Source organism: Miscanthus floridulus, chromosome 10, assembly GCF_019320115.1.
Source record: "Miscanthus floridulus cultivar M001 chromosome 10, ASM1932011v1, whole genome shotgun sequence".
NCBI classification, from domain to species: Eukaryota; Viridiplantae; Streptophyta; class Magnoliopsida; order Poales; family Poaceae; genus Miscanthus; species Miscanthus floridulus.
The window spans coordinates 61,137,186-61,205,871 of NC_089589.1; the positions used below are offsets into that span (position 1 = coordinate 61,137,186).

Here is a 68,686-nt window from a genome sequence, read left to right on the forward strand (position 1 = left end):
CTCGGCCTTCTTGTCGTCCAACTCTCTCCGCAACTCCAAGACCTTGCTATCGAGGTAGCAGTTCCTGTTGCCTAGGTCGGCTGCTTTGTCCTGTAAGTCAGCGACCTCGACTCTGTGGATTTCTCCACGATGGTTGAGCTCGTCCTGCAGCTTGGCAACTGTCTCCAGTAGACTAGCTCGCTCCTGTGCTCCCCGCGAGTCTCGCTCCTGGTACTCCCACTGAAGGGCCTGGTCCTGATGTCTTCTCTGCTCCAGCTGGGTCACGTACCTGTCCTGCTTCAGTAGGTGAATAGCTGAGACACGAAGGCATCTATCCTCCTTGGCAAGGATAACTCTGCCTGCTGCGAAACTCTGCTCACTGGGGGTAAGGCTAAGGTCGAGGGCCTGGGGAAGTAGACGGAACTCGGTCGTCTTCAGGTGCTCGTAGTGGTCCCTCATCACTCTGTGAAGTGCCTTGTGTGAGATAGCTCGCAGTCCCTCCTCGACTGTGTCCTCTATGGTCAACTCGGTGGAAGCTGGGACAGAAGGTAAGGTAGTGCTAGCTAGGAACTCGACTGCGGTGACAATCGCTCCTTCAATTCCTCCTTCCTGAGCTGGCTTCCCGGTGCAGGTGACCTTGACAAGCTCGTCAGGGACACCTAACGTGACGAGAACTCGGCAGAGGGTCTATGCAAAACCCCCGAGCTCACGTAGGTCGAAGGTAAGCTTGGCGTGGTCCAGAGGTAGCGGTCCTAGAGGTGGCCAGTCGTCGTTCGTTGTCATCTACATGTTTTTAAGGAACAGGTGTTAGCAGGTCCATAATAGATAAGCCTTGCATAAAAGTAAATGCAGGGTCGGTATATAACCAAAAGAAGGGCTGTTCACGTCCTATTCTATCGTCCGTTTCTAAGGGTTTCGTCCTATGGTCAAGTATGGCTCTGATACCAACTGAAACGACCCTGATTTCTGCGAAGGGAAATCCACAGCGTCGAAGTGTAATAAGACCAGTGTAGATCATATTACCCAAATTCCAGTCGAATATCACATCCATACAATGATAATATCAGAGTACAAGTAGTGCGGAATTACATAATTTATTACATCGCCGCATTGGCGGAATCAAAAGTAGCATTCATTCAGAACAGCTTAAAGATAATATCGCCAAACTCGAGCGTAGGCACGAACCCCTCATCCGTCAAACTCCTCGGAGCTATACTCCTCAGCAGAACCTGTGTGCCAAAATTTATCAGTACGATTTGTACTGGCCACTCCCATCCGTATGAGCATTGCTTTGTGGAAATTGGATGCAAGTTGGTCATAGTCAAAGGAACCTATAAAGCTAGGGTTTCCTATGCATTAGCATATCAAGTAAATAATAATAGTTTGTCAAATTTTAACACCATTCCCACACACATTCCACTCCATTCCCTTTTCCGAGCCAGGTTTCGATCCTGGGATCGATATACCACCATCTCCATATCATCTCCATACCATACCATCGCTCAGTCGATAGGCCAACTCCCTCTCGGCACTGTCTCAAGGCCCGTAGCCCCTGGCTACGACCGACACTCTCTCACGGGGGAAGAAGAGAAGGACTCATCTCACTATCTAGTTTAAGCGAAACCCAGGAAAGGTCCATAGCCGACAAGTCGGCACATGTATCGATCGATCAACCATACACTCTGCAGAGGTTTTACATAACCACAAGATCCGCCTTCCTCGCTGACCGTCGTCAACTAGGCTGATTCCGGCCGCTTGCTAGCCTAGGATAATGCCACTCTACCATTCAGCCCTGGTTCACCCCAAGTCAAGTCTGGGGTGGCTGAAATTGTGAGTCATGAGCCAGGTCCACAAGGTATCCATGAAGTCTCGGAAGGGTGTGGAGGAAATCCTCTGCGCCCCGTACCTCCTTACACTGTCCGCTATCAACCTAGCAGTAGTGGCAATATCCTACCAAGTAGTCTAGCCGTCCCGCACCATATAGGGCGAGTGGTACGTAAGGCTTCCCGGTGAATCTGAGTACTAGTAAGTCCTTAGGGATGACCAAGCTAGAATGTCTTCATCAGGGTTTCCATTTATCGTGCCACCACATCACCTCCACCCCGGGCTCCTCCCATCACAGGTTCACACCCAGGTCCACCTCATATACCATTTACCCACCACAGGTATCCATTTCCAGGGGTGCCCAGGTAGCATCCCATAGCAAGACTTGCCCCAGGCTCATTGTATACTCCAACTTGGTCGACACAACCCTCACCCTCCACACACCCAAGTCACACACGCAGCACTCTCCCTATAGTCCAGATAACACCAGTTTCCACCACGCACGTAGTATAAGCGTAGTAGAAGTATAAGTAATGAAATATATAGCAGTAAGCGTGTGTCTAGCCTAATAGCAGGGTATGCAGGGGTAAGGTTGCATCAAGGTAAAGGCTTTCAAGCAAGCATACTACCATGCAAGTCCTATCATAATATGACTGTAGCAGTAAAGTAAAGCGATAGCAGTTCTATGTTAGCCATACGTAATAGGTGCTACGAGATTGGGTGGGATGTGGCACCTTCAGTGTAGTCGTCTCCGTTCTCCTCACGGTACTCACGGTCCTCGTCCGTCAGGTTCTCCTCCGAGTCTACATCGTTCGCATTTATAGTCGCGTTAGCGACGTCTATAGAATAGCACAAAGAAGCAATGGAAATTCAAAAGAGCCAAATGCACTCAAACATGGGTTCATTGCGTAGAGCTTGTTTTTAGATGAATTTTGGTCCTGGTTTCGTATTTTTCCGAGGTCGTATGAATTAGTTATGAATTTCTGAAGTTTAAATCATTTCTGAAATTGGATTAAAGGCTGAATTAATCCTAGGCTGACATGTGTCACGGTGTGACTGGTCCACGTGGCATGCTGACGTTAGCATGACGCCATCAGTCCGGCAGGTGGGACCAGGGCTTTTGGGTCACTGACAGGTGGGTCCAGAGTGTCTGTGCAACTGACATGTGGGACCAGGTCAACGGTCAACGTTGACCGGTCAACGGTTAAAACGGGCCGGGTTCAAACTGGGCCTGGACAGGGCTGAATTTGGGCCGGTCTGGGCCGAGCTGACCCGGACACGTGGCGTGCTGTGGCGCTGCCACATGGCATAGTTGGGCTCTTACTGGGCTTCGCTTCCTGGCTATGGGCGTGAGCGCGGCTCATGGTGGACCCAAGTTCATGGTCCATGGACCCAAGGCAGGGTCCATGGTGGACCGAGTCCATTGCCATTTCCCCCCGGCTCGGCTCATGTGCACCGGGTGCAGGGCTGCGCTGCTCAACTCGCCCCTTCTCCTCTGTTTCTTCCACGGGCTGCTCCCGCCGGCGACGTGCTCACCGACGAGCTCCCGCAACGGCTCAGGTATCCAATTGAGGAGGGGAAAAACCTCCCCGTGCCATGGCGACTGCAACGGTGGGGTCAGGGCGATGGATGGTGCTTCCTAAGTCTCTGGTCTCGGCGAATGGTGGCTCGAGCACAACCGGCATGCGGGAATGGCGCGAGTGCAGCGGCATTGGCCAGTTCTATGGTGCACATGGGCGTCACAATGCTCCAGCGGGCATGTTGGGCAGGTCGAGGGGTCCTCCAGGGCCTCCGGTGGCTTTGGCCATGACGGTGGCCTTCCGATCACGTCGGCGGCGTCGATGTGGGGGCTATGGCCTCGGAGGGGTGTCACAGTGGGGTGTGTAGGCTCCTACGGATCCGTGTGGACGCGGCGAGGGCGTCCAGAGCTCAGGGCAGGACTTCCGGTTTCTAGGTGGCCGGTCGGGTCTTCCCAGCGGCCACGGCAACATGGTGACGACGGCGAGGCGCGCGGGTCACTACGGGGCTCCAGCGGGGTGGTCACGGCGTGCGCGTGAGTTACCCGTGGCTTCAGCAAACAGGACGGGCGAGTCAAGGAGACGACAGGCGTTCCCAGCGATACTGGCCACGGTGGTCGGCGGCTCTGGCCGGTGGTCTGATGCTCAGGCCGGTGGTCTAGTGCTCGGGCCGGTCTGGTGCCCGGAAGTGGTCTGGTGCTCGGAGGTGGTCTGGTGCTTAGAGGTGGTCTGGTGCTCGGAGTTGATCTGGTGCTCGGAGGTGGTCTGGTGCTCGGAGGTGATCGGGTGCTCCAACAGTGGCCACGCCACGATGGCGGCATTGCAAGCGCGGCGAGCGAGTACTCCGCTTCGGCGTCCATGGGGCTTGGAGGGGTCTACAGCGTCCAAGAGCTCGGAGGTGGTCGCGGTGTGCGCGTGAGTGTGCTGTGCTTATGTGCCTAGAGACCGGAGATGGCCTTGGCCTACGCGCTCATGGTATGGAGCGCCATGGCCGGAGTAGCAAGGTCCAGTGGCGAGCAAGGAATGAACCGGGGGCTCACCGTAGGTGTTGTGGTAGAGGGGATAGCGGTGCAGTGACGAGTTGTGGCCGTGTAGCTCCGGAAGCAGTGCCGTGTAGTGTCGTCCCGCGATCGTGACGACGACGACGGCGTCGCTCTTGCTCCGGCGACTTCGGAGGTGCTCCATCGGCGGCTCCTTCTTCTTTCTCCCGCTCCCTTCCTTCTTCCTCTCTTGCCTCTCTCTCTCGGCTTGGGTGCGCAGTGGATGGCCACCACGGTGGCGGCTGGGCGATAGGACAAGCTAGGGCTCCGGGGCCGGGGCTTTTATAGCCGAGCTCGGCCTTGGAGCTCGGTGATCGGCGGATGGAGATCGAGGGGCGATCGGGGGCGCTCGCTTGCATCCAACGGCGTGCGCGTGGTTGCGTGGGCGTGGTGCAAGGGGGATAGGGTCATGCCCCGGGCGTGACCCCCTGGCCCGCCCCTGCCATTGCTGTCGGCCTTTGGTCGCGCGGCGGTTGAGGCGTGGGGGAAGACGACACTGTAGATGGGGGTGGCTGACATGCGGGGTTCAGCGGGCAGTTGCTGCGAGCGAGGCTGACGGGTGCGCGGACGTGGGCGATGCGCTGGGCCGGCTCATGGGCCGCGCGCGCATGCTGGGAAGACAGGAAGGGGGTTGGCAGGCCGGTTGGGCTGGCTGGTTGGCGTGGGCCGAGCAGGCTGAGCCTGCGAGGCCTTCTTCTTCCCTGCTCGGCCTTCTTCTTCCCTTTTTCTTTTTCTGTTTTCTTTTTCTTCTTCCTTGATTTGAATTCAAATTTGGTTTTTAAATTTGGATTCCAAATTGGTGCACCATATTCATTGGAGTTGTTAAGCATATCATAACTCAAATGGAAATCCAAATCACATTTTGAATAATCAATGTATGCAACACTTTATTTGTTAGAATTTAAATAAACACAATTAACTAATGGCATGCCATGCTTATGTATTAACGTGGGTTGGGGTTAGACCTAATGCATCTCTTAGGTTGGGTTTTCTATACATGACACTCATCATCACATGGGTGTTCTAAGAAAAATTTTGTAGTTCGTATTTTTAGTGTGGATTTTTTTTTGGGTTGTTACAGTAGGTACCTTAGATTGGTCTCTTTTCTTATGTTTCATGGACTTAGACTTGTGTTGGATCCTGTGATGGATATTGTGATGGTTGTGTTGGATGTGGATATTGTGATGGATGTGGATGTGATATACATTGTGATCTATATCGTGTATGTGATGGATATTGCTATGGACGAGGCATTTATGTGATATATATTGTGATTCTGGGCATGTGATGGTTGTGAATATGTGATTTGTTCGTCTGTAAAGATGGGAAGCAAAAAACAAAAAAAAAGAATAATTCCCAGCTTTGCCGAGTGTAACACTCGGCAAAGGTGCCTTTGCCGAGTGCCATGACAACAGCACTCGGCAAAACTGTGCAAAACCGGCTCAGCTCCCAGATTTGCCGAGTGCTATGGTCATGGCACTCGGCAAAACTGGGCACTTTGCTGAGTGCCTGGTCCAAAGCACTCAGCAAAACTGGGCACTTTGCCGAGTGCCGACGTTGTGGCACTCGGCAAAGAATTTTTTGGAAAAAAAATAAAAAAATATTTTGCTGAGTGCCCGACACGTCACCACTCGGCAAAGGGGACGTCAGATGGGCGGTCTCCGTTAGGTCAACTTTTCTTTGCCAAGTGCTGAGTGCCCGATATATTGCACTCGGCAAAGAATCCTTTGCCGACAAAAGCTATGTCGGCGGGTCTTTGCTGAGTGTAACACTCGGCAAACTCTTTGCCGAGTGCAAACTTGGGTTTGCCGAGCGTTTAGGGCACTCGGCAAAGAACCCATGTCTAGTAGTGCCTACACATGTTATTGTGACTTGGGGCAAATTTATAGCTGTTGTTGTTCCTTGATATGGCATTTTTAGCCTCGAGAGGAGTTAAAAGAGCCCGTGTGGAATCAAAGGAGTCTTCTAGCACATGACATTTTGTGGTAGCAACTTTCATGCTCCGGAAAATATTTTAAAACCATTTGGTTATTTTTAATAAGTATTGGTATCTTAATATCTCAGGGAAAGCAAAAGAAAGCTTATGCAACTAATGCAACAATGGTCTGAGTGGCAGGCCAGAAGGCAGCACCATTTGAAGGTACCGTTCTGTACAATTATGTATGCTACCTCCATTCATTTTTATCTGTATGTCCTTAGTCTTTGACAGTGCCATAGATGAGGTTAGCTGTTTCCACTGTGGGAATATGGGGGAGTACGAAACTACAATAAAGCAACGGCAACGCTATCAAATCAAATAAACATACTTCTCTGAACTCTGAACTCTGTTGTAATACATGTCTGCAACTAGATTCCTGGAAGTCATTTCTACACAGCTAATTACCTGCTACGGGGCTTGTACTATATAATAGTAATTCTCATTATTTTTTTGCAGATCACTTTAGCATTTGGGCTGAGGCATTATAAATGTTTCCAGATTATATGATTTATATATGAGATAGATAGATCATACAATTTTGTTCCTCGTGTGTGTTGCAAGTTAATTTGGGGCCTAAGTATTTTGAAAGTTAGCTGTAACTTTCAGACCTTGGGATCAATAAATAATACACTGGTTTCAGTAGGCAAACATGTGCAGTTTGCCTCTATCTCTTGCACCCTGCAATCTTGATTAGTTGTAGCTGGCAATGTTTTGAAGAGAGTATATGCAGAACAAGAGCCTTGATAACTCTAAAAATTACAGTGAGAGTTTTGAAGTTTGGTAATTTTGATGCCTAACTAAGAATTCAGAATTTTGTTTCACCGGTGCCTATTCTATGAGGCTTCCTTGTATACCGTTTCATGCGGTCGTGGGATGGCGTAAGATTGCCACTAATCAACCCTATGAGCATATATATTCTCTATGTATATTTTGTGCACTACATAGCAAATTAATAAGTTAACTTATTATCTGCCATGCACAACTATCAACTTCACCAATGACGGAATTTTTGGTGAACATCTTGAAGAGCCGTGCAAATAAATGTTTTCACATCTTCCCTGAAGATCCAAGGCCTACTTAAGGTCTTAGGCAAATTGTAAATTAGATGGTTAAGGCGAGACATAACTTTATTATGCCTTATAATGCATAAGTGTTTTTCGAATTATATACATGGTCATATCCAATTATGTGAAAGTTGAACTATGGAAAAAATATCGTCGTTTGGTTGTTTTCATGTCCATATCCGAAATGAAGCTGTGGCGTTAGCACGGATAATTTGCTTAATTTAGTGCAAATAGGATTTTATAAGAGATACAGTTTTGTTGTTGGCATTTTTTTTTAGCTTGGCTTCATATTTGTTCATTTTGCACAATAATCACATTGATGTCAAATAGTGCTTTCTCTTACTACTTTTTGGGATGTTAGAAGCAGCAAGATGGGCAAATTTGACATATTATGTCCATGAATACCGTATGACATTTCTCTGATTCATACAGGAGCAAACATTTCAGTGCTACTTAATTGATGCTGGAATAATTTTTTGAATCCTGTTTAGATCAACCTTATTTCTATTCTTCTCATTTGTAATCTACATCTTCATAACAACATTTTTATTTGTGCAGGAAGATCGAGCTAGCGGTCAAATTTCTAACCACAGTGTGCACATCATTCAACTATTGAGAAGTTAGAACCTAGCATAGCAGTCAGTGTACTTGCGTTTCTCAAAAAAAAAAGCAGTCAGTGACTTATGTTGCATAACCTAGCACAGCAATTAGAATCAAGCTTCAATAATAAACTCCTCTGTGTTGGTGGCTAATGTCCACATGGTGTTTGTTCGGGCACTTTTTGGGTGCACAATTTGAGTAACTGGATGGTGGTAGATACTATGAGAATTGAGATATATCGATTGATCAGTTCGATTTTTATCATTTACTTGCTCCCTTATATCAGGCTCTGCATGTACTTGCCACTGATAAATATTTCTATTCGGTGCTCTTTTCATCACAGATTAGTGTTGATAAAAGGATTTATTAAACTTTAGCACCATTGCAGTTTGGACTGTTGATAAAAAAAATTATAAAATTTTGGCACCATAGTGCCCGGGAGGACGTCAGGCAGCTGCTCAAGGCACCTCTTGCCATCCCATCCTGGTACATTATTTCTTTCTCCTCTTGCCATGTTTTGGGTAAGGAACTCATGCAACTTTAGTTGGCCATATGTTTACTCAGCTGACTACACATCTGTTTATGCAACAGAATTGGGTTTGGGAAAAAAAAAGTGCCCCAGAAGAACTATTCTCTTGTGTTTATGCTAGATCAATTTTGGTCTTTTTGCTTTGTGTGCACATTATTGTTTTCCTCTTCTCGATCCATCATCTGTAATTAAATGATGAGGGGCTACTCTTACATTTAGTTTCATGATAGGTCTTGTGAATGCTCTGAAGCCGATCCAACCGATCAAGGACAAGTTTTCAGGTGTTACCTATGCAGATCTGTTTCAGCTTGCCAGCGCCACAGCCATTGAGGTCCATTAAAATCGAACCAGCTTATTGATTAAGTGATATTCATTCATAAATTTCTTCTTGGTAATATCATGACTGCCTGACTGATTGTTCTGGTCGGATTGCTGATGTTTGTTGCTGGAACTGTTTATATTGCTTTTTGCATGAATTATAAATATTTTCTCATTCTATGCTTAATTACTAAAAGATATATCCGTTGGTTGTTTGATTTGTATTGATAGATGCTGCCGTAGCGTTAGTACGGGCACTATACTAGTCATCTCGTAGGGCAGCTTGAGCACCTTGAACCCGGAGTGCCAGGCGATGCACTGGTAGGACCAGCTCTGCAGGAAGGGCACCTCCACGGAGCTCCCGTCCAGGCGGTGGAACTCACACGGTCGACGGTGTTCTCCTTCTTGAACGGGTTGCGCCACTCCCCCTTGAAGTAGATGGCATTGGCGATGACGTGCACGGTGTCAGCGTTGTCGTCATCGTCGGGGTTGAACACCTGGACGTTGATCTGCTTTCTTGTGGCCTTGGCTACCCAAGCGTTGATCTGCTTTCTTGATTCTTTTGGCTTTATACACACAAGAAAAACACACCTTCAGATTTGATGTTAAGTGTTAGCTACATAAAGTACGTATATAGATCCACACACAAAAAGTTTGACGAAGCAATTGAATTGGTAGATATATATCGAACATCAAGCATAGGTACGTTTTCATTTAGTTAGTAACCTCGTTTTGGAAGTCGACGGCCCAAGAGTTCCCTTGAACGTCCCGACCATGGCGTCCACGTACGCGGGCCGGAGCGGCCACGCCTTGTCAGTCCACGTGCCGCAGGCAAACGAGATGCTGGGCCCGCCGATGCCGGCCTGGTCGGCGAGGACGCCGTCCACCACCGTGTCCCTCACGAACGGGGCGAGCTCCTCCAGCGACGGCGCGCCGGCGACGCAGAGAATCTCGTCGAGGGTGTCGCCCGCGGCGGCCGTCGACATCAGCGCCAGCGCGACGTGGATGGACAGCGGCGAGAAGACGAGGTTGTTGCCCGCCGCCGCGGCTTCTGAGGAGATGCGCTTGAGGAGGCGCGCGGCCAGCGCCGCCTGGCCGGCCAGGCAGGCGCTCGTGGCTTCTTTGCCCATGCCCGGCGCCATGGCCTTGTCGATCTGCTGGGTGACGTTCCGAAAACTTTACGCGAGTTGACGAGATGCTGTTGAATTTATATGGGCCGGAATCTGTTATGGAACGGGAGACCGATGAAGGCACGAGTTGACGAGTTGTCATGTTGCACGGCGCCCTTACTGCGTCCTCTATTGCACGATGGCCACGCCTTGAAAATAAAGGGCAAGTCTCAGTCGATCCCTACCAAACAAAATTTGGTAAGTCACAGCCGTCGCCAGAATAGCAATCTTCCGTGGACAGAGTGCTGTGTCCATAACATGAACGGAACCAGAGTTCAGGAATCAGGATACTATTTAGGGATTGTTCGGTTAAGGTGGATTAAGCTATATACAAATTAAACTATCAATCTGGCCAAGAATTCTTCCAGGTGACCGTTCCTGGTCACAGGCCCTCAGCAAAAACAAGAAAAAAGAAAAAAAATAAGTCAGCTACATGTATCAATTCATACAGAGGCTGGAATATTACAGAAACGCTTAGACGCATGCGTCCATCCTGTCGGACGCGACATCCCACTCCGCTTCGCCCGCTTCTCCTATATTCGTCCACCTCTCAAGAAAAACATTCCTGACTCCGCCTCGTGCCGCCTCGGCTTCACCGCGTCGTGCGGCCGTCCGCCCGCCCCACTCCGCCACGCCACCGCCGCCATCCCCCGCGATGCCCGGCCCCATACCCCTCAGCGCCTTTGTCCCCGCAGAGGAGGAATCCTCCGCCAAGGTACGCTGCCAGTCGCCCCACCGACTGATGCTGGTGCTGGACTCGATCGCCGGTCGGCGCCTCGCCCTCCGCCTCCAAGCTCCATGCAGGTGCTCGGTGACTGCAGCGGCGCCTCCGTCCCCGCCACACCATGTCGTGCTCCGTCCACCGCCACGCCTAAGCCAGGTGCCAGGAGAAGGGGCCGTCGCAGGTCAGGCGCACGCGCAACTGGCTGCTGCTAGGCCGCACCACCATCCTTGGCCATCGGTGGCCGGAACCGACGTCGTTCCCCGCTCTACTATGCACCCCACGGAAGAAGGGTGAAAAACGCATATTGCAAGCATACATTCCAAGTGTTTCATGTTATTTCAGAGGTATGTTGTAATTGTTTCAGATGAATGTTGCAATAGTAGATCGGGATGTTGCATATGTTGCAATGGTTCTACATGTATGTTCCAAGCTTCTGTTCTCAATGTTTCATCTTTTTTTCGACGTATGTTGCAATGTGTTTATCTAGATGTTGCATATGTTTTCACACATATGTTGCAAATGTTTTATCTGAATGTTGCGTATGTTTTGCAATAGTTTCAAGTGTTTTTCAGGTGTTTTTGCAAGTGTTTCAGACGTATATTTCAAATGTTTCATTGTCTTTAAACGTATGTTGCAATTGTTGTATCTAGATGTTTCAAAACTAGATAGGGTGCTGCATCTCCCTACTCGTCTTCTACTGCCTCGCCTCGGTGTCAAGCGCGGAAAGCGAGCGCAGGCGGAGGCGGTCCCGCTGACACGAGTGGTGCCCACGTGCATGCGCGGGCGCGCGACGGCATGCAACATGCAGCAGCAGCATGAGTGGGCTGGCAGGCACAGCAGGAATGTGGGCAAGCGCAGCAGACAAGGCGTGGGCGGGCAGGCGCAGCGGCACAAGTGTAGTAGGCTGAGGCAGGCGCAGCGGCGCGGGCATCAGAACGGAGGGCTAGCGTCTGGACATCCGGGCGCTAGCCATGCCCAAAATATTAATACATATTCCCTTTTCTAAAAAAAACAGGCGAATAACTGAAATTCGTGAATTTTGGCAATTTTTGGATCTTCCAATATAAAAAATGTCAAACTAGGGTTAGAACTTATAGGATCTTAATTGTCTTGCTCCACCCTTAGAACAACTACGATTTAGAGATTAAGATTTCTTAGGTTCGTACCTTTGTGTGCGGATGAAGCCGATCCACCACTGTGAGCTGATGGTGTAGCAGGCATCCTCGTTGTAGACTTGCGGTTTACAACATCAAAGCTCAGTGTAGACTCGTGGTTGGCATCATCTTCTCATTAGGTCGCCAGTGCAGGGCGGTGGCGGGCTCCCGGTCAGTTATAGCACTCCCTAGATCGAGTTAGGGTTAGGAGTGTCGGACGCGTGGCTAAGCTCATGGGAAACGTTGGTTTCCATGATGCACCGAGTCTCTCATTTAAGTTATTGTGATGTGTAATAGGGACCGTAAGCATGAATTGGTTGGACTTCCTCTATCAGGGCGCTTGAGTGGCTAGGACTTGGTCCTTTAGGCCTTGTCGCGAGAGATTATTCCAAAATTGATCCTCCTCTAGTCTAATACATATAATCACTCTTCAATGAAACAACACACCAAGACCAAAGAATTACAATATATTAGTTAAGTGCTATTGAACTCAGTGACTACAGTTCACCATTCCATATCTCAAAATGATCAATCTTAATCTTTTAGAGAGATGGTTGCATTAATGGTCCCCTTTTACTAGAGTCGAAGGTTTGCCAATAAACACATTCTGGCCACATGATACTTAAATATTTGGGTGGTAAGCTTTTAGTTAGCTGATCTGCGAGCATTTCTTTTGTAAAGGACGTACCCAGTGCAGAGAGCTCCCGCTCTATACGGGGTCTGATGATGGGTGTTAGTGGCAAGCCTTACCCTCGCCTGTGCAATGCGAGGAGACCACGACTCGAACCCAAAACCTTGACTTTCACAACATGGTACTAGAAGTTAGTGTGTTTGGCGTCAAAAAAGAAGTTATTGTGTTTGGTAGCACCGCTTGACTTGGCACTGGCATAAAGAATTGCTGGCAAATTATCACAATATAAGGTTAGTCGTTTAGATATGTTGTTGACCACTCAGTCCAGGAATAAAGTTCTTCCGCCATTGTGGCCTATCGTGTTGCTTCAAATAAAGCTATGAATTCTGCATGCATTGTTTATGTTGCAATAATACTTTGTTTGGAGCTCTTCTACAAAATAGCTACCTTGATAAGGTGAAATAGCTACTTGATTTTTTTTAGTCTGGTTGAGAAAGGCCACAAGCATCAGCTACAAGAACACAATGACACACTAATCTCTATAACTAAAACATTCATAACTATTCCGTCTACAAGTGCGACACCGAAGCCGCTCGCTCCCATGCATCCCCGGGTGCGACCCCACGGCTTCATAGTTTCTTCGTGCGCCGTGCATCTCCGCGAAATAGAAGGAAGGTAATCACCGCCAAATAGAAGGAAGGTAATCACCGCCATAGAAGGAAGGTAGATCGGCCTACTATTCATGCGTCTATCTGCACCGCCAAGTGGGGCCACATTGATCCCACGATCGCCCAGTAGGAAAGATTGCCGCGAGACACGTTGATCATGGATCCTGCTCCATTCCTCATGCGATCCGTGGCTGCCTCGGTCTCCTCCGTGACAGCGCAGGAGCGCACGACACCCCGGCCCCCGCGACTCGTCGCTCCACTCCCCTCCGCGGCATCGCTCCCCTCCCCTCCGTGGCACCCCGGCCCTCTGCAAGCCGCCGACCACCGTGGGGGACCACAACTCCCCCACGACGCCTCACAGCAGGAAGGAGCCAAGCTGCTGCTCGATGCCTTTCCCTTCTCCCACCTCCTGCTGACGAGCCCAGCCACCAACGATCCTGCCCCCTTCCTCATGCGATCCGTGGCTGCCCGCTGACGACCCCAGCCACCAGCAAGGTCGCGGCTGCTCGCTGACGAGCCCAGCCGGTCGCGTCGGGCCCCTGCTCCCTTCAGTCGTTCCCCTACCACCAAGCCACCACGACCGGCCGGCCGCTGACGCTCCACATTGATCGCGCCCCACGTCCAGCGGCCGCCAATCGTCATCGTCATCGTCATCGGAACATCCACGCCGATCGTCGGCATAGGGCCCTGCCATCGGGGCACTGCCGCCTTCGCCGGCGACACCCGCAAACGTGTCGTCGGCGTCCTCCTCGGCACCTCGCCGGCGACCACGTCGTCAGCGTCCTCCTCACCACCTCCTACCGTGGCTCCGTCGACGTCTTCAACTCGTACATCGGTAAACCTCCCAGGTACCTCGCATCTCAATCGTGGTGGTGCTGATCGACTCTGAAAATGTTTGAACCATAGATGCATTGTCAGTGAATTGACAAAATAGGCAGTGTTAACAAAATATACATTTTACGTTTGGAGTACGAAACTAGGCCAATGGCATGAAGCTGTTCCATTATTCACAGAAACTGAAAACTAACCCATGCGTTGAAAACAACAGATCGCAAAATAAATCTAAAACTTTGAAAGAAATAGAAATTGATTAACTGAGAGATGGACATAGATCAGGCTTTGTTGCTTATAGCTTCTTCATTCATACCCCAACGGGAATTAGCAGGATTGATCAAGCCCGTGTTATCCAGCCCAACAAGGCTACAACCCAACAAAGAAAAAGAACTCAATTTGGCCATGAGAGCATTGAATTGCCGCATGTGTGATACCTCACAAGTAGTTTTGGAGAAACATCGGCATTAATCATTACTGCTCTACTATGGAGAAGTTTCTTACTATGGACCAAGGCAATACATTTGAAAACTCTATGCACAGTTAGAAGGGCAAACACAAATTTTCTGCATGGCGAGATCAGATTCAGATGGGAACCATTATGTTGGGTCAGCATAGTATAATTGAGCATAGCCTAAGGTTGCCTACAAAATGCACTTCATCTCTAAACAAAATACCTTTGTTTCTAATTGAGGACAGTTTGAAATACTGCACAGATTCTATGAACCTGAGCACATCACTACACATAATAGTTTCTGTTTAGATATATTAAACTTCTTCAAAGTATTCCCCCAGAAGTCCTTTTTTTTCCTTTTTTAAATAAAGCATACCTTGCCTATGTAGATACTTACGAAATTCTATGGATGTGGAATAATAGACTGATAGAAACATAATTTTTCGTTGAATATAGCAGAAGTTATGGCTTTCTGAATATTGCTGATCTTTACTGTCAGTTCTGTCATGCCGGGCTCAGTTTCGAACATTAGTTTTCAGTGTCATTTTATAAGTTCTTTGAAGGCAAACTGGTCCAACATTCTATGGATGATCTACTTCACACTTTCTCTCTAGCGGAACTCACCATGGTTGATGGATGTATTTGTTTTCCCCTGAGTGAATTACAAATTTAGATGTCTGAACTATTATCTGAACTTTTGGATGTTTGTTTGGGATACCAATATTGTATTGTTCCATTATCTCTGTTTGACTCTGAAATCTTGTTGTTACTGCTATACAGCAGCTTTGGAGAATATCTCATGTACTCATTACTGCCTTGGTTATATCTCTGATAACCTATTATCTTTTGGTTCAGATGGAGCTGGGCAAACTGGGATGTTTTAGAGCTATATATGTTCTATCTGTACATCATCAATGTACTTACGTACATATATTGTTTTTCATTTGAATTTTGATCTAACATGCTACAACCTTGCAAAGAGAATGAAATTCAGAAACTGAGTTTGCCGATTTTCCAATGTGAGTTATATGTGAAATTACTTAGTGAAAGCTATGTTTGTCTTGCATGGCCAGTTATATGCAGTACCTATATTTTTGAGATTTCAGTTCTGCAACACATTTATAATAATTTCTAGAAGAATATCATTATACTGTGATCATGGCTCATTACCTATCTAGCATGATATTCTCTATCTGTGAGACCAGTTGGTATTGTCATGCGGTTTCAGTTTTTTTATTCTCAGTGATAAGAGCCTTTTTTCCCTGAATTTAGGGCTGTTTGTTAAAACAGAGCTTGAACTTGATTAGTTCTAGGAACAAGCAGTTAATCTATTGCATCTGTGTATGTCATGGAAAAATATTTCAGTCCTGTTCATGTGAAGGTTCAGTATATGCAGCTGAAGCTCTCCGTTTCAGTCAGTGGCCAGTTTCTTGCAAGTGCTGTCCATGATCAGAAAATTGCATGATCTTTTGTCCAGCACCAGACTCGCAGAAATTCAGAATGTAGCATAATGCCCGTGCTAAGGTTTTATATCTGGATGGTAGCATCAGCCAGGTGTGCTGTATAAGTGAGGGAAAGAAAAATCTTGACTTGCTAGAAATTGGTAGTACATGAACTGCAATACTATAATAATTTCATTATAGTAGCATTTGTACTGCATATGCAGCTAAGTTGTGGCTCCCTCGGATCAAGGCTTTCAGGCTTTTAAATCTCCACTTCTGCAGGTGTGTGTGCTATTTGTCCTCATTCCTATTTAAATATTTTTTGTTGGCATGTGCAAAATATCTGAATTCCCTCATAGATTGGTTCTAATGAAAGGCCATGTTTTAGATTTTCAAACTATGCAGGCTTATTTTTATACATAGTTCTGAGTAATGTGTGGCCTCGTTTGCGCCCAGGTGATGACGCAAACTGCACCTGATCCTTACTAGGAGCTCACGCCGATTACTGCGAGTGGAACGGAAAATTTCTTCTAATGTAGTTCTTATTAACGTTCAATCAAGATACAGGTAAGCATGATCACTTATGCTACTATCATTTTTCATATATACGTATATTTGATTCTCAATCATGTACGTAAGGTATTATCGAGATAATGCATCATTAGTATTACTCATTACTCACCCATTGAGTAGTCGAGATGTCGCTCCACCTATGTGTCACATCTGATAGTAGATCTTTTAGTGTTGTTCCAAACGTACACCAAAGCAAGAGTGATTGGCTGTAAAACAAAAATGATTACCATTACCAACAATGAAATGTAGCAGTGCCATGATGGGCTAAGAACAGTTCATAAATGAAAAGAGTAATGCAGTGGACAAAATCTAGAAAATTGCAGAGATACTGAGTAGTATTGCTTGACATTAAAGGATGATCTTTTACATAGACACGCATGCAATTATGCTACTAAAATACAGGCTAAATGAACCACCATTACTAATGGTAGAAGCATCATTTGAGAAGGCAAATAGCATACTAACTAATTAATCTGTATGCACCCTAACAGGATGGACAAACATTGGTTCATGGCAAATTCAGTCATACAATTTGAGAAGGCAAATAGCATACTAACACCTGGCAGTTTGTCTCCATCAGTGCCAGTAATGAACAAATTATAGCACCACTACTTCCAACTTTCCATCACTACACAACAGAAAAAGTTTCATTAACAGTGTGTCTATAATGAAATCTTATGAAGGAAAATGCATTAAAATACTGACCAGAAGAACAGAATTGGTGTGATGCTAAAGACAGACTCTAAATTAAAGTGACAAATACATGTTGATATCAGCGATCAAAGGAGTTGCATAAATGCTGGAACTAACTTCAGTCTGCCATCTCAGCAGTAGTGGCTGCAAAAAAATTAATGTAGCATTTCTCAAGGTGATAAATATTATTAGTCTAAACTGTAACCGGTGCTCTAGAAAGTTAGTAAACTGCATAAATGGTTCCTTACATTTGAATGGCACAATACAGTTATTCCATTGCTGAATTTTTGAAATTTATAAAGCATCTCAACCTGCAGAGCTGATCAGCCATGAAGTCCACCACCACAACCTGCCAACATTCAGAAACCAGTCCAGTTTGGTTCAAAAAGATCAAGTGAGCCAAGGAATACAGATTGCTTCCTGTCAAAAAGATCAAATGAAATTCTCTATTTATGGTTTCAATAATACACACTCTTGATTCAAGGGGCTAACCTGAAAGGCAAAGTAAAAGAATTATTATCCAACAAAATTTCCTAATTAACACTTCCTATCTTCTATTCTAAGTTACCAAGTGTATGATCTGAAATCCTCAAAAATTTAGTGCATCTCTTTTATGGTCCTAAATCCTCAAAAATTCATTGATGCATACAACATCAGCAGGGCCACACACCAGGGCCTCACCGGCGGTGCTGCAGGCACTGAGGCAGTGCTTGGAGGAGAGGGACGAGGAGCAGCGGTGGATCTGCCCGTGCACAAGCAAATGGAGCTTGTGGTGAGCTCGAGCGGCAGAAACGGAGGGGACACGGCAAGGGGCAACCTCGAGCAGTGCTGACGGATGACGCGACGCAGCCGGATGCGAGATCGAGCTGCAGCGGAGGGGATCACGGCCGGGATCACAGGAGGGGGAACAGCCACGGCGGGATCGAGTGGCGGCGTCCGAGGGGGCGAATGAGGGGCCGCGACCGAGGGATGGAAAGGGGGCTTGGCCGATGACAAAGAAGGACCGACACGGAGTGAGAGTGGCTGAGCGTGCGTGAGGAGGAAAGTGAGGACGGGGAGTCCATAACAAGGAAGGGATTAGGAGAAGAGAAAAACACGTTAATTAATAATAAAAAAAAAGGATGTCACTTATATGGATATATAATAGTCTTTTATAGATGAAAGACAAGTAATCGGTTAGACATACTCTAATTTAGGCTAAGAAATATTTTAAATTGAATATTGAACGGCTAAGAAATATTTTAAATTGAATATTGAACAAGCACAACAAAAAAGACTTAAATTCAATTAACCTCAGATTCTGCAGGAAGAAGACAAATATTTATTTTGGTCTTGCACAAGGAAATGCTCATCTTATTACCCACTTCTATGGAATAAAAAGCCACGTCCAACTCTGCCTTTTGCATACAGACTATCCTGTTTAGCTCCAGACATAATTTTTTAGGTTCAAGTCCACATAATCTTAATTGTAGAATAGATTCTAAAACATGTATTGTGAAACGCAAACTTGTTATGATTATCTTTCCGTAGCACTTGATTCCTAAAAAAGTGCAAGCTTATCTTTCGCGTATCGTAGGCATGAAGTGATGCGACAATTGAAGTTGATGTTTTAGTTTTGCATTCAAATTTAGAGTTATATTTGAACTATCTATCTTTCGTGAAGACTTATATCTTTCGTGAAGACTTATGTAATATTGATTGAAACATTATGATTGTGGTATCTATTTTAGATAACAGTATAACACACGCTCATACATATGTTATCGTGGTATTATGTGTTCCCGTTGCAACGCATGGACATTTACCTAGTGAATGTTTAAATATGATATAAACTAGAACCTGCAAACAAACCACTAACTACAGGAACTTAAAAAAACTATTTATCATTCAAACTCTGAAAACAAATTATCAGATGTCTCCGAAGAGACAACTCTGAAAACAAATTATGACCTAAATCAAACGGATTCATCAACTGGTGCAGTGCCATCATCCTGAAACCATGGTTTTCATGACAACTTTTGCTATCAGGCGAAAACTATTTTTTGAGTATAATACCAATTTGCGTCACACCGACACTCTTTTGAGCAGTACACAATACACAGGAAGCTCAGTCTGTGACGCACCAACAGATAAAACAGATCAAGCTTAACTTGTGAGTTGTAACACACTGACAGACACAAACTGTTTTTCAGAGGTAGGCTACACATAATCTGTACATACTGAATTGTAATGCTTCTGCTGGCTGAATGGTCTCTGAATTCGATAAGCACATTCAAAATAAAACGCTGTAGTTCCCATGTACTTTTAGATTACACAACACACTCAGTCCATGTACAGCTGTAGTTCCCATGTACATGGTACTGCAAGCCCATTGAGCCACGTATATGCATATATATACTACCATTCCAAGCTGAGGCTTTTGCAGCCTGATAAAACTATTAAGTGGTTCAAATAATAGTGATGGAATATGCATGCCTATGCCCTATAGTACAATGGTTGGCATCTGATGCCCATAGCGAGATTCAAAACATCAGCTTTCCCATAAAAGGGGAATAATCTACTATATATAAAGAAAATGAATCTGCGTCATAGGATTCAGACTGTCTTAGCAAACAAGCTTGCCTCAGTATTTCATCAATGCTATGTGCACAACATATATGATTGAGCATCTGTCTTCCACTTGTAGTCGGTGAAGACTTGCCTGAACCGGGTCATTCATCCTTGTTGAACATAACCTGCACTTGAACATTATGACGTTAGATATCATACATATGTTGACAGGTCCAAGTAAATGCATCCTTCTCGAGTGAAATAATTTCTAGAAAAAGATTGCACTTCTAACAATGTTCAGATGCTTAGTGCTGATTCAACATGGACTCATGATCTTTTGTAATCAAGTCAGGTTGTTAAATATATGAAAGACATTGGCATTTAATTTCACAGCTAAAAGATGGGTCATGTGACAAAAGAATTTACATGCTGTAAAATCAAGAAATGGTCAAACACAGTGAAACTATCGCGCAATGCACCCAATCAATGACTGTACTAACAAAAGAAACTAAGAAAGCAACATACACTAGTAGAATTGTAAACAGAACAATCTACGCTATAAACACTGACAGAAATACAACGCAGGGAGCAGCAACATTAAAATGCTCCCAGATTCTAGCATCGAGGAGAGGATAACCTACACTAGGAAGATCTAAAACGAGCATGTCGATCATCTACAACATTAAGAATTGTGGACTTATTGTTCTATAAAAGATAGATTGAACAAAGATTTGAAAAACATACCATTTAATAGCTAAACCAGAAACACCTTAAGCATCTTCCAGTTTCCATTGGTGCCTAAACAAATTGGAAACAGAAGTCTTGCACAGGCAAAGAAATATGTGCCAAACCATATGGGCCACAGACAACTATATATGGAACCTAACATCCAGATATTTTCTGTTTCAAAATTTAATATTTCAGATTTCAGATACTTACAGCTGCACAATTGAACAGTTACAACATTAAAGATGCTGAATCAAAGATATGGTCTGAAGGGGGAGGGCAAGGAGAGCAACAACACTAAACACTAAACAGAGACTTGAATAATGGGTTAGAAAATGCACCTGGGGCCAGCAAGCAAACACATACCACATGCACGGACCAAAACAAATACATCCACACTCAGCTTACCATGATACACACATCCTGGACACCAGCAAAGTGCAAATTATTTTTGTGGCTAGCCGTGCTGGACGGCGGACCGATTGGCCAAGAGAGGATTACCTCACCCAACCCACTGCCCCTTGTGTGATCAGGAAGATGAGACGGTCCAGCATCTGCTTACTATATGTGTCCTTGCTCGAGAATTTTGGTCACGGATTCTGACTCCTTTGGGACTGCAAGATTGGACTCCCACAAGGCGAGAGAAATCATTCGCTGATTGGTGGCGAAAAGCAACCAAGAGAATTCCAAAGGAGAAGAAAAAGGGGCTGAACACAATGATCATTCTAGGTTCCTAGATCCTTTGGAAGCATAGAAATGCTTGCGTTTTTGAAGGGTCTCACCCCTGCACCACCAGGACACTTGAAGAGTTCAGAAACGAATATCACCTTTGGTGCTTGGCGGGAGTGCGTGGCCTGCTCACGCTAGGTCTGGGTCACGATGTTGGGCTAGGATAGATTACATTGGTTTAGTTGGTCGGTGTTCTTTGTGGTCAGGTCTCATCTCTTTCTTAGTTCCTTTAGTTTAAGTGATTCGATGTATTGAAACAACCCCTCACAGTCCGGCCAGGAGTGAGGTGGTGGTGCTTGTAAGGGGCTAATCCTTTTCGCTCTATAATGCAATGATACACAGATATCCTGCGTATTCAAGAAAAATACACACATCCCCTTGAATTTTCATCGAGCTCTTCTTTCAAATCAGCATTGTGAAAAAACGATTGTTCTAGCAGCCTGCAAATCAGAATTAAGCCATCTTGATCAACCAGGAGCACCCTACACTGTCATTCTCCAAGGCAATCAAACAGAAAAATCCTTGGCAACCACAATTCACAAAACAAGTAAATGCTTCCATAACCAAAATCATGAACACCTGTCACCTTACATCTGTATTAAATCGCAGGTGGTCACAAAATGTGAACCCCTGGCATGTAAGATCGAGTATCATCTAACAAAACCAGGCCATGGTGTGACTCTATGATCAATTTCCTACCCTGTTCAGCCAATACAGCATGCCCTAATTCCTTCTAAAAGAGCAAGAACAGATTAGGTAACAATTTCCCCAACTGGTTACAAGCCGCCATTAACCAGGTGCCCTGCAATGCCTCAGCAAAAGCAGTACATGTATGGACTGAGTGCACTGAATGGATCCTTAGCAAACCAAATCATACTTGCCAATGCCATTTGATTGCTATTACTTGGGCATAATATGATGCATGTCTCAAGCTTCTACCTTCTCATAGAAAAGAAGGAAAGCCTCGCACTTGAGAACTTCGTCTAGGGAGACTTCTCTAATGCTTTTATCATTTGCACGAAACCATGAGGAAGAGCTATTGCTTGTCTCCACCTCACTGACAATCCTGCTTTCTCTCACATAAGCGACAAAGTGCCCCCGTGTTATGGTCCTCCGGCAATGCTCAATGACACCAACTAGACGATATTTGGCATTATCTTTGTCCCCGGACCTGAAGGTTTGCAAAATAATAATTCAAAAGGTCACGCAAACAAAATGTTAGATTAGCTATCAGCATCACTAACAAGAAAATACTATCAGATTAGCAGTTTTGGCATATATCAAGTAACTACATGATTCCAAAACATGAAACAGAATTAGTGTGACACAGTACAATTGTATTAATAGTCAGTTCATTTCATTTTTTATGCGCACAGAAAGGGAAAATAAAATCCTTAGCTGTTCCATTTTGCGGAAAGGGATCACGTAGCCATTGGCACATGTCGCATATCACCTCTGTGTGAGACCCAACACCACCAGTCAGGCAGTAACCACAATTCAATTAGACTTCCCAATCAGCGTGCAATGGAAGTACCAGATGCTAGTTGCCTATTGTCCCATTTTCACATTACAGTCAGATACTGAAAAGCATGTAACTAATAAACTATAGAAATCTTTGTTCTACACCATTTTGTTTTTAAAAAAAATCAGACCTTTTTCAACACTAGTAATATTTCTTTGCATATACTACAGAGGTCACACTTGGGTCACCAGGAGTGACAAAAACCCAGCAGAAACAACACAGAAAACAAAAGAAAGCCAAGTAACTAGAGACAAAGTGATAAATTATTAAGAACTCAAACAAATTTATTTCTAGCAGACTACTCCAGGACAGACAATGGCAACTGGAAATTCTTTTAGAGACACAAAAAACTATATCTTATTCAATCTTTCCTAAAGATACTGAACAAACTATGAAATAAAAAGTAGCTATTGCAAATGAGAAACTTCGAACTGCACAAAAGTAATAGCTATTCCAGTTAAAAACTTCGAACTTGGTTCTTCTCCCACTTAGTTTGCAGTATTTTCCAGCTCTACTTGAGTTCTGTCCTGATTTAGCGCGCTAGCATTTTTGTTATCATGGCACTCAACAGGTTGCTCTTTTACTTCACTTCTCTGTGATGGTCACGTTCAGATCGGGCCATCAAGTGATGCGCTTCCACTGATGTTTGCCACCATTTATCTTCTATCTTTCCTTCGGCAGGTAAGGGCAAGAGAAAGCAAAATCTTTTCAGCACGCTGGTCCTTCCCATTGTTCCTTTCATCACAAAGCCTGTTTATCACAAATAACACAAAAGACAGAAAGTAATAAACGCGGAAAAACATACCACAATGCAACTACTTAAGTATGAATACATTGTGGATTCCTTGTTTTATAAAAGATAGATTGAGCATAGAATTGAAAAACATACCATTTAATGGCTAAACCAGAAGCGCCTAAAGCATCTTCGAATTTCTAGTGGTGCCTAAACAAATCGAAAACAGATTGTCTAGCAGAAGCAAAGAAATCTGCACCAAATCATATGGGCAACAGAAAACTATATTATATATGGAACCTAAAATCCGTTTGAAAACTTAGTATTTCAGATTTCAGATACTTATAGCTGCATAATTAAGCAATACGACATTAAAGATGCTGAATATAATCAAAGATAGGGCCGGGATTGGGAGGGAATGTACCTTGAACAAGGAGAGCAGCAACACCTGTAATTAAGCAACTAAAACAGATACTTGAAGAATGGGTTAGAGAAGGCACCTGGGGCCAGCAAGAAAACACATACCGCACACACGGACCAAACCTAACACATGTCCATCTCCGGAGGGGGAGGTGGGAGCTGCTCCGCTGCCGCTGCGGGCGCCAGGTGCTGCTGCGGCGGATCGAACGTCACGTGGTACTCCCCATACACGCGCATGTAGTAGCGGATGAACACGCACGTGATGAGCGTGCACGTGATGAGCGTCGTGGAGGCGTAGCAGAGGGACTGCACGACGCGGCTGACGAGTGTCCAGAAGCGGGCCTGCTCACCGTCTGTGTAGAAGGAGAGGAGATTGACCATGATAAGCAGATAGTGGATCCTGACGCAAGCGGCGAGGAGGTTCTCCCCGGTGCGGCCCATGCCACCGAACACGCAGTACACGGCGTACGGAAAACGCTTCATCTTAATCGGCGGCCATGGCCGCTCCTTATCCTCCGCCACCGCGGGTGGGGCCGGAGGAGGGCTCGGCATCGCAACGGGATCCGAAGGGGCGACGATTCGAGAGGAGAGGGGATTGGGCGAGGAGGGAGGAGCACCTGCGGACATCAGGCGAGGAGGGAGGAGCACCAGCGGGCGGCCTTGCCGGAATCGATCGAGGGAGCCGCCGGGTCGAGATCGCGAAGCGCGCGCGCGGAGCTGTGGTCGGGAGATCGAGATCGAGATCGAGATCAGGCTGCGGGAATCGAACACTCTGGGGATTGCTCTGGGAGGCGATGCCGATGCGCTACAGGGTTTTATTGCCCGGAAGATGAGTTTTGTGGCGTCGCGTATCCTTCACGCGCCAGGCTGGTGGCTGCTGGAAGCGGAAGGAGAGCGGGCTTTTTTTCATTACCGTCTTTATCCCTTGAGCTTTTTTTACAAAAATCAATAAATAAAATAGGTGCATGTGTAATAACCCATAAATAAATCTCGTATGCATATTGATGTTGAGAATAGCTGGATACATTGATTCCAAGCTCGTAAGAGTTGTTCTGCCAGCATCATACAATGGTCTAGTATTTTTTTTTAGGATTCTTTCAACAACGACATATAGAGTAAAATGACCTTTCAGACTTCAAGGGTATGCTAGGTAACTAATTTCGTGCATTGCCGCAAAAACTAAAAAAATTGATTTCTCATAGATAAAAGTTGAAATATAGATACAGATCAGCCGTACGGGAGCCTCGCATTGGTGTTGGTGTAGCCATTAGATGGATACAGTCTGAGCGGGTGAGCTACGAGCGCGTGATGCAGGCAGCCAAGAACCTCGCGCGAGCAGGCAGGTGGGTGACTGAGACCCTCGTGCCGAGCTGATCGTCATGGATCCAGGAACTTGGAACGCACAACGACATGAGATTGCCTCTTGAATTTGTATATATAATATAGTTTTGGGAGAGCTGCAGATCTGCGTGTGGGGGGAGGGCGGTGTTAACAGCAGATTTGAGAAAATGGTGGAGAAATTGGGGACAGAGGAGGATGAACAACACAAGGAAGACGATGCATCGGCGAGGACAGGGTTAACGAGTATTCAGAGTTTGTTTACAAATTTCGTGATGCCTGTCTCTCCACTCTCCGCAGCTCATCATATACTAAGTTACATGGGCCTTGCCCACCTCGTGCACACAGGAACTAGTCAACCCCACACGGCTAGGGATGAAAACGGTACGGATATTTTCCGACCGTATTCGAAACCGAATCCGTTTAGAGGGGTTGAGATCTGTCCGTATCCGAGTCCGGATATCCAACATCTGATACCGCATCCGTATCCGAATACTCAAATCACATATTTATGATGTCGATATCCAATCGTATCCTATCCGACGTAGTTGACACTATCCGTATTCGAATCCGAATCCGGACAGAAATATGAAAACAAATGTAATATCGGTGATATCCGTTCGTATCCGATCCGTTTTCATCCCTACACACGGCACACGCTGGGTCCACTCCTGCGAGGCCCATGATTCTCCACATCCTGTGGCTGGAAGTAGAAGGGCTAGTAGCAGTTCCCGATGCTTGAAGGCCGGCGTGCTTGTCCCCAGGCAGGAGCTCTAGGAAACGTCTGGCGCAGATGATCCAATGTCTCCCAGGTCGCCATATGAGCCGGCCAATTGGACCACTGAATGAGACCCCCTATTCGACTGAACCGACCTCCGTGGGATGGAAACGGCGCTGCAACACAGCTATAGGCACCGGAGGCAGATCAATATCTATTGGCAGAGGAGAGGAAACTGGAGTACCTGATGTCACTACCGACTTCAATTGTGAAACGTAAAACACCAGGTGAATGGCAGAGGTAACTGGCAGCTCGAGCTTCTAAGCAACAGAACCAATGTGAGCGATCATCGGATAGGGACCATAGAACTTGAATGCAAGCTTCTGGTTAGCCCTCGGCGCCAAGGTAGACTAAACACAAGGTTGGAGCTTGACAAACACCAGATCACCCCTTGGAATTGGCGCTCGGATCGTTTCTTGTCAGTTTGATGCTTCATACGCTCCTTAGCACAGCACAAATGCTAGTGGATAAGGTCAGTCATTACTCAGCACATCAACTGAGTCCAAAGCAGAGATGCCAAAATGACACGGAGGGTATCCATACAGAGCTTAAAGGGTGAACGCGCGGTTGCTGCGCAAGAGGCAACCAGGCATAGCACTTCGTCAGACAAGCATTGGAGAAACAACGAAGGAAAGTTTCCATTGTTTGATTGAGCCCCTCTGTCTGACCAACGGATTGAGGATGGTAGCTAGAACACATTTGCAACTGGACATCTGCCAACACGAACAATTCCCTCCATAACTGACTCGTGAATATGCGATCACGATCTGAGACAATAGCAGTGAGCAACCCATGTAGGTGATAAACATTGTTGAGGAATACCTTAGCAACGTCGGCCGACGTAAACGGGTGAGACAGAGGAAGGAAGTGGTCGTATTTGGTGAAGGAATCGACGACCACCAATATAGAGTTGGCATGATTAGAGCGGGCCAAACCCTCCACGAAATCCATAGAGATCACTTGCCACGCTGAGGCCGGCACATGCAAGGGTTGAAGAAGACCCGGAAGACGGGCCCTATCCGGTTTAGTGCACTGGCAAATGAGACACGATTTGACAAAATCGCGAACTGCAGACTTCATCCCTCGCCAGGAAAAGATTTGCTTCAGTTGCATATAGGTGACCAGAAAACCCAAATGGCCACCGAGCATGCTGGAATGGGTGGCTTCGATGATTTTCTTCTAGAGAACAAGATTGGCACCGATCCAAATGCGATGATAATTTGGAATAGATGGAGAAGATAATTTGGAATAAAAAAAGCAATGTATCTAAAAAAACCCAAACAGCTTATAATTTGGAATAGATGGAGTAGATAATAATGAACATACAAGGAACGGCACTGTAAGGCCCTACTAGTTCATTTCAACAGAAGCATATGTGTGATACAAGAAAAGTTTTAGCTGACATAGTAATAACATTGCAAATTCAGTAGGAATAGAGTAATGTTCTTAAATGAACTGGCGCCTTAGATACAACTAGAAAAAAGAACATCGACATTAGTAAGTCTAGATTGCATACTGATGGCAAAGACAGCAAACCATGTTTCAGGAATTATTATTTCGAAAACAACATCTGACAAATGATCCAGATTGACAAATGCAGCTATCCCTAATGTCTAACTGCAAACTTGATGGATTTCGGAGTGGACACAGTTGCATCGTGGCACACTTTTACTACTGAAAGAGCAGCCACGTTTGACAAACACAAACAAAGCTTCTGCTGTTAGGCACGTATCTCCAGAACATGCTGTAGATCCTTCTGCATTCCAGCCATGTCCCATTGAGCCTTGAAGTTACTGTGGATATCCAGCAGCCAGAGCTTTTTCAAGGAGCCCAGGGATTTGATGCCTCGAGGGACTGTCTCCAATTTTGGCAGTGATGTGATATATAGGCATTCTATGACTGGAAGTGCACCATTACTAATTTTCAGAAGGCTGACATCATTCATGTTCTTCAAAACAAGTGTCTTCAGGTGTGGGAAGGATCCTTCCGGAAGGTCCAAAGTAGGTGGACTAGGTATATTGTTAAGTCTCAGATACGTGATGTTCGGTACAGTAGATGCTAGAACCACCAGCGGGTCTCCTACAAAATGGCATCTGCTTAGGGCAAGATACTTGAGATATCTGCCATGGTTCTAAAATATCGGACAATCCGTTAGAGACCAAAATCCTCTTACAATTAGCTTGTGGAGCTTCATGCAAGTTGGATTGAAATGATTCAAGAGAAGTGTCTCATTTTCATCAGCTGCAGATAGAAGCAAACTGGAAAGAAGTAGAATAGTTGACAAGGTAGCAAAAAGCCCTGCACAGTGGGCAGAAGTGATGTTATCTATCCACAGGCTTCTTAGATGCAAAAGCTTATCAAGTTGCTCCGGCAAGTCCATGCTTGCTTGCACAGTCTCAAGAGTCTGTAAATCTTCAAGGTTTGAAAGCCCTTCCGGAGCTTCCACTCCGATGAAGTACCGAAACTCTGACTGGTTCTTATCAGCAAATTTGTCAGCAAGAAGGTGCCTTAGCTTAGTGAGCTTCACTATACCAGGTGGCAGTGCTTTTATGCTAGTTGATTTCACATCAAGAGTTTGAAGATTGCAGAGATTCTTAATGGAGTCTGGCAGCGATGTTATTCTTGTATTTCTTAGGCCAATGTATTTCAGATTAAACAGATTTCCTATAGATGTAGGCAGTTCCTGGAAATCAGAGTTCTGCAGCTCAAGGACAGTAAGGTACTTTGATTCAGATAGTATTGATGGCACATAGTCCACAATGGTATCACTTGCATCAGAGTTCGGAGGTGCGGAAATTTCATCTTGGATTTATTCTTTTTCGTCTTCTTCCATCCATATGAAGATATGCGACGAACATCTGTGTGCATCTGCACCATTGCACCAAAATCATTTACTGTACCAAATATTTCTGCTTTAGAGATGCAAAGGGCCAACTCTCTTAAAATGTCATGCATTTTGCATGTATTCACCCTGCCAAGCTCATCATTTTCCACAAGTTGCAGCATATTGCGGTGGATCAGCTCGGAAAGATAGCCCTCTGCTACCTCCTCAGGAGTGCTATCCCCTTTCTTTTCAAGAAATCCTTCAGCAACCCACAGTCGCACAAGGTCATCCTTTGAGAAGTGGTAATCTTCTGGAAACAGGCTGCAGTATACGAAGCAGTTTCGAAGGTCACTTGGCAAGTCATAGTAGCTAAGATTTCGAATTCGTTGAACCTGGTCATCTTTTTCCAGCTCACAAGGAAGCTCATTGCACATCTGCCTCCAAACTGGCACTATTTGCTTCCTTGAAGACAACCTACTGCCTACTGATACAATAGCCAGCGGCAAACCCCTACATTTCTTTACAATATTGATAGCAATCTCCTGAAGCTCTGATGGACACCTTTACCAGAGGTAAATCCTCAGACTGTTTTACAATAAGAGTAGCTAGATTCTGAAGCTCTGATGGGAATGCTGATAGTGACAAGCCCCTAAATTTGTTTACAGTATAAGTAGCAAGATCCTGAAGCTCAGATGGACACTTTGCCACCGAGGAGTCCTCACATTTCCTAACAATATGATTAGCATGCAAGCTCTAGTGGGCACTTTTCCAATGGAAGACCCTCAGAAGTCTTCATCATATCATTAGCACACTCAAGAAGTTCTGATATCCAATCAAAGTGGGTTTTGTTGGGAAAAGCCTTTGTACAGAAGAGCTGGAGTGCATCCTTGATGTCTAATGGATTCAGGTTGAGCTGGTAACCTGGTGTGGCAAGAGCAGCTACATCCTTTTTCCTTGTTGTGATGACAATGCGACTTTCTTTCCCACAATCTTCAAACACATCGCTTATTCCATCATGAACTCGACGAACCCATATATGCATCATCTAACACAACAATATATTTCTTATGTTTTAGGACTGCCTTTAAATTACTCTTCAAGTCTAAGATGCCCATTTTGTCGATATCATCTGGGTTCAGCTGTTTCTTGTGTCCTATACCAATATCAACTGGTACAGTTGCTTCCTTCTGATTGACACTGTTAACATGAGCTGTTGTTGTGTGCTCAGAGGCACTAACAATCTTTAGTAGCTTCTTCAGCAAAGCATCTACACTTCTGTATGTTTGTGAGACAGTGAGCCAAGCATGGATTTCGAAGATATCTTTCAGTTTATCATACACACTAGTGAGCAGGGTGGTCTTTCCCATCCCACCCATACCCAACAAAGCTACCACCTTGAGAGCTGGTATATATTTCATGTTGACAGGTGCATTGGGAATCAACCATTCCTTTGATTGCTCTCTTTCTTCCTTTAACCCCACTAGGTTTTCATCCTTTACATGTTGGGGCAAACTGTATTGAGGGAATTGCTGTTCAGGACTGCTAACTTGAGTAGGAAGAAGCTCATGGACTGAGTTAACCACAGATTCTTCAACTTCGAAACATGCTCAGTATCCTTCTCTATCTGAGCAAGATCATCAGCAATTCCACTAAACACTAGACCATAGCTTAACCCATTGGCCAACTTTTTCCCTTTAGGGTCTTGCTTGAATTGAAGAGAATGATATGAAAAGTTGTCCATTATGTCCTCGACACGGTAGGCCAGTATTCTCACTTCTGTGATCCAAGCCTTGAGGCATCACTGAGATAGGATGCACCTGTCTTCCGTATAAAGATGTTCATCATCAGAAGTTCCCAACGAATACGCCGCACAGTGTTTGGTAGCTCGATCAAATTAGAAAATTTGGTTGCAATGAAGGTAGCTGCTTCACCTCCTAAATAGGACCCAATCTTTGAGAGAGCAAGGAGTGCTGCCTCTGTCATCTCTGCTGAATGGGAAAAAAACATAAATTTGTTGCAGATTGCATAATAAGCTATTGTGAGTAATGGAATTAAATGAACTGGAAATGTCCATGGGATTGCTTCCAGTGTAACATTGGTCGTTAATTTTCCTACAGTGGGAAGAGAACCATTTTTAGAAACAGTAACCTTATGTAGTTTGATTTAGAGAATTCATCATAACTATCATTGTTATTCGGTTGCGCTCCCAGTATATTTGGTTTGCAATATTTACATTTTGCACATTGTGCTATGCGTTAAATAAGTTTCAACACGTGACAATGAAAAATTAGCTAGAAACCTCATTAAATAGAATAACCTGTAGGTTCACTACGATAGTATGGCCCTCACAAAGCAGATTTTACTATTGTCAATGATAATCAGAGTCAGGAACAGCTCACGAAAGATAATGGCCGGATGGCGCCATGTATATATCTCAGACAAAATTACAAGCTTTAGTCTTGGAGCAAAAAGGACGCTCCTTTCTTCAGAAATTACAAAGAAGAACATCCTGTTATTATAGTTTCTTCTGAAAGCTAATGAAATGGATGTCACAGAGACACGAACTATGCAAGGAAATAGCCTTGTTCATTAATCAACCAGCGCCAGCAGAGAATTGTCAGGACATTGCGATTCTTATCACTTCCCGGCACCCCTTCCTATGAACATGTGGAATTTGGTCGTGGATCTAGTGGTGGGCAGAGCGGAGCAGCATCAGAGGATTAGGATTGCAATACGTCAGGGCCCAGGGGCGCTCAGCGGTGCGGCGATTGTTCGAGCAGGTTGCGTGTGCGTGTCCGGCGTCACACCCGACGGATGGAAAGGAACACGGGGGAGATGCGATTCCGGCTGGCCGTGCCGGCGCGCGCCTCCAGCTCCTGGGATGATACGGCGGCGGGATGCTGGCGGGATCTTCTTGAGCGGCGACATGAGAGAACGGATGGCGGTGTTTCCTCTCTGTTTCTTGTGCTTTTATTCTTTATTAACCCACGATTTATCAGAAAAAGAGAACGGAATCACAAAACAAAACCCCACAACTCATTTCATCCAACGCTACTACGCTAGTTGGTCAGCGCCAGCAACAGAGATGAGAGACCTTTACCAGATGATGTTCAGCGAGGAGTGAGCTCCTCCAATGGTGGTGTCTCTTCCGAGTTGAGTCCCACGCTCTTCTAGCCTGATGCTACGAAACCAAGGTGTGCTGCACTGCGAACTGCAGTAAAAGCTTAGAAGAGGAAAGCTGCGGAGACATCAAGGACCAAAACCACGAAATGCTGTCTATTCTTCCTGCAAGAATCAACTACCTCAGCTTTGGAATCGCGATGACATTGGGTTGACTTGACTTGGTGCCGCATCCATAGGGCAGCACCACCCACGCAGCATACATGTTCTTTTCACCGAACAAAAATCGCAGAAATTATGTAGGATAGAAATCAATTTATTCTTGGACTTGCTAGCGCCGGACGTCCACCCAGAGCGCTAGCGTGTGGACGCTGCCGCACATGTAAAAGAGCCCGTGCCCGTCTATTTTTCGTGCACCCCACCACATGGACCCCACGTTGCTTCCCGTTCTACCATCGCGCTCGCTCGGTTTCACCGGATGACCGTTGCACCCGCACACGGGAAACCAACGTGAGTCCTAATCACCTGCCCCCGCCTAGCGCTTCAGCAGCAGCGGCAGGCGTTGCAGCAGGTGGGTCCTATTTGCAACATGTGCAACATCATAATCTACTTTTACAATATCTAGATGAAAACACTTGCAACATATATTCGAAACACTCCAAAACACTTGAAATCTATTGCAAAAACATATGCAATATCGAGATCTACTTTTGCAACATCCTGATGAAATACTTACAACACGTATGAATAAACATCTTAAATATTTGAAACATATGCTTGCAACATGCATGTTATGCAACATCCTGATATACTTCTGCAATATCCATATGAAACACTTGAAACATACTCCCATTATCCCAAATTATGTCATTCCAAAAATCTTAGAGAGTCAAAGTATCTCAAGTTTAACCAAAATTATAAAAAAGTTATAAAGATTTGTGATATCAAATAGATCTATTATAAAAAATACAATTAATGAAGAATCTAATGATACTTAGTTGGTATCATAAATGTTATTATCTTATCATATAAATTTGGTCAAACTTGAGATACTTTGACTTTTCAAGATTCTTTAAATGACTCAATTTGGAATGGAGGGAGTACGTTTTAAACACATGAAACATATGCTTACAACATGAAACATACGCTTGTAACATGCGTATATAATCATTGCAACATACGCAACATCTAGATGAAACACTTGAACACATACATCTGAACACACCCAAAACACAACATCACCGGCGGCCACGGCCTACCTTATGGGGAACTGCGGTAACCAGCAAGCAACGCTTGAGTGCAGTGGAGAGCGAGGATGGTGGAGAGAGGAAGGATGGCGCCAAGTAGGCGCCCCGGCGCGCCGTAGTGGTCATCGCGGACCACGCAGGAATCCGCGACAGCGCGGGCTCAACGGCGAGTGGTGGCACCCCCGGCGAGCAGCCCCTTGGTGGAGGCAGCGGCGATGGTTAGGCGGCCTCCCGCGGCGAGGCGCGCCCTGCTGCTGGAGAAGGTCGCGGCAAGCTGGTGCCGTGCCCACGGCGAGGTGCCCCTCGCACGGGAGAACGTCGCGGTGAGTGGCCCCGCGTCGGAGAAGGCAAACGACAGGCGACGCGGTGGAATCTACCGCAGCGGTCGATGGCGTGGTGAGGCGGTGAAGAATGCCGCGACAAGAGAGCAAGGAGGATTAGGGAATCGACGGCCAACAATTGTTTTTTTAATAGAGAAGCGTGGGCATGTTGGACCAGTCCACTGCACAGGCCTAGGAAGCCATCGTCCGTATAGCGGGACACCCTACAGGGAGCATTTTCGATTTATTTTCATAGAAAAACACAAAACACAAAAAAATAACAAAAATCCGTAGTTCAAAAGAAGCCCATAGAAATGTTAGCCTTAGAGAGAAAAAAGTCTTCTCCATATGTGCACAGAATATAATCAAGACCGTCATCTATTAGCCATCCGCTAACTCTATTGTGACTTGTCACAACTTTTGCAGCGCCAAAAAGAAAAAATTAAGTCATGTAAGAGCATCTCAAGAGTTCCCTAAATCCCTTCCTAGAAAAAATCCATCTCCAACAACTTCTAATCTATCCTCCTAATCTTTTAGAACTCGGGAAAAGTCACCATGTTCCGCGTAAAGTTACGCGCTTCCGAGTAGAAAAGGGTTCCTGATGCAAATGTACATGAGAGAAAGAATATATAAAAATGGTTACGATAATTTAGAAATAGTAGAGGATTCCTGATGTAAAATTGTCTTCTATATTTTAGGGGTGGATTATTAGAAACCCCTGGAGATGACCTTCTTTATTCCTTTCAATATTTTTTTAGTAGTTGTAAAACTTTATGTTTTTAGGAAGAAACTATTGGGTACTCTTGGAGACGTTTCCCCTCTCTCCTACTCTTTCTAGCCTCACAAATAGGTAGTCCCACCGTTTCACTAAAGTGTCATTCTTATTTCTCGAGAAATCAAATATTTGCAACTTTGACCAAATACATATAAAATGTATTAATATTTATAGTATATAATTAGTATCGTCAAAAAAGATACAAAAAATAATAATATTACGATATGTTAGCATAGAAAACCGTATGAACATGGAGACATGAATCAATTAAAAAGCATACCAGCTTAGCTCTTTGTAAAGAGCTAGCTAGATGCTTTTTAATTACTGTCTCTTTTTTTTCTTACGAAATAGAATGTGCTATGAGCTAGCTATTTGTATTATTGTTTTTTAGAGGTATTTGTATTATTGTTGATGACCCTTACTCACATTCTTCACCTTAAATTTTTTTTATAGTAGCTAGCACATCCTTTAGAATTAACTTATTTGGATATACTCTTATTAATTCTGAATTACTTACTACTACTAAGCTTGTATGCTAGGAGATGTGTACAACTACCAAAGCACTACCGCTAGGTTAAAGTTATCCGATTGCCCTAGTAACATAAATTCTGCCCGCTAGATTTATGGTCTCTTTGGATAAGTTAGGGCTAGTTATTAGTTGAGATTAAAAATACTTTCTTAAGTTAGTTGTTGTTGATTGTTTATTTGGGTAATAACTAGTTAGAGGCTTAGATAAAAGATTAGGTCACTTATTAGCCTCTGCTTGGATAGGCTAGAGCTAAAAACTAGCTAGCTAACAATAAAACCTATATATGTAAATATAATTATAAATCATTTTGGTATCTAGAAAAGACAGAATAATTTAGAATGACACAGTATAAGGTATCGACAAACTGATTTCAACTTTTCAACACTTTTTTCTCGAACACGTAGAAGGGCTGCGTATCATTGTATTAGTAAAAGAAAAAATGAGTCATTTGTAGACCCAAACATACTCACACACCCCTCCACACCTTTCCTGTTTTCTAAGGCTTAAGCACCTATTTCTGAGTATACGACGATTGAGCGGGCTAAAAACTAAAAGCCCCTAGCAGTAAGCAAGGATAGACCCTTTGCTCCTGCCATAGACCCGTCCTGTTCGCTTGGCTTATAAGCCGTACATTTTCAGCCAACGAATAATATTTTTCTCTCACAACAAATCAACCAACAGTACTTTTAGTCATGGCTTATCAGCCAAGCGAACAGGGCAACCACCAATGGCCTTCATCCCTAGCTAGACTCTGGGCAGTGTCAATGCTTGGTGCGGCCCCATTGAAGACACAGTCATTCCGGTGTTTGCCGATGCTCCAGGCGCCAAGGATGATGATAGAGTTTAAGCCTTTTCTTACATCCCCAGTGGTAGCTGCTTCCGCCTTTTCCCACCAGTCCTCCCAAGCTGAATCATTGGGCTGAGGCGTGAGTGAAGAAAGGCTAACGCGTTGCAAGAAAAAAAAAACAGAACTGCCTAGCTAAAACGCACCCAATCTGGAGGTGCTGAATGCTTTTCTGTTCCTGGTCACAAAGCAGACATTGCCGGGTGGGGAAGTCCTCGCCGAGCAAGCATGTCAGTTGTCCAACACCGGTTATGAACAATCAGCCACATGAAAAAACGGCATTTGGGAGGAGGAGGAGCCATGACCTCCATATTCTCTGATATGGTCTGAAATAAATGGGGCCCTGAAAGAACGCTTCATATGCAGACTTTGCCGTGTATTCTCCTCAAGCCGAAATTCTCCAATTGTGCTTGTCCTGTATCCCTCCGTGTAGCTCAACATCAAAAATTATATTCCATAATTCCAGACAGCCCTGATTCCAGATATTCCATCAAAGCTTCTACAGATAGTTCACCTTGGATTAGGGATGAAAACGAAAATGATACTTTCTGATTTTTGGAAATCGTTTTTGAGTTTTTTTTGATTTCCAGATCTTAACGAAAATGGTAGCGGTAATCGAAAAAACGAAAATGAAAACGATAAAAATAATCGGAAATAAAAGTGAAAACAATTTTGCCCTCTTCCGACCGTTTTCGAAGATTGCCGTATTTAGCCGACAATTTGCAGTCGGGTAGTTACTGATTCAAAGGTCTTAATCCTAAAGTTATTCATAGACTATATAATGCATATACTTTAGGTCCAGCACATCTAAGCATTCCATCTGCACACACAAGCACATAAAGCAAATATTTTTTTTAGAAAGGAACTATACGGAAAGTATTTCATCTGTATAGGACCAAGAAGGCAACCAGTGAATCACGTATTGCACCTATAACTCTAGCCAGTCACCACCACGAACACGAACGGACTCTAGGGTTTAGCTTGTTTGTGACCTAAGATGGTGCGAACTGTGGTTTTAGCTTGTGGTCTTTGTCAATTATAGCTTTATTTATTATTGTCATGTGAGATAGATAGAGTTATATGGCTTTTCTCGTGTTCTCAACGGTTTGGCGTGTTTATTGTTTTTTAGGATATTGTTCACATGGATTTCGATCGTTATCGATGTATTTTCCGATTGACTACTATTATTTTTGAAATTACCAGAATATCGGTGCCGTATTCGTTTTTGACAATATCGTATCGATTTTGTTTTCGAGAAAAAATGTGAAAATAAAAGTGATTTAGCCTCCTATCCATCGTTTCCGATTGATTTCGTCCCTACCTCGGATATCCTCAATCAGTTTCTCATCACTCAGGGCCTCCATCACCATACGCATGCCTATTCTTCTTTTGACACGCACAGCGTACGTTGAAGTACAAAAGTGTACGTATAATGTGATAAAATAGCATGCCATCTAAGACTTCGAGTCACAAGCAGAACTACCGATAATACATCAGGATCCATCCATTTATTATTTATCTTTCTAGCACCTTTTCCGCTTCATCTTTCTTTCCCCAGTGGAGTTTTTTACTTGCTACGTTTGTTTCATTTCTAAGATTTTTGTTCTGAAAAGAATTAAAAAATCGGACTTGCGAACGTGGGGCGCTAGCGTCCGATGCTGCCGCACAGAGGGAGCAAACGAGCTTATAGCGCGTTGGGCTCATGAGGTAGCGCACCAGCAGTGGGCCCGCGCCGCCCGAACGTCGTCCGCGCCGCTGACCGCTTCCCACACGCATCACATGTGCAACACCCGATCTATTTTTGAAATATCCAGATGCAACAGTTTCAACATACAAAAGAAGACAATTGAAACACTTGCGAAAACGCCTGAAAAAACATGTGAAAACCATTACAAACATATGCAACATTCAGATGAAACACTCGCAAACATACGTATGAAACACCTGAAAACACTTGAAACATATGCTTGCAACATGCATGCATGTGCAACATCTAGATCTACTTTTGCAACATCCAGATAAAACATTTGCAACATTCGTCTGTAATAGATGAAACATTTGGAACATACACTTGAAACATACGTATATAGCCATTACAACATGTGCAACATCCTAATCTACTTTTGCAACATCGATATACAACAATTGCAACATACCTCTGAAACACTTGGAACAAACTGCTACAACATGCGCTTTCAGCGTGGTATCTACTTGCTGCTTGGACAAATAGAGTCTCGTCGACGCTCGATGCTACGGAATGGTGCGGAGGTTGCCGTTGTGGAGCTCGTCGGCGGCACGAACCTCGATAGGGACAGGGGTAGGCGGATGGAGCACGGTACGAGAGGCGCGAGTCTGAGCGAGGGGCAGCGCGGCCGAGGGCAGGGTCCGTGCTGGAGCAAAGGCGCGTAGCACGCTGAGCAAGCAGGCGACGCTGGCGGGGGCGGCACTGTCGACTTATACGGGGTCCGTCTATCCGTCCGGACGACCTATAAACACCATTACTGTTAAAAAATAGGTAAAGCAATGGATAAGAAATATTTGGTTTGCGTAATAAGCGTTCTCAAAGCTTATTTTCATTGGAATTCAACCAAAAGGGAACATTTTAAAGGCAAAATGAAGTTGACTATAGCATGCCGTAATAACCAAAGTGCTCTTAAATTAACTTTGTTTCCATTAAAGTGAAATTAACCACTTAATTCGTAGTTGTAAGCTTTTGCATTTCGTCGGTAGAATCCCTTGGCACAACGCCAAGTAAGGCCCAGTTTAGATCCGAAAAATTTGGCAAAATGAGCACGGTAGCGTTTTCGTTGTTATTTGGTAATTAGTGTCCAATCATAGTCTAATTAGGCTTAAAAGATTCGTCTCGTGGATTTCGTCTAAACTGTGTAATTAGTTTTATTTTTTATTTATATTTAATACTTCATGCACGCGTCCAAAGATTCGATGTAACGAGGAATCTTGAAAAAATTGGCATTTTAGGAGGTAACTAAACAGGCCCTAAGATGGAAGTTACATGGACACTGGGCCCATATATCCCTGCAGTTCCGAAACTGCAAGGCAATTCATTCACCATTTCGCATGCCCACGCAGCAGGCTCATGTCCATATACAAGTATATACAACATCAGGTACGGCAACGTGCTTCACCATGGAATTTTTCTCTCATCTCCGTACTCTACATTCCAATGAACAAACGTTCATTTCGCTTCGTTTATAAGCCGTACTTTTTCAGCCAACGAACATTATTTTTCTCTCATAACAAATTAGTTAATAGTATTTTCAGTCATGATTTATCAGCCAAACGAACAAGGCAAACAATTTTAAACTCTACAATAAAAAATTTCCGGACAGAAACACGTCTATCCATTGACTTGTCAGATTGACCCGCGTCGTACCTACCTTCGCCATGGCCGCGACGCGTCCAAGAAGCGCGTTTCCTCCCCGTCAGTTAGGTACCGTTTAGTTCCCTCCCAAAATATCAAAATTTTTAAGATTTTCCGTCACATCGAATCTTTGGACGCATGTATGGAGTATTAAATATAAATAAAAAATAAAATTAATTACACAGTTTAGACGAAATTCACGAGACGAATCTTTTAAGCCTAATTAGACTATGATTAGACACTAATTGTCAAATAACAACGAAAATTGCTACAGTGTCATTTTACCAAAAAATTCGACATCTAAACAGGCCCTTATCTAAAATGAAATGAGGGTTGGAGACCTGTAGTCAAGTCAATTTCTGCTTCATCCCATCTTCTTTATATATAGACCCACGATTCATCTGTCTCTCCCAGTCGTTCTGCTGCTCTGCAAGGACTTGTGCTTGTTTTCGTGCTTGCCATGGCAGCGCACTGTTATGCTTAATTCATCGCATCTGTAATAGCATTTGTATGCTCCCGCGCATTTGAAAGCGTGTTGCATTAGACCTGCATTCTTATTTGAACAAAACATAGTACTGAATTATTTGTCATATCTAATTCGACGGGAAAAAAAAAAACAAATCTGAAAGCCCCTACAGCAACTGTGCTGACGCCTGATAGATGCATTACGAACACTGAAATGAAAGTTTCAGCATAACCTGGTTCAGTCTGAATCTTTCAGGGATACAACCATTCCTGGTTGATTTGGACTGCACAAAATGGACGACCAGGTTTAGTTATGAAAACAGATGGATACACATACACCCCAACTTTTAAAACTTTTCAAACTAGCAAAAAAAATGCGAGTTTAGATTAGTTCCGGTTGAGGGTATGCCAGTGGAAGCTTAGGATGCAATAGTTCATATCTGAAACAAATACTATATACAACACTGCAACACATCGAAACACCAGGTTATTTTCTAATGTTTTTCTAATTTTTTAGCTTATTCTTTCTTGCATAAGTTGTTTTAGTACTGTGTCATATTTCCATGAATTAGATGTTCTAACCATCCATACCTTGTGCTGTGTCTTGCTGTCGCTCAGACCACAACTTTCTAAATCGTCAGAGATGACTACAGACACCAGGTCTAGTCTTCTAAGCACATTGCCCAAGGATATACCAGTGTCACACCCGATTTTAAAAATAAAATAGGATGTAAAATCTTACGGGCGCCTAGAGATCAATCGCACACATAAGCCGACAAATTATAAATAGTATCATCACAAGTGTTTATTACATCACGAATGATAAGACATAGTCTTCACATAAGTGTAGCGGAAGTATAAAGAAAAATCTCTCGCGGAAGCTCCATATCACAGGGACGTCAACTGGTTGACCACAAGTCTAGTAATCCTCAGAAAAGTCATCATTACCGTGGCCATATGTTACCCATCCGGGATTTTTATCCAAATAATGAGAATAAATAAGCGTAAGTACATGTCGTACTCAATAAAAGGATCAAGATGCCCAAGAGGAGGATGAATTAGGCTAATTCTAAAATTCTTTACAATAATTAAACCCTACACTTAGCCCACTTCACCCCTTGTGCCTAGAAAATGTTTCTAATGTTCTACCGCACAAAAGTTTTGCACCATAAGTTCCAATCCTACTCTAGCAGACAATTCTATGAATGTAAAGACAAGAATTGAATTGCTCAAAGTAAATTCTCAAAGTAAAGTGAGAAAGAGGAACGCGGCGATGTTTTGCCGAGGTATTGGAGAGTCACCACTCCCCACTAGTCCTCGTTGGAGCACCCGCGCAAGGGTGTAGCTCCCCCTTGATCCGCGCAAGGATCAAGTGCTCTCTACGGGTTGATTCTTCGACACTCCGCCGTGGTGAATCACCCACAACCACTCACAACTTGAGTTTTTCATCCACAAGCTCCGTCGGATGATCACCAAACTTCCAATCACCAACAAGCCGTCTAGGTGATGGCAATCATCAAGAGTAACAAGCACAAACTCTCACTTGACCACAACAAGCCTAATGAGAAGGGCGGATGCACACTTTGCTACTCTTGCTTTCACTAATGAGGCCTCTCTCTTGGATTCTCAAATCTCAATCACCTCACTAGAACCTTGCTCTCTTTGGCACTCTCAAGGGTGTTTCTCAGCTGTTGGAATGAGCAAAAGTGATCCCTCAAATGAATAGAGGAAGTATTTATACACCTCGTTCAAAATGAACCGTTATGTGCCTATGCGGGGTGACCGGACGCTCCGGTCAAGGTGACCGGACGCTCCGGTCAATTCACCCGCCATTGAGCCGTTTAAGTTGTGACCGGACTCTCTGAAACCTTACTGATGTTGACCGAACTCTGGCACCCAGTGTCCGGTCACTTTGCTGCTTAGTGTCCGGTCAGTAGCCGGAACCTGACCAGCGTCCGGTCAGCACTGATCGAACGAGTCCGATCAGGATTCTCCCTCTCTAGGACCTTACTGGATTTGACCACATCTGGCACCCAGCGTCCGATCACATTTCACTCAGCCGGAACCTGACCAGTGTCCGGTCAGTAGCCGGAACCTGACCAGCGTCCGGTCAGCACTGATCGAACGAGTCCGATCAGGATTCTCCCTCTCTGGGACCTTACTGGATTTGACCGGACTCTGACACCCAGTGTCCGGTCACATTTCACTCAGAGTCCGGTCGCATCCAGACGACTTCACCTTGATCAAATGAATTGACCGGACTCTGCGCCAGTGTCCGGTCACACCGGAACCAGCGTCCGATCAACATTTGACCCTCCATTCACTTCCAACTTGCAATCATATGTGAATGAAGTTTGCTCCAATTGATCTTAGGGCTACTTAGGAACTACCTAGTGCTAGATTTGACAAGTGTGCACCACACCTAACCCACTAGACTCACCTAGATCAAGCTACCGGTCCATACCCCCCTCAATAGTACGACCAAAGGAAAAACAAAGTCCTAAACTACTCTAAGTGTCTCTTCAACACCAAACGACACTTAGAACTAGTCCATCCTTAACCTTGTCGTCCATCCTTTGAAAACTGAAACGATTTCCATTGTAGGGACATGACAACCATGATTGCCCAATCAATTGCCATTACCATGACCTAACTTAATTGTATCTGCAAAACACACGTTAGTCACAATAATCTCGTATTGTCATTAATCACCGAAACCCAACTAGGGGCCTAGATGATTTCAATCTTCCCCTTTTTGGTGATTGATGACAATACAACCTTGAGTATGTAAAAAGAGATGAGGTTTTCAACATGCTTGATTCATATAAGCTTTTGACAATAAGAACAAAAGAGTTAGGCAAGCTTATATGACTCAAGCCAACATGATGTACTCAACAGATATGAAATAAACATAAGTACAAGAAATAAAGCTCATTTGCATCGGAGTAAAAACGTGGAAGCAAAGCAAATGAGTATAACCAAGTGAAATGCCATGACATATAAAGATCAAAGTAGAGAGCACACATGTCACATATCACATAAATATCACGATCACATAAATATCACGATTACGATCACACTTATGTACTTCAATGCATAAAAGTAAACATAAATGCATAATAATGTATCACACATAAAAAGCCAAATATAATAGATAAGCTTCCCCTAGATATATCGCTCCCCCTAAGTCTATCATACTCGATACCTCTCCTCCTTTGGTGTCAAACACCAAAACCTAAGGGTCAGTCGGCGGGGCTGTAGCGGACGAGTCGGGCGCTGAGGTGCGATGAACGATCTGAAACTGTGTGCCATCATCCTCTAATTCTGAGCTCTGAGCTGTATGACCCTCTATTGCTGGAAGTGACACTGAAGCAGTCTGGGTCGGATCGAGAACTGGTGCGGCATGTGACTCTGCAGGTATCACTAAAGCAGGCGGCTCTGATGATGCAACAGATGAAGGGAGCGTCTCTGTAGCCCTAGTAATAGGAGCAACTATGGAAGGACCAGGGACATGTAGATCTAGCGGTGTCGGCTGCCCTGTCAACTCACCGAAGGTAGCACCAAGGCTCCTAGAAATTAGGGTATCTGTCACAAGCATCGACGAAGTCTGTGCCGGTGTGAAGCCTATGCGAAGCGGTGTGAACTACGGACCATGGGCTATCACTGGCGAGGCAAACCACTATGACACTTGCTTTGTAGGTGAAGCAAACTGAGTAGCAGTATGTCCTTGATTCTGAAGCCCACTAGGCTGTAGAACTGGAGTCTGTGAAGTGGTGGCAGGCTAGCCGAGCTGAGGTGTAGGCTGTGGCAGTGGAGCCCCAATAGCAGAGACGACATGCTGCATGAATCCAAGTAACTACTGCTGCATGAGGAGCTGCTGGTGCTCCATGGCCTGCTGCTGCTGCTGGTGGATAGCCTGCTGCTATCGCTGAAACTCATCCTGTCTAGCATGAACCTGTGCTAGAGTAGCTTCTATCTCCTGGGCCTGGCGAGCCTGGTCCTGCCTCATCCGCTCAAGTATAGCAAGTAAATCAGGGTCTGTCTGCGGTGCAGGTGGAGCTGAACTGGAACCACTGGCCTCACCACCATGTCGTCGAGGAGGCATCCGAGGGATATCCTGATAATCATCATCTGTACTATCGCTGGGGTCGCTCTCGACCATACCCTCATGCTGAGCATCAAGCTCCTCCTCCTCTGTCACTGCAATGCCCCTAATAGTCTCATCCTACCGAGCTACAAACTCTAGCACCTCTGGGCGACGGCTCGGCTGGCTGGGTGTCTTGACTGCACTGTGGCAGAGCATCTGAGTCAAGTTATATGTAGGAAACTCGGTAGTAGCAGCACTATACTCTACCAGCATCTCTGGAGGCCTCACTATAACTACCCTGTGAATCAAGAATGTAATTTAGTGAGCATATGGCAGCTGCCTGTGACCTCTGAACCCCTCTACAAGTGTATCTTCCATCTCAGATAGATTAAGATCCCAAATATCAAACACAGACTGCTGCATCAGAGAGTTCAGTAGCCATAACTGAATGCGAGTGAAGCCCTCGCGATATCCCATCGTCGGGAGTAGGGTACTCCTCATGATAGCATCAAGCAGTCTAGCTATAGGAGTAAGATCTCTAGGAGTCCTGCTCGACGCCTCGCCGAAAGGCTCTATGAAGTAATGGCGGACCAGATCTGTAGGAGGCACAAGACCGCCGTGAGGGCGTCTGGGAGGCTCTATCTGACCATAGCACACCTCATGTAGCCGGATGGGTTGCTCCTAAAGCCTGAGTATCTCTCTGGCCCTGAAGCTCATCAGCCTATAGTCACGGCCTCTGAATGCAAAGTGAATAAACCTATGCTATGGGTCAATCCAAAGTGTAGCATAGAACTCACGGATCCATGATGGTACATATCTGCCTGTCCGCCCAAGTAAATCTGTCAGCCCTGATAGGTAAGATATGTGAGGGCGGATCTGCTCTCCTGCTGCTGCAACAATGGCCTCAATGGAACAAACCCTATGAGATCTGAATACAACCCCACTGTTAAAATATGCATTATAAAAATTCTCCTACAACGGTGTATAGAAGCCCTCTAAAGCACACTCATCCCTTCTCGGTGGGAACCAGTCCTCGAACTGAACAAATCTGAGATGCTGCTCCTGCTTGGCTGTGGCGGCCCTCAAATCTAGATGAGTCACTGGAGGTGGACCCTGTGGTCTAGGAGGCGGACGAGAACCCCTCCGTTGTGTCTCTGGCCTCGGTGTCACCTAGGTACGGGTATGACTAGAGCGGTGAAGTTGTGGTGCCTACTTTGTCTTCTCTACCTGCTCTCCCTCCTGAGCCTGCTCTGTCTGCTGCTGTGGCTCCCCTGAGGCTGAGTCTCTTCCAAAACAACACGTCGTCCCTCAATCATGACAGTCCCAGCTGGACTACCATGACGGTGCTCAACCTGCTCAACTATGGCCCTCTGTGCTGGTAAAAGTTGATCTGCAATAACAACACCACTCCTAGCACCTCCTCTCTCTGCACGCTCTACGACGGCTGCAACTGCGGCTGCTCTCACTGTATCAGCATCTGCATACTTCCGCTTCTTTGATGTAGTCTTCTTGGTTGCCTTGCCTTTCACATCTGCAAGCAGGCGAGGCGGCTGCCTCGGATCCTCATCACCTGGACCACCTCCGGCATTCTTGACACTAGCCATCTAAAACGAACTGTTGCCTCGAACAAGAAACAACTGCCAACTGTCACTTTCGAGGCTTGGCCTCGATCCGTACTCGCGAGCTTGGCCCCATGTTAGCTGACAACTGCCAAAGTGTCCTCAACAACACCGACTCGCTGCACGTTAGAATAGATTGGATATATGAATAATTTCAATATACATCTAGAGATACGAAACCCTAAGAAGCAAGCATTAGGTACGGAATTAGAATCGAGGGCTTGCTACCTGACGAACCGGCGAGCCAAAGAGCAGAGGAACGAATCGCGGGGAACCACAGGGAATCACCTAGGGTTAGGGTTTGGCGAGGCAATGTAGCGCTGGATCGGCCGTGGAGAAGATGCAGGGCAATGCAATTTGGCTCGGGCACGTGAAGTAGAGGCACGAGCGTGGGCTAGGGCAAGAGCGCGGCAGCGCTGTTGCTACAGGGGAGGCGCGGGTGAGCTGCGGGTGGCGCGGACGTGGTGCAGCGCGGGCGTGGGCGGAGCTGTGGCACGGGCACAGACGGCGCAGGAGGCGGCGCTGGAGAAGATGGCGCGGTGGCGTAACTAGGGCACAGGAGCACGGAGCGGACAAGCGGTGGAGGCGTGGCGGCGATGTCAGCGCGGGCGTGTGGGATAGGTCAAACGCAGCGCGGCGCTGCGGTTATATGGTGGTCCCCCAACGGATGAGAAAAGGAAACGGAACGGAGACCGGAAACCGCATGACATCTATTGACCGGACGCTCTGGTAGCAACGACCGGGCACTGCCACCTAGAGTCCGGTCGACTCTAGAGAGGTCTAAATCCCCTCGAGTCGCGACCGGACGCGTCCGATCACCACTGACCGGACGCAGCCAGAGTCCAGTCGATCCTTAGTTCTTCTTTGCTTGACCGGACGCAGGAATGCCATCTGACCAGACGCAGGGAAAGAACGGTTTCAGCGTTCGGTCACTCTTTTTTAGCAGATCTTCAAAGTTCCTTCGCGCTACCTGTTCCCAATCAAGTCTCAACTTCAATAAGACCCAAATAAACACCAATTGGGACTAATGTGAGTGACCTCTCTCAAACCCTCAAATTTTTCAAAATATTTTGCCTTATGCTGTAATATCTTTTTAAGAAAATAGGCAATAAAAGGGTGATTGAAGAGAAACGACAAAACAACATTCATACATATGCAATGCAATACTTAAAAGTAATTCTAGTTGCTTGTCAAGTTTGATCCAAGGTTAAGCTTCTTCACACGCTTTTCGGCGGTTATCTTAACCATGTTAGACAAGCCCTAAGTGCATTGCCACAAAGTAAATATGTTGTATATTATAATGCAATGCAAGGGACAATATAAGCTCATTTTCTAGTGAAGTTGCTAAAATCAAGCACATTGAGCTCATTCCTCAACCGATAAAATGTTGCCTCATCTAGCGGTTTAGTGAAGATATCCGCCAATTGATCCTCGGTCCTTACACCTTCTAATGATATATCATTCTTTGCAACATGATCTGTAAGAAAATGATGGCGGATATCTATGTGCTTGGTGCGAGAGTATTGAACCGGATTGTTAGCAAGTTTTATCGCATTCTCATTGTCACACAAAAGAGGTACCTTTTCTAGAACTACACCATAGTCTAGCAAAGTTTGCTTCATGTAAAATATTTGTGCACAACAAGCACCCACGACAATGTATTCTGCTTCGGCGGTGGACAAAGGCATACTATTTTGCTTCTTGGAGGACCAAGACACATGTGATCTACCAAGCAAGTGGCACCCTCCGGATGTGCTTTTTCTATCAACTTTACAACCGGCATAATCCGAATCAAAATAGCCAACTAATTCAAATCTAGCTCCTTTGGGATACCAAATGCCAATGCTTGGTGTGTGCTTAAGGTACCTAAGGATTCTTTTAACGGCACTTAAATGAGCTTCCTTAGGATTAGCTTGAAATCTAGCACACATACACACACTAAACATGATGTCGGACCTAGATGCGGTTAAATATAACAAGCTACCAATCATAGAGCGGTAGAGAGTTTGATCAACCATTTTACCTCGCTCATCTAGGTCGAGATGTTCATTAGATGACATTGGTGTCTTGATTGGCTTACATTCATCCATATTGAACCTCTTGAGAAGATTCTTGATATATTTTTCTTGAGAGATGAAAATCCCTTCTCTCATTTGCTTGACTTGAAATCAAGAAAGAATGTAAACTCTCCAATCATTGACATCTCAAACTCCTTCGACATTAATTCACCAAACTCTTTGCAAGAATCTTCATTTGATGATACAAATATGATATCATCAACATATACTTGGCAAATCAAGATATATCCATCAAGCTTCTTAGTGAATAGTGTGGTGTCGACCTTCCCAATGGTGAAGCCCTTCTCAATGAGAAAGCCCCGAAGACGCTCATACCAAGCTCTTTGGGCTTGCTTAAGCCCATATAACGCCTTGGACAACCTATAAACATGATTAGGATATCTAGGGTGTTCAAACCTGAGAGGTTGATCAACATAGACTAGTTCATTTATAAAGCCATTTAAAAATGCATTTTTCACATCCATTTGATATAGGTTTATTTCATGATGTGATGCGTATGCGAGGAGGATATGAATGGCTTCTAGTCTTGCAACCGATGCAAAGGTCTCTCCAAAATACAACACTTCAACTTGAGAGAACCCCTTTACAACTAGTCTTGCCTTGTTCCTCACAACAACACCTTGATCATCTTGCTTGTTGCAGAACACCCACTTTGTTCCAATGATTCTTGCATCTTGTGGTCGCTCTTCAAGTATCTAAACTTCATTACAGGTGAAGTTGTTCAATTCTTCATGCATGGCGTTTATCCAATCCGGATCTTGAAGAGTTTCTTCTACCTTAGTAGGCTCAAAGCAAGAGACAAAAGAGTGATGTTCAATAAATGAAGCAAGTTTTTGAGATCGAGTCATTACACCCTTTGATGAAGAAGATGGGTTAATCACTTGTACATCATCATCATCATCTTGTGGCTTGAGGTCTCCAACCAAAATGTTCTTCATAGCCTCCCTCAATGGTTCATCACCTACATCGTCAAGATTCTCATGTGCTCCTTGGGAGCCGTTAGATTCATCAAATTCCACATCATATATTTCTTCAACCAAGCCGGTGGCATAATTAAATACTCTATGCTTTGGACTTTGATGAGTAACCAACAAGAAAACCAATATCACAACGTCTTTGAAACTTCCCTAGGTGTTGCCGCTTCTTGTAGATGTAGCATTTGCAACCAAACACCCTAAAGGAGATGTCTGACTTCTTCCCATTGAGCAACTCATAAGGTGTCTTGCCAAGAAACTTTTGAAGGAATAGGCGGTTAAATGCATAACATGCGGTGTTGATAGCTTCCGCCTATAGAGCTTTGGGTGTGTTGTACTCATCAAGCATTGTTTTTGCTAGTGTGATTAATGTCCAGTTCTTTCTCTCAACTACACCATTTTGTTGAGGAGTATATATTACGGAGACCTTATGCTTGATCCCAACTTTATCACAATAGGCTTCAATGTTTGTGTTGTCAAATTCTTTACCATTATCACTTCTAATCTTCTTGAGCTTCACCTCAAACTCATTTTGTGTTCTCTTGGCAAATTTCTTGAAACATGATGCAACTTTGGATTTATCATGAAGAAAGAACACCCATGTGTATCTAGAGTAGTCATCAACAATTACAAGACAATAAAGATTTTCTCCCAAACTCTTGTATGTTGTTGGTCCAAATAAGTCCATGTGAAGAAACTCTAGCACTCTTATTGTTGACATGAAAGCTTTTGTAGGATGAGTGTTTGCAACTTGTTTATCGGCTTGAGATGCACTACAAAGCTTGTCCTTCTCAAATTCACATCCTTCAACCCTCCTCACCAAATCATTCTTCATTAGCTTCTTGAGTGAGCTCATCCCAACATGAGCAAGTCTTTTATGCCATAGTCATCTAAGTGTTGTTTTGGTGAATAGGCATGTCTTCAAATTCGCATCTTCAGAGGTAAAATCCACTAGATATAAGTTGTTGTATCTAAATCCCTTGAATATCACTTGATCATCATCCTTCTTAGATACAACAACTTCCTTCTCGGTAAACAAGCATTGAAGCCAAGATCACACAATTGTCCAACGGATAGCAAGTTAAAACTCAATAAAGCAACATATAGCACATTTGAGATTGAATGATCATTTGATATTGCCACTTTGCCCAATCCTTTAACTTTGCCCTTTGAATTATCTCCAAATGTGATTCTTTCTTGTCCATCTACTTCTTCATCTAGTGAGGTGAACATACGAGGATCACCGGTCATATGTTGTGTGCAACCACTATTAATTACCAAATGACTTCCATTGGTCTTGTAGTTCACCTACACACGAGAGATCAAGCTTGTTTAAGAACCCAAACTTGTTGAGGGCCCTTCACTTTCTCAATAAGTGACTTTGCTACCCAAATTTTCTTAGGCCTATTCTTGTTGGGAGGTCCTAAGAACATAACTTTCATCTTTCCACTAGAGTCTTTTCTAAGCATGTAATGAGCATTGAAAGCAAAGGGTCTAGCATGCTTAGGCAAGGGTTATGGTGGTGGAGTTTGACACTAATGGGCAAAGTGACCTTCTTGTCCACACTCAAAACACCTCTTTGGCTTTGGCTTTGACTTATGTTGTTGTTGTTGAGCTTGAGTCTTCTTCTCTTGGTTTGCCAAGTACCCAATGCCACTTCTATCCATCTTCATGACGATGTTCATTAGTAACTCACTTTGAAGATGTTTGTCTCTTGTGAACTTGCTCAATCCAATCTTGAGAGGTTCTTTTTCCAACTTGAGCTTCTTGTTCTCTTTTTTGAGTACATTATCATTTTTCTCTTCCTTGAGTCTCTTATTCTCTTCTTTGAGCTTCTCATTCTCAAGAATCAAATCACCATCATGATCAAAAGTTTCTAACACTATAGTGTTGGTGGTTTTGAGCTCTTCAAGATCTTTCTTGAGATTTTCATTATCATGCTTGAGCTTGACATACTCATCATAGTTGTCGGTTTCAACCACTTGCTTGCCTTTGCCACTAGATCTGTGCTCAATGCTCTCAACAATTAAATCATCACATGATGTAGCTATATCAATCTTAACAACATCGTTAGTAGCATCATGTGGCTCATTGGATAAAAATTCTTAAGCGATAACAAGATTATCATGATTGATCTTGAGAGTTGTATATTCTTCTTTTAGCATATTATGGCTAGTGATGAGCTCATTATGTATTCTCTCAAGTTTATCATGTTTTTCTTTAAGTTCTTTCTTAGAAGATTTGAGCTCCTTAAGTTTGGATGACATAGCATCATTTGCTTCTCTAAGCTCAACACTAGCCTTTTCGGCTATGTCACATTTAGCTAAAAGAGAGTCATTCTTAATCTCAAACTTTTCATTCTTAGCTCTTGACTTTCTAATGATCTTAGTGTATTGATTTAGCAATTTAACAAGATCATCATATGAAGATGATTCAAATTCATCATCACTATCACTATCATCATTATTAGCATGATCATCACCACTACTATCATCATTATTTGATACCTTTCGTTCACCCTTGACTATAAGGCATAGGTGTGTAGAGGATGATGGTAGTGGTGTCGGTGAAGATGATGAAGAGTCAATCACATTGGCGGCCACCTTCTCGTTGTCACTATCATCATCGGATGAGCAACTAGATGAATCAATGTCCGTGAGCCAATCACCGACAATGTATGCCTTGCCATTCTTCTTTTTCTTGTGGAAGTCCTTCTTGCCATCCTTCTTCTTGTATGGTATTGAATGAGCTACTCCAAATGAATTTTGGAGGAATGTAAACAGACCTAATGGTTTTCTTCATATATGTGTGTGTTATCCATATGTTCAATGTGTTGCCTCAAAACATTACTATTCATACTTAGACGTGATCTATGCCTTATAGAGAACCAAGTGTATCTTGGGTAGTTAGCAGAGTCGATGGTTCATACTTGAGCTTATTCTTCTATAAACAGAAACGGATGCTTCAGACTCCAACTTACTATAGAGTCATACATACTTTCTAGTTCATTTTAGAGAATTAATTATAACTCTCCTTTATCTTTATCCATTACTAGGTTTGAACCCATTACGCTGCACACGTCTGTTTACCTAGATTATAACATGCACATGCTATACCATGGATAAGTATATGGAAAAACTTAAGATTCTTAGTATGATGTCTACCAAGAACCTCTGTGCAATAAAATCGAAACACCCATTGTGATTTTGTGGCCATCTCAATTCATCAGGATCAAAATATAAAATGAGTCATGAGACATGGGTAGATGTTGCGGTGTATAACCAAAATAATTTAAATCAGAATTTAGCAAACAAGAGAACAATACACCTTTTTATGCCAAGATTTTTTCCCCAAATAAACATATCCTACCAATGACTTTCATATCAAACGAAAGAAAATAAAGGACTGAATATAATAACATTATAACAAGGAGGTAAGAAATGCCCACTATTGAACAGGGGCGTGCCGGCAAAATGAGGCCTTGTTCCAAACCCTAAAATAGGCCCTACCTCCCTAGAAAAATAGAACGATAACATGTACATCATTGCGATAAATCAAGAATCGTACATATTCAACCCTTGGTTGCATAATCTTTGTTTGAACAGTATCACTGTCTTAGTGTTCTTTGAAATAAAATAATTAATGATATCAACAATTCTAATTTGTTGAGATAAATTATTAAGTCTTTCTTATATCATTGGAGAACACTAATACAACCATTCTACTTCATATGAATTATTTAACAAAACCAAAATTAATGAAAAATAAATTACTTTGTTGGCTGGTACAGCAGTCCTAGCTAGGCAGCGCCGAGCACTATGCATAGCTAGCGGTTCTGCACCAACATATAGCAACTACGTAGTAATTGTTAATTAATACAAGAAATATTTCCATCAAATATAAGACAATTAGTCTATTAGACAATTGGCTGGTACAATTAGTCATTTTTGGGGCCCTAAGAATGGGAGGCCCCGTACGATCGCACGGCTTGCACGTGGATGGGGCACGGCCCTGCCATTGAACAATCAGATAACCAAACGATGAATTGCATTCCTCGTGGCATGGCTATTGGTGAATCCCAATTCGCAATCAGTCATCAGACCTTGAGCAAGATACATCTGAGGACTACGAAGCCGAGATACGGCAGAAACGAAGGTTAGAGGCTTACAGCCATGTATTTTTGTTCGGCACGGCAGTGCAGCAATTCGTCGAGCAGGTCCTGTGCTCAGAGTCGGAGACCGATCGAGGCCGAAGTTCTTGAGGACCGGAGGAGGCGGATGGAGGGGAGTAGGAGTCCATCCAATGCGTAGTACCGTAGAGATGAAAAGAGACCGAGGTAGCCGGCGAGGTCGCCGCGGGCGGTCCCTGCCGGCGTGCTCAGGAATGGGGGGCTGTCGAGCTGACACAGTAGAAAAAAAATCCGTTTCAATAGAAACATGACTTATCCATCCAATCCCACCAGGAACACAGGATTGTAGAGAAAACCATTAACGAATCACTTACCTGGTGGTGGTGCTGCTGCAAAGAGCAGAGAACTCCTGCAATGGCTGCTCCTCCCCCGACCAAACACTCTGACCTGGTGCTCCGAAGCTCTGCACAGCGCTCGCGGTGGCGGTGCAGCGCAGCTTGGAAGAGCAAACCTACTGGAGCCTGACGGAGTGGCGGTAGCCCGGTACTCTAGGCGACTAGGCGACTACTGCTCGCTAGTCAAACAATTCTAGTTTAATTAAATTAATATACAGAAGATATTAACTTTATAAAATCAAATAAATATTATTAGATTAATTAAACAATATTTTTTATAGTAAATCCATATGAGGAAATAAATATTGATATTATTTTTCTTTAAATGTAACTAAATTTAAAAATTTTGTCTTATCCTAATCTAGAATAATCACCGCAGAAAGTTTCTTTAGATACGGCTAGAATGGTTTTTAAAGACGACGGCTCCGCTCACCTCTATGGCTATATCTGTGTATATCTGTACATCAATGAATTTCTAAATGTTAGTTGAAACACCGCAAGCTCTATAAATCGATTTTCAATAGGCAGGCTAAAATCTAGCCAACTCTATAAGTCGTTTTACAATTTTATAAATTAGGCTAAAAATAGCAAGAGAAATAACCCTAAGAGATAACTAGGTAACTCCTCCAGCCGTGTCGTTGCATGTCACAGGTCACATGATTTTACATGTAAAATACACACACATTTCTTAGCACTCGAACCCCAAAGTTAATTACTTGTACATGTGCCTAATACAATACTTTTGTATTTAGTTTAACGAGTATTGTAATTAATATTTGAGACCTACATCGACGGCTTGAGGGTATGGTTGTCATTGTTATGGACATTGTTAATGTGATCATTGCGGTCGTTGGATGTGGTCTGTTCATATTTTTATGCTCAAATGAATAATTCTGCAAACACATAGAATATCGATGCAGCACTTCACCCGCGAGTATTCCGAGTATCATATTTATATCATCAGAGAAAACATATATATATTGCTAAGATGATTGATGGGTATGATTTCCAATAACTAAGGCCTTGTTTAGATTGTAAATTTTTGCAATCTGGACACTGTAGCACGTTTCGTTTGTATTTGACAAACTTTGTCCGATCATGGACTAACTAGGCTCAAAAGATTCGTCTCGTGATTTACAACTAAACTGTGCAATTAGTTATTTTTTTACCTACATTTAATGCTCCATGCATGGGTCCAAAAATTGATGTGATGGAGAGAGAGTGAAAAAACTTAAAATTTTGGGGTAATCTAAACAAGGCCTAAGTTACAAACAATCTTTCGACTCTAGATAGGGGTGAGAATAATAAACAAAGGTAGTGTGATACAAGGGACAATAAGAAACCTATAAGATAAACGTCGTAGCTAATGGGAGGACCAGGAGTGTAACACACCACATCCAAAATTTGCTTATATGGCCCAACTCTGCACGTAGAACAAGTTTGAACACCTCACCTACATTTTTGTAGCCGCTTCATGTAAAAGATGAGTTAACCCGGTGGTGATACATTTGGAATGACAAGTATTATAACTTGGCCCTCACTCTCCTAAACTTCCAAGTGGTACTAAACCCATCACCACCAACTCCTCATGTGCCACATGAGCCAACATCATAACTGCTACAGGCTTCTAACAGGCTAGGGTGTTACATTCACCACCCCTTAAGGGTTGATGCCCTCGCTAGCTCACCACATACACAACATATGCCTAGAACTACCCCTTGGTACATCCCACCATGGGCACTACAACAAGGGTTGATGATCTGGTACCATCTGTAACACCCCCATGCAAAAAATGCTTATATGGCCTAGCTTCGCACGTGGAATGGGCCTGCATACGTGTAACATCTCTTACACTTTCGTTCTTGCCTTGTGTAAATGGATTTACCCGGAGGTGATACGTTTAGAACAATAAGAATTATAAGCTGATCCTCATCTTCCAAGTATCATACACCCCTTCATCCTACTGCCTTTTTTGGATGACGGGCTGAACTTCCTCTAATTGGTTGGCAGCTTGAGGAGAGAGGAAAAACTAAAAATTCTACCGAGTTCCTCATCGAGGAAGAACTTGACAGAGCAATTAGGCTTTTTAGTAAAGGAAATGAGTTAGGGCGAGGATACTTTTAAAGATAATCTAGCCCAAGGTTTTGACCAAAATAGAACAATGTTTCCATGTTGATTTCACCTTCACTTTGCTGACATGTTGATGGTTGGTTTTGGGTTCATAAACCCGGGGTCCTCAATGAACCTGCCTCCCTGCAAAAAAAACTCGGCCCAGCAGACGGCGTTGTGACAACGCGCGCCTCCTGGGCTAGCCCAGATACATAATGACAGGCTGGGACAACGATCCGGTCCCCGACCGGAAGGCCTAGCCAAGGCGGGGACACAGTCCAACTTTGACTTCCTTTTCCGACCGGGGATACGTCGGACATCTGCTCGCAATTCTTCCCCGACCGACACGGTCGGGGCCGACTAGGAACAACCGACCGGGGACACCCGCTCGGTGAGGGCTCAGGGATCAGGCGGAGTAGATAAGGTAAGGCGCTCAAGTCAACCACAATACCGAGGACCATACCCTGCCATACCCTGCACACCTGCAGGACGGTGCCACCAGGCCATGCCAGACAGTCACTATGCAACCTTTCAGGCGTGTTAGAGCACAAACAATATTGTAGGCGCCGACGTTTGCTGTACCAGGTGAACATGGTAGAGCCTGCCACATACATCTGACATAAACAGTATTATGGGTGCCGACAACCATCTCGTACTCGACAGTGTGGGCAACAAGACTAGGTAGCACACGTATCCATTCTCTCTTTTCTCTGACTTATAAGGCCATCTCCTTCAACTATAAAAGGGGATTCGCCCTCTCCTCTCTGGGGGATGTTCTCTTGGCTCTCGAAAGAAAAGAGGCTGGACGTTCTCTCTGGCTCTAGACAACCTAAGCATTCAAACAGCTCAACGGTTCTAGAACCCAACAGCTACATAGAGCATACGCTCCAATACGTAGCGCATGTTAGAGCACCCATCACTCTCGTCGCTTCGGTTTAGAGTCTGATCGGGCCTTTGACACCCCCGTTTTCATTCCTACTCGTTTGTAACCCCACAACAAACTTCAAGCACCTAGGCTCAGGAATAAAGTCACCGACCAACTAAAACTGGACATAGGGTACGCTGCCTGAACCAGTATGAATCCTATGTCATTGAATGCTAGGCCACATCCGACCACAACGCACGGCAAAACTACAAATATTTACCTGTTGGTCACTTTTCGCACCGACAGTTGGCGTCGTCCGTGGGATAGACGTCGTGCGTTCATGCTTTTGGTCATTGGATGGCCCACCTTTCCACCATCTTCATCATGGCGGGCTCGAGCAATACGATTCACTTTGGCTCACTAGAGTTTCCTGCGCTCCCACCTATTTGGGCGTGGGTTCGTCCCGTGTTCCAGCTGCTCCAGACTTTCCTCTTTGGAAGTCTAGACTTTGTCGCCGACTAGCTCGGCGTACTGTGCCTTCACGAGGAGGCGCCCATCCTAGCGTCCACTAGAGGAGGAGCCTCAACGTTGAAACCTCGGGCCACTCGACAACCTCAACGTTGAAACACTCACGTTTCACCTCGAGCCCATGCTGGGCTCAAACCCTATGGTGAGTAATGTACATTTTGTTCTTGACTCACTATTTAATACCTTCCGCTGACTCTCCGGAGGGATCCCGTTGTCCCCACCGCAACCACCGTGCGACCGGTTCCCCTATGGCTCCGTGTCCCCTATGGACGCGTACACGCGGGGAATCCAAAGGATGCTGACGCCGCCCCCTCTCACATCCGAGTTTGTGGGGATGGTGGCTACGCTCCCGCCTCCTTTCATGACCTAATCGATGACAAGGTCAAAAGCGATGGCTCCAGCATCGGCGACGTCGTGGCACCTAGCCACCCTCTGTCTATCCTAGGATTGCGCTATGGCCGATGCCCCGAGATAGCCACCGGTGGTAGTGAAGTCTCTACAGGCTCACACCCCTTAGGACCCACGTGTGAAGGCCCTCACGTGTGCGCAGGAGCACGGTGAGGAGTTACGACAAAGGCAGTAGAGTCAGTCGTCACCTGTGCTGGCGCGCTCGACGCAGCACGCTGCGCCACATGTGCATCACCGGTGAGCGGCGCTCGGGGCCACGCCCGTCAGGTCCAGCATAACATCCTGGATGGAGGGAACGATCCCCCTCAGTTTGCTCAGGCTGGCCAGAACATCGTTGCTACGGCGATGCTTCTGCATGGCCTCCCCGAGCCTACCGACCCTCAGGAGCAGGCAATCCACCGGAACCTCGGGGCGCTGGTGCAGACTGCCGTTGTTCAATAGGCAGAGAGCTCCGTGTTGTGTCATCGGCTCGCGACGTCTTGACCCACCGAGGGACTAGGGCCACACCAGTCGAATCGCACTATCCACTCGCCACTATAGTTGCCAGGAGTGCGGTAGGAAGCCATAGCTACACCACAGCCTAATCCGGCACCCGCTCCACACCGACCACCTATGCGCGAACATCTCGGGTTGAACCGTGATGCTCGCAGCGTCATCAATAATCGATGCCATGCCCGGCATGATGATGACGTCTATCGAGTGGCGGCGAGATTAGGCGGCGTGGATCTCAGCCTAACCATCGAGGAGTGTGGGCACATGCACCCTAGGCGTGGTGGTCGATCAAATGACCGGAGCCCTAGTCCGGATGGCCCAGGGCCATAGGCCTTCGGTCGTCGCATCCAAAGAGCATCGTTCCCACCGCGCTTCCGACCACCCACCAACTTCGCTAAATACACCGGGGAGACCAACCTCGGTATATGTCTTGAAGACTTCTGACTTGCCTATTGAGCCGGAGGAGTGGATGATGACCACTTCATCATCTAGTACCTCCCCATCTACGTAGGGGAGCATGTTCAAGCATGGCTCGAATTCCTTCCACCCGACAGCATCTGTGACTGGGCGGATCTCAAGAGGGTCTTCATCGGGAATTTCTAGAGGACATATGTCCATCCTGGGAATTCCTGGGACCTCAAGAGTTGCCAGCAGGAGCCCAACGAGTCCCTATGAGATTACATCCACAGGTTCTCAAAGTGGTGCAACTCCCTTCCTAACGTAGTCGACGTGGACGTCATCAACACGTTCCTCTCTAGGACAACCTGCAAGTCTTTGATCCATAAGCTTGGCTGTGAGAAGCCCTATACCACCCGCGACCTGCTCGACATCGTCACAAACCACGCCTCTGGCAAGGAGGCGGTCGGGGTGGTCTTCAGCGGCGGCCGGGACAGGGGCAAGGCCGAGCGCGAGGACTAAGGCGAGAGCCCCTCTACACAAAGGGGCTAGAAGACCAAGAAGGATCGGGGTCGACCAACCAACCTAGACTTGGTCGCCGGGGCCGAATATGCGGGCAAGCAGCCCCAGCAGGGCCAGCTCGACCACTTTGATAAGCTCATGGAGAGTCCATGCACCAACCACGCCTACCCCATCAAGCACCTCTATAAGGACTGCGAGCTGCTCAAGCTCTTTCTACGGTAGGCCGGCAAGCCAAAGGAAGGGAAAGGCAAGGAGGAGGTAGCTAAGAAAGGAGGCACTGCGGGCAAGGATGATGATGGTTTCCCCGACCCTAAGGAATGCCTCAGGATCTTTGGGGGATACGACGCCATCCACTCCAAATGCCAGAACAAGGTATGCTATAGAGAGGCATGCGCCACCGAATCGGCTATCCCCTCTTTCCTTAGCTGGTTAGACTCCCCGATCACTTTTGATCGAAGAGACCATCCTTCCCACGTTGCCTGACCGGGTCGCTACCCACTCGTTGTCGACCCCATCGTCCGCAAGAAGCGCCTCACCAAGGTGCTGATGGATGGAGGTAGTGACCTCAATATCCTCTACGTCGACACCCTCGACGTCATGCGCATCCCCCAGTCAGAGCTCCGCCCAGTGAGCTCTCCCTTCCACGGCATGATCCCAGGGATGCAGGCGTACCCACTTGGGCAAATCAACCTGCCCATCACATTTGGCAACTGAGCCAACTTCCGTTTGGAGGTTCTGACCTTCGAGGTGGTGGACTTCCTAGGGTCCTACCATGCTATCTTGGGGCTACGCCAAGTTTATGGCAATCCCCAACTACACCTACCTCAAGTTGAAGATGTCAGGACCAAACGGCGTCATCACCGTGGGTAGCACCTTTTCACACGCCTACCCATGCGACTGCAAGCATTATGAGCTCGCCACTGCCGTCATCAACTCCGCCGAGCTTCCGGAGCTCGGGAATTCGACAACTCCAACAGTCCCCGACTGCAACGAGCCGACCTCCTCAAGTGCCTTCCACCTGACTGAGGAAACCAAGGTGGTGGGGATCGACCCCACCGACCCTACCAAGATGGTGCAGATCGGGACCAAGCTCCCGGCCAAATAGGAGAGCGAGCTCGCTGACTTCCTACATGAAAATCGTGATGTCTTCGTGTGGAAACCTTCTAACATACCGGGCATACCAAGGGAGGTCGCCGAGCAAGCACTACGCCTTGTCCCGAGCTGAAAGCCCGCCAAGCAACACCTACGTCGCTTTGACGACGAGAGGCGTAGGGCCATAGGCGAGGAGATCACCAAACTCCTGGCAGCCGGATTCATCAAAGAGGTATACCGCTCCGACTGGCTAGCCAATCCTGTTCTTGTTAAAAAGAAGACTGGAAAATGGAGAATGTGTGTTTATTATACTGGCCTCAACAAGACGTGTCCAAAGGACTATTTTCCTTTGCCACACATAGACCAGATAATTGACTCCACCTCAGGATGCGAAATCCTCTCCTTTCTAGACGCCTACTCTGGCTACCACCAGATCACAATGAAAGAGTCCGACCAGGTCACGACTTCATTCATCACCCCGTATGGTTCGTACTGCTATGTAACCATGCCTTTCGGTCTGAAGAACGCTGGCGCCACCTATCAACGGTGCATGCAATGGTGCTTTGCCTACCAAATCGACCCACCTGACCAGCATGACCAAGTCAAGCGGCCGAAACCAACAATCGTCGTCAATGTAGATGGGCCAAGCCAGCGACCTAATCACAAACTTGGCAGCAACATTCGTGAACCTCCGAAGGTTCAGCGTCAAATTGAATCCTGAAAAATATGTTTTTGGGGTTTCAAATTGGAAGCTGCTCGGATACATCATATCCAAGCGTGGCATCAAGGCCAACCCTAAAAAAATCATGGACATCTCCAACGTGGGCCCTATACACAACGTCAAGGGCGTACAGAGGCTCACCGGCTGTTTGGCAGCCCTAAGCCATTTCATCTCCCGACTAGGCGAACGGGGGATGCCTCTCTACAAACTTCTCAAGAAGACAGATGCATTCGTTTGGACAGAGGAGGCACAACAGGCTTTGGAAAGCCTCAAAACATCACTAACGTCAGCCCCAATCCTTGTCGCCCCCGAATAGGGAGAACCCCTACTCCTCTACATCACAGCAAGCAACCATGTTGTAAGCGCCGCCCTCATCGTCAAAAGGGAGGAACCAGGTCACCCCCTGAAGGTCCAACGACCGGTATACTTTATCAGTGAGGTACTCTCCAACGCCAAGGTTTGTTACCCCTAGGTTCAGAAGCTCTTATACGCCGTGCTGATGGTGACCCAGAAGCTTATGCACTACTTCACTGATCATGAAGTCATGGTCATCACCTCGTACCCGCTGGGAGACATGGTCCGCAATCGCGACGCCATGGGATGAATCTCCAAGTGGGCTCTCAAGCTCATGGGCCATGACATTAGGTATATTCCTTGCACTGCTATTAAGTCTTAGGCTCTCGCCAACTTCATCGCCGAATGGACGGAAGTCTAGCTCTTGACCCTAGACGTCACCCACGAGTACTAGACAATGTACTTTGATGGGTCAGTCATGGCACTTGGCTCGGGGGCTAGAGTGGTTCTGATCTCCCTAAAAGGAAGCAGGCTCCGCTACGCGATTCGTCTCCATTTTTAGCCTCAAACAATGCCATGGAGTACAAGGCCCTCATCAATGGACTGCGCATCACCATCGAGCTCGGCGTCACAGGGCTGTATGTCTGCGGCGACTCAGAGTTGGTCGTCAACTAAGTCATGAAGGAGTCCTCCTGCAAGAGCCCTCTCATGGAAGCATATTGCCAGGAGGTACGCAAACTCGAGAACAAGTTCCGAGGGATCGAACTGCATCATGTCCCCCAAAACGACAACAATGCCACCGATTTCCTGGCAAAATTGGCTGCTAGGCGGGTTTCATCTCCAAATGGGGTCTTCATCAATGATCTCCACGAGCCATCTGCCCGCGTTCTGGAAGATCCGACCCAGACACACTCTGACACCAATCCAGCATGTGGGGGTTCCGACCTCTCAACGTGCCCCGACCCCGACCAAGTGCTCAGGGGCTCCGACCTTGGCGCCTCTATGGCAACATCACCCACCAATGTCACCGTGATGGCGCTCAATCCGGTCGACTAGAGAGCACCATTGCTCACCTACCTCCTTGTGGAGGTTCTTCCACCAGAAAGGACTAAAGCACAACGAATCGCTCGACGCGCCAAGATGTTCGTCGCCATTGGTGACGAACTTTACAAACGGAGCCTATTGGGAGTACTCATGAAGTGCATCCCGACCGACCAAGGGAAATAGTTTCTCCTTGAAGTCTACGCTAGAATCTGTGGACACCACGCGGCCGCGAGGTCGCTGGTCGAGAAAGCCTTTCGCCAAGGTTTCTACTGGCCCAATGCACTTCGAGATGCAGAGGAGATTGTCCACAGGTGTGAAGGATGCCAGTTCTATGCTCGGCAAACTCATTTGCCAGCACAAGAGCTTTAGACTATCCCCATCACCTAGCCATTCGTGGTATGAAGCCTCGACATGGTCGGACCCCTCAAAAAGGCCATAGGTGGCTTCACTCACCTACTCGTAGCGGTGGATAAGTTCACCAAGTGGATAGAGGCAAAGCCCATTACCAATATTCGCTCAGAAGAGGCGGTCAAGTTTTTCCTCAACATCATCTATCGGTTTGGTGTTCCAAACTATATCATCACCGACCACGGAACAAACTTCACTAGGAAAAAGTTCCTCGACTTCTATGATGGATACGGCATCAGGATCGATTGGGCCTCGGTCGGACATCCGCGTACTAACGGTTAGGTCAAGCGGGTCAATGGCATGGTCCTCCAAGGACTCAAGCCCCGCATCTTCGACTGACTCAATAAGTATGCGGGGCGATGGGTTGCAGAGGTCCCAGCGATCCTCTGGAGCATAAGAACGACCCTCAATCGATCCACGGGGTTCACACCTTTCTTCCTAGCCTACGGAGCTAAAGCAGTATTGCCCTCCGACCTCGATCACAGTGCCCTAAGAGTGAAGGCCTTCGACCGAGACCGAGCTACGAAGGCTTAGCAAGACATGGTCGACCTACTCGAGGAGGCTCATGAGACGACCGTCATCTGCTCCGCTCGCTACCAGCAAACTCTCCATAGGTACCTTGAAAGAAAAATCAGGGGAAGGATCCTAGAGGTCGGTGATCTCGTACTCAGGAGGACCCAGTCCACCAAGGACAAACATAAGCTCTCTCCACCATGGGAAGGACCCTACACGGCGACCGAGGTGATCCAACTGTGCGCCTATCGGCTGAAGGACGACAACGGCAACGTTCTCACCAACACATGGAACATCGAACAGTTACGTCGTTTGTTCCCCTAAAGCTTGGTCTTACCTTTTCTTTCCATTCAATGTTTGCTCCTATAGCACCCCAGCTCGAGCACTCTCACCCTGGGTCGCTCAGGGGCTCCATGGGGGGTGCGATGCCACCCTCCTTTTTTACTATCATATAGTAATACTTTTCGCCCAAACGAAAGGGCGTCGCCCAAACAAAAGGGCATTCCGTTCCTTTAAATTCCCTACGTAACTTGCATTTTAAACTCCCACCCAATCACACCCATCCATGACCTACGGTTATGAGCAGCTGAGCATCATGGGCCATGCCCGGGTTCTTAAGGTTGCAGCCTATGGGTCAACGAGCAGGTGCGAAAAAGAAAGGACAAAAAACAAAACTATGCTAGGGTAAAAACAAGGATGGATGGGACAAGCTTCCCCTCACTAGTGATTTCATCACAAAACAAATTTGAAATATTCACGAATGTAAAACTGTTCATACGGGGGCTCCCCCATGAACTCATCTTTTACATGTACTGACTATTTCTACTCTAAACTCTATTATGACCCCCTGGCAGCATCGCCTGATGGTATGGTTGACGAGGACGAAGGCAGCTCGCTCTCGGTCGGGATGATGTTTGGCTCTGTTGGGGGTGGGATGACGCTCACCTCTGACCCGGTCTCCACTCCCTCCACAGGCTGGACAACATCTTCCTGGCGCACGTCTTCAGCCACGCTCGAACAGCGAGCCTCCATCACCCACTGCATGGTGACCTGCTCAGTGACCATCTATGCATATGGCACCAAACTCTCCCCTAGCGCATGGATTTCGTCTACGCTCCACCCGTCGATGTACCCTTTGTAGATGGCCACGAAGTCTAGATCGAGGTGATGGGTCGCCATCAAGGTCAGCACCCCCGACGTCCCATAGAACATGCCATCGGAGATGAGCACCCAAACTTCATTCGGGACCTTCGCCAGCTAGACAACGAGCGTACTGGTGCTCGGTCCCAACCTGAACACCTCGGACACGACCACCTGTGCGATGTTGTGAATCTGGTCGAGCTCTCCCTCGAGAGTGCATCGCTCCTCAAGGGACTGGGCTAGCGCCTCCATGCCCTGACCGTTCGCCGCTTTGGCCATCTCTAGCTCTTGCTCTAGAGAGCCGATCTTTCCACCTAGTTCTAAAAAAAGACGACAAGTTCAGAAGCAAAGGAAAGGAAAAATCAAGGCATCAACCGAAGGCGGAATAGATACATACCAAGGCGGGCGCTTTCGAGGATGGAGAGCCCTTCCTCTTTCTAGGTCACCCTCTCAAGCAGTCTCTACCAAGTGGACCTTTGCCACGTCGAGTTCCCACTCGGCAGCAGTCGCCCGCTCAACTACACGTAGCTTCGCCGCCCGTGCTCCTATCGCCTCGGTCGCCCGGTCTTGAGAATCATGGCATGCAGACTCTAGCTGGTGCTTGAGCTCATCGACCCACCATGACACCGTTGCTTCTTGTTCCATCTGACCATGCTCCTCCCAAAGAAATTGGGATTTACGGATCGACAACATCTATAAATCCTGTGAGGCAAGAAGTGGACATGCTAAGACAACCATTGAAAGGCCAAGGAGTCAAGGACAACACCAAAAATGCAAAGGACTTACCTCTGCGATGTGTGGCAGGTCGACTGTCATGGCCTGATGGATGAGCTCAACCCTCTCCTAGGCCTCCTTGAGCCTGGCTTTGGTAAGGGCGAGATCGGACTCCATCGATAGTCCTCTCTCCCCGAGCAAGTGCTAGAGCTTCACCTCCTCCTCATCACAAAGGACAAACCGGGCCTTTCCTGGCTCATCGGGGCAAGGCCACACTAGCTTGCGGGTCACCCCTGACCCACTGGAAGATCCATCCATCGCAATATCATGCGACGACCGGATCATCACCAGCTCCCGGGACGACGGGATGGCCGGCGGCTCCACCCCGGTGTCTTCCTCGTCAGAGAAGGGGATATCCATCGCTAGGACTCCATGGCCCACCGGCGGATGCACTACCTCCAGCCTAGCCGTGACTCCTCCGTTCCCCTCCAGCTCCTCCGTAGCTATGTGCTCCTCCACCGAGCAAGGGCAGGGAGCCTAGTTTCCCTCCTCTCCTCCTCCATAGCCGATGGGAGAGGGACCACGAGAGTCACCTTCGACTCCACCTCCGTCGTCACCATGGGGATCACCGCCATCATCGCCGCCGCCACTGCCACCGTACTCGCGACTGGCCAGGAAGACGCAACCCTTGGTAAGGAAGGTCGCGCCACCGCTAGCCTGCTTCCTCCGCCGCTCATCGCATCCCGCTATAGGCTGGTTCTCCACTCTTCTTGCACGGGAGGTGGGGAGATTCCTAGTCCCACCAGCCCCTAGCTACTATCAAAAAAGCACAGGTTAGTCACACTCAAAAACTCATCTATGAGAACAAGCGGGAGTATGAATGCAAACCTAGACGATAGCGGCAGAGCCCTGAAGCCCCGAACAGCTGATGATGAGCCAACTGGATGAGGACCACTCGCGGGTCACGACCCACGCCCCCTCGTATCGACCGAGGAAAGAGCCGACCCGGTCGGTCCTCGATCAACCCATGAACGGCCACGACCGCCAGCTTGTATCAAAACCACCAGAGCAACTGGTGGGGCATCACCCCATTGGGGGTCACACACACACGTCGACCCCAATGACATAGGGGAACGATCATGCCCCCCCGATAGACCAGCGTGGTCCACCACACTTGGAGCAGGGGGGTGCAAAGCCGACGGTGCCTCCAAAGGGCGCGGTGACTGCGCCCGCTTTGCCTCTCGTTCGAGGGCAGTGTCTTCGCTCATGGAGTGCTTCCTTGACTCAGGAACATCATAGTGTGTCTCTGTATCACACCCGCCTCCGGCGGATGCAGCCATGGGCTCACGGTGCTCCACTGAGGTCACAACAGCACCCCTGTCTCCTTCGTCTTCGGAGGCACTCGCGTCACCACCCATCTCCATGGGCTCCTCCGACTCAAGCTCTGCCTCCACATCCTCTGGCTCTCACCCCCCTAGACCCACCGGCTGATCTCCATCTCCTTTTTGAACCTCCTCCAGGCTTTCTCAGCTTTCTTCTTCTTCTTGGCAAGTGCCACCTCCCTATGGGCAGCTTGACGAGATGCACCCTCCGACCCCCTCGAAAGATGCGGCCGGGATTTATAGTCCGTAAGTCCCTTCGAAACAAGCAACTCAAAATCAATCAAAACATCAAAACGAGGAGGATAAGGTCATGGGAAAAAAGCATACCAGTTTGGATAGCTTCACGCCGTGAAGAGGTTCGGGCTTCCCTTCAAGGGAGTCTTGATCCCTCAACTACAGCACTTGATCGAGTTGACTCCAGACTTCATCCTTTGGCAACTCCTTCGATGACGCGCGATCGGGATCCATTGGGCCGAGGTACTCCCACATCGGCCGCCTTCTCTCCGCCAATGGGGCAACCCGACGGTGGAAGAAGGTATAGAAGACCCGCAACCCATCAAGGCCATACTGCGTAAGCTTCTGAAGCTCCGTCTCGATAACCTCCAACTTGTTCTACCGACCGGTGGGACCCCACGACCAGCTATCCCTCTTCTCCGGCCTTTTTTCGGTGAACTTTGGGAATGGCACCTCCGCTGAGTTCCTGATGTAGAACCACTCACCGTGCCACCCCCGGTTGCAATCATAGGGGGAGTACATAGGATAGGGGGGCCGATGGCTTTGGCTTCTTCTACAAGGCCAATCCCCCAACCGGTGAGATTCTGGGCGGCTTCCCCTTGGATAGGGCTCGCCCACTAAAGATCCACCGAAAAAGGTCCACGTGTGGATCCATCCCGAGGAAGGCCTCACAGATGGTGATGAAGTCGGCGATGTGCATCACCCCAGTCAGGTTGAGGTGCTGCAACTCCAGACCCCACTTGTTGAGGAGCCCATTGAAAGGTCCTTGTTTGGTTTCGGTAATTGAGTGACAACTTAGGTGGACTAATTGTGTTTATGTGAGATACACATGTGATTAGTCCACAGGTACATGTGTATGAGCAACATACACCATGGAGGTGAAAATGGCTTGGAGATGTTGCAAAGCTCACACATGTGATGATGAAGGAGCTTATTGCACATGAGACATGACATTGAGTCATGTGATCAAGGTGGAGAAGATCTAGACAAGACTTGGCTTGATGGACCGGTTGCAAGCGTGAAGGGCAAGTCAAAGGCTTTGGAGTGATGGACCGCGTGGCGGTGAAGCTTGAACAAGACTTGGTGCCGATGGACGATGGCAACGGTGAAGAGCAAGTGAAGTCAAGATCGATGAACCAATATGATCACGTGATGATATGAAGTGGATCATATCATTGTTGATCGTGTTGGTGCATGTATTGCATCGACATTGAAGGAGATGGAATGGAATGCGCAAGGCAAAGGTATAACCTAGGGCATTTCATTTCACCGGTTATAGGTGTGTAGAGAAGTTTATGACCAGGTTTAGGATAGATGGCCGTACTATCAAGAGGGGAAAACTTGTTTGCATATCGGTCATCTAGTGTCACTCGAGTGATCTAACTTTGCATCGTCGCTAGGATCGAGCGGTGTGGCAAGTTGAGTGGCTAACATCCTTTGGGAAATGATTGTGAAAAGCTAACACACATACACATGGTGGTGTACACTTGGTGGTGTTGGCACATTTACAAAGGAGGTGGTGTTTGCAGGGTTGAGTTGGGTTTTGGGTCGGCGGGATTCGGTGCTTTTGGGAAAATGAAATGTCTATTTTCTATTGCGCCGGATGCAAATTTTTGTGGTTGGAACATTGGAGCAAGGGTGAAGAAGTTAGAAGTGAAAACGAGTTGATCGCGAAGACGCTGGCGTCGGTCAACTGACCGGACGCTGGGTCTGAAAGCACCGGATGCTGGCAGGGTGCGTCCGGTCAGGCTGACGTACGGTGACGCAGAAGCTGGAGTGTGACCGGACGCTGGGCTGCGTCCGATCAAGTGTGACCGGACGCGTCCGGTCGAGGTCGGTACCTTACTGGAAACGACCGGACGCTAGGGGTTCAGCATCCGGTCAGTTGAAGCTGCTACGTCCGGTCAGGTCAAGTGACCGTTGGAATCGGGACACGTGGCCGTCTGTGGGTGACCGGATGCTGAGGTCCAGCGTCCGGTCAACACGACCGGAGCGTCCGGTCGGCCCGATTTTTGCCCAGTGAAGGGGTAACGGCTAGTTTAGCCCTTGGGGCTATAAATAGAAGTGGCCTTCGGCCATGGCTGGTGTGGAGCACCTTGGGGGACTTTGTGTCCATGCTTGAGAGTGCTTAGGAGCCCTCCATCTCACACATACTTGATAGCGATCATCCGATTATGTGAGTGAGCGATTCTAGTGCGATTGCATCGTGAGGTTGCATCGAGTGGCACTAGGTGATCGAGTTGCAAGCCGGTGGTGCTTGTTACTCTTGGAGGTTGCCACCTCCTAGACGGCTTGGTGGTGGTCTCCGTCGAAGCGCACAAGAAGCTTGTGCGGCGCTCTGGAGAAGTGCTTGTGAGGGGCATTGTGCTCGCCCCGCAGGAGCCGCGAAGAGCAACTCTAGTAAAGCGTGTCATTGAGCTACCCTCACTTCCGGGGTAGGTTCTTGCGGCGCCCGACGTGCGGGCTTAGTGGGTGATGCTAATTAGCCGCTGAACCACCAAGTGAGCGGTCGACACAATGGAGACTAGTGTGTTGGCAAACACGTGAACCTCGGGAGAAAAATCATTGTGTCAACCTTGTTCTTCCTGTTGGTTTGCATCCCCATTACACAAGCTTGCAATTACTTTTATACATATTGAGCTTGTGTAGTTGCTCTTGTAATTAGATAGCTTGTGTAGCTTGCTAATTACCTTCTTGCTTGTGTAGCATAGAAGTAGCTCCCTTGCGTGGCTAATTTGGTTTTAGTAACCTTGTTAGTCACATTGCTTAGTTTGTGTAGCTAAGTATTTGCGCTCTCTAATTAGGCATTGGTTGCCTTGTTATTAAGCATTGCTAGTTAGCTTAGTTAGCTTTGTGCTTTTGCTTACTAGCACGTGTAGGAGCTCCCTTGTTGCTTAAAGTACTAGTGGCATAGGTTTGTGTAACCTTGCTCCTAGAATTGTTTAGGAGAGCTCTAGCTAGCCCGGCACCTTAGTTGCATAATTAGTATCTTTGGAAGGTGCTAGAGAACATAAATAGAGGGGTGTAGTCTTGGCTAGACCGATAGTTATAA

At 46.1% G+C, this 68,686-nt stretch overlaps 3 protein-coding genes, 2 long non-coding RNA genes and 1 pseudogene across 10 annotated transcripts; 1 reads left to right on the forward strand and 5 right to left on the reverse strand.

Annotated features, from left to right (window-relative positions):
* Nucleotides 1-9,115: 9,115 nt before the first annotated feature.
* On the reverse strand, nt 9,116-9,991 carry LOC136488738 (serpin-Z2A-like). Its single transcript, XM_066485564.1, has 2 exons — nt 9,576-9,991; nt 9,116-9,440 (listed from the first exon to the last, which is right to left on the reverse strand). Exons 1-2 carry the CDS (start codon nt 9,989-9,991, stop codon nt 9,116-9,118), a joined length of 741 nt encoding a protein of 246 aa, XP_066341661.1.
* A 2,855-nt stretch (nt 9,992-12,846) lies between these two features.
* LOC136484770 (uncharacterized) lies at nt 12,847-18,246 on the reverse strand. Of its 6 annotated transcripts, none has more exons than XM_066481726.1 (6): nt 18,006-18,246; nt 17,437-17,537; nt 17,201-17,332; nt 17,053-17,123; nt 16,605-16,701; nt 12,847-14,080 (listed from the first exon to the last, which is right to left on the reverse strand). In XM_066481726.1, exons 4-6 carry the CDS (start codon nt 17,070-17,072, stop codon nt 13,268-13,270), a joined length of 930 nt encoding a protein of 309 aa, XP_066337823.1. In that variant the 5' UTR covers nt 17,073-17,123; nt 17,201-17,332; nt 17,437-17,537; nt 18,006-18,246; the 3' UTR covers nt 12,847-13,267. The 6 variants fall into 6 exon arrangements, with proteins under 6 accessions (XP_066337823.1, XP_066337822.1, XP_066337820.1 ...); XM_066481725.1 differs by having other exon boundaries at nt 17,259-17,332; nt 17,870-18,246; XM_066481723.1 differs by having other exon boundaries at nt 17,870-18,246.
* Nucleotides 18,247-21,728: 3,482 nt separating this feature from the next.
* Nucleotides 21,729-24,746, reverse strand: LOC136484772 (uncharacterized). The gene is made up of 2 exons (XR_010766203.1): nt 24,486-24,746; nt 21,729-24,221 (listed from the first exon to the last, which is right to left on the reverse strand). It is a non-coding gene; the product is annotated as an uncharacterized lncRNA (long non-coding RNA).
* Nucleotides 24,747-27,446: 2,700 nt separating this feature from the next.
* LOC136486650 (disease resistance protein RPM1-like) lies at nt 27,447-32,262 on the reverse strand (annotated as a pseudogene).
* A 7,197-nt stretch (nt 32,263-39,459) lies between these two features.
* LOC136484773 (uncharacterized) lies at nt 39,460-52,899 on the reverse strand. The gene is made up of 3 exons (XR_010766204.1): nt 52,752-52,899; nt 52,417-52,647; nt 39,460-39,774 (listed from the first exon to the last, which is right to left on the reverse strand). It is a non-coding gene; the product is annotated as an uncharacterized lncRNA (long non-coding RNA).
* Nucleotides 52,900-58,864: 5,965 nt separating this feature from the next.
* On the forward strand, nt 58,865-59,197 carry LOC136488739 (uncharacterized). Its single transcript, XM_066485565.1, has one exon. It carries the CDS (start codon nt 58,865-58,867, stop codon nt 59,195-59,197), a length of 333 nt encoding a protein of 110 aa, XP_066341662.1.
* The last annotated feature ends 9,489 nt before the right edge of the window (nt 59,198-68,686 follow it).

What these genes read in the sequence shown, in the direction of transcription:
- LOC136488739 (XM_066485565.1), top strand. Translation starts at nt 58,865, where the DNA reads ATGCTATCTTGGGGCTACGCCAAGTTTATGGCAATCCCCAACTACACC.
- LOC136484770 (XM_066481726.1), bottom strand. Translation starts at nt 17,072, where the DNA reads ATGGAGACAAACTGCCAGGT. An exon ending in ATGGAGACAAACTGCCAGGT is followed by an intron (nt 16,702 to 17,052) that starts GTTAGTATGCTA and finishes TTTGTTTTACAG; the next exon opens with CCAATCACTCTTGCTTTGGT. An exon ending in ACATCTCGACTACTCAATGG is followed by an intron (nt 14,081 to 16,604) that starts GTGAGTAATGAG and finishes AAACATTTTCAG; the next exon opens with AGTCGATCAGCACCACCACG.
- LOC136488738 (XM_066485564.1), bottom strand. Translation starts at nt 9,991, where the DNA reads ATGGCGCCGGGCATGGGCAAAGAAGCCACGAGCGCCTGCCTGGCCGGC. An exon ending in CCGTCGACTTCCAAAACGAG is followed by an intron (nt 9,441 to 9,575) that starts GTTACTAACTAA and finishes TCAAATCTGAAG; the next exon opens with GTGTGTTTTTCTTGTGTGTA.